The following is a 69,123-nucleotide window of genomic DNA, read 5'->3' on the forward strand; positions in this document are numbered from 1 at the left end:
TGGGTGGGCACCATGCAGAACTCTGGGGAGGACTGACAGCCTGACCACAAGAAGCCTGGGTGGGCACCCAGCAGGGCCTTGCCTTCTGCCTCCTCCTTTGCATCTCTGAGCCATTTCCCAGGCTTTAGTTGGTCAGAGGATAGATATGGTGCACCCTGATTAAAGTCGTCAGACAACAATGTGTGTCTCACTAACCCAGCTTTCACCCAGACGCAGAGCCTGGCTGGCCGGTGGCCTCCCGTGATGCGAGTGAAGGGTCTGCCTGCCCGCTCCCTCAGCCCATCTTCCACACCAGTGCCAAGGAGCTACTAAAAATAATAACTGTTTACAGATCAACAACCAAGCCATCCCGCAGAGCGAGTCTGGCATCAGGTGGAGCAGGGTTGGCTGTGAGTGGCCCAGTCTGACAACGAGAGCCCGTGTGCGAAGGAGCTGCAGGGGGTCTGGGCATCGGGGTGGCTTCTCTTGGGGCAGAGCTTGCCCAGGCTCCTGGGACCTGGTAGCCCCTTCCTAGCCTCAGGATGGACCTGGGAGAAAGTAAAAAGCTGCACTGTGTGTGTGTGACCATAACTGTATACATCATATACACACAGTGTGTGTGCACATGGATGCAGAGCAGGACTTATCCCTTCTGGTATATGCACATATGTCTGTACATGCACAATAAAAACACTAATTCCAAGGGAAAATACACAAGTTTCACCTACAACTCAGCAAGTTCAACATTTGCAGGTCAAGAGAAGGTACGGCTCACTCCACCTGCCTGTCCTCGCCCTCCGGGTTAGCCTTACCCTGACTAACCACATTTTCAGGATCTGGGTGGCACAAGCTCCTCTCCATGGAAAGTTCTGTGAAGACAAAAGTACTTTGTCTTCACAGAACTTTCCATGGAGAGGTATGCACGATTTGTCTTCTGTTTGACCACTACTGCTCGCCCATGTCCAGCTGCCTGTAACGGAGCCCTTGGCTGTCCACCGTACATGATTCCATTACAGATGTTCCTCAGTTGCAATGGGATTACACCCCGTAAGCCCAAGGTAGGTTGGAAACATCATAGGCTGCACTGCATCCAATACTTGTCACCTACAGGTCACAGTTCGGCCTGGCCTACCTAAGCATGCTCAGAAGGCTCACATCAGTTTTGGGATGGGAAAAATCATCTCACAGGAGCCTCTCTGATACCAGTGTTGAGTGTCACCTAAATCCTTCAACATGTCCAGGAAGGGAAAGCAGAGCAGTGAAAGGGTAACTCACAGCATCAGAGAATCAGGAACCGTTAAGTCAAACCACTGTAAGTCAGGGACCACCTGCATACAGTACTGACATGGTCATTCACTCATCCTCCTACTGACCATGGACATTTTGGTTGTTACTAATTACTGGCCCTTAAAATAATTCTGTTCTTTTAAACATCTTTTCCTGTGAATGAAATGAAATCCTGCGGGCATTCTTAAACATGAAATTGTTCACCCAAATAGTTTTCCAAACATGATGCCAATTTCTGCTCACATTGACCAAAGCAAACACGATTTCCATTGCTGTGTATCATCAGGAGCAGGTGTGCGCTTCAGGAGCAGGTGTGTTCTGTTTCACAAGCTTCCCCATTCGGGGGTTAGTGATCACACGTCCCTGCCATTTTCATTGTCATTTCTTGAGTGGCTCATGAGCTCACCCACCTTTGCACAGAACAGACATCTGGATATTCTTTGGGGGGAAGTATATCTGTTTTGCCCATTTTTCCACTGTTTTCTTTTTCATATTGATTGTAGAAATTCTTCACCTCTCCCATCCTTATGAACCCCTTGTTGGTTATTTGATTTGAAAATACTTCTCCCACTTGGTAGTATTCACATCCACATAGTTGTTTTTCTTTTTTTAAGTTAGTCAACATCATTCTCTAAACTTATTACCAGGTAACTGTGTTGGTCACTTCCTTCATGGTTCTGTGGCATTTAATACTTGCCTATGCTACGTCCCCAAAGATACTCTTCTCTGATATCTTGTTATTTTTAGATCTCTTTGCTGAGTCTTTCATTCGGTGTCCACATGCACACAAAATTGGTGATGGCTTTTGTGCTTCAGGGGTAAACTGTGTGTTGCACATGGTTACTCACAGGTTCCCACTGGCCTGACCATGGCCACCTTGAGTCGACCCTGCCAGGAGCCCTGTGTTGGCTGATTCCTGAGGCCACTTCCCGGCACAGACAAAAGCCGCCCAGGTGTGGGGCTCAAGTGCGGGGATGCGCCCAATGTCCTTGATACTGCCTCCAGGTAACCCTGTGTTCTGCAGGACGAAGTCACCTTGGTCCTGGATTGCTACGCAAGCCCCTCCTTCTTACCCAAACTGCAGGGACCTGATGGCCCTGCTGCTTCCCAGGACCACACATTATCACAAGTCCAGGAAGCTGCATGGCAGCCAGCCTTCCATCTTGGGCCCCGTGGCCAGTGCTCAGGCCCTGGGTGCAGGTTTTCTTTTTGTAACTTGTTTTTAGATGTGCATGACAGCAGGGTGTACTGAGATATGACACATACATGGGGAGTGACCCATTACAGTCCTGAGCCCATTCTTATGGCTGAACAGGATTTTGTGGAGTTACACTGGTCATGTGTTCACGTATGAGCACAGGAAGGTTATGTCCCATTCACTGACCTAAGAAACACTTTTTAAAGCACCTTTTCTCTGGAGTTGTGCTTGGTCACCAAGTCATTAACCAGGTGCCCCTGTGGGCATGCTTGCTTCTAGAGACTGTATTCTGTTCTATTGGGCTATTTCAAAATACATCATGGAATCTTAAAGGTAAAATGTTATAATAAAAAACTCTTTAATATCTATGGTGTGTAAACTATTAGGAAATAAAGTGTAGATACTCTTGAAAGATGTAGCGGGGACCAAGGAGAGACCCAGCGTGTCTCTGGCTGACGGCATCCCACATGACAAAGCTCCTGATGACGTGGCACAGCCAAACCAGCCAAGGCCTTTCCAACCTTAAGGTGAGGATAGGAGCCACCTCACACTTCTCTGGAACAGTTTTAAATGCACAGTGGGAGGGCATGCCCTGCCCAGCTGGAGCAGTGCCATGCTGCAGCACATGGGTCTGGGTGTGAATGGACTTAGTTAGAGGCCCTGGCATCTGGCTGGTCTGCTTCTCGGTCCCTCTGCCCACCTTGGCCTTCCACCAGGTGCTCATCAGACCCTGGCAGAGGGCTTTTAAGCCTCTGCCTTAGGCTTGAGGGGCTGCTGAGACCCAACCCAGAGCAGTTTGCCACTCTGGTGCTCTCAGGGACATCCTGGACCTTCTCTTGCCACATAGGCCAGTGCTCCCCTTGTCACGACCCTGCAGTCGTCCCAGAGCCCCCTTCATAGCCTACGGGGTGCACCATATCATTTTACCCTCTGCCCTTCTCCAGCACAGTCCCAGGGTCAGTTCCAGGACAGTCCTCAATGCCCTCTTCTCATGTGCTTCAACTGTGGCCACGCTTGCCAAATCACTTCCCTTCTCACAGTGAAGGCAGCTGCGTGTGTGCATGGGCACAAGAGAATGCACATTGGTGCATGCCGACCTCAAGTCAGAGACCACATCTCAGTTCTCTCTAGTCTAGTGCACAGCCCCTCGTGGCTACTGAACACGGGCTGACCTGAGCTGAACCCCCAGCAGCTGCACTTTCTCCTCCTCCTCCTCTCCTCTCCCCGCTCCCCCACCCCGAAGACCTGCTCATCATCCTCACCCTTCCCTCTAGCTCAGGCAGGTCTGTGGGCTGCTCACCTCGCACTCACTCCCAGGAGCATTTCTTACAATACTCTAGACTTCACACCTCTGCTCGTGCTACTCTTCACCCCTCTGCAACCTGCTCTCTGCATCTGCCACTGCTCACTGTCCAGACCTAATGGGCATGTCCCATTCCTTGTCAAGGAAGACCTCTGAGTGGACCCGGGTACCATCTGTCAATTGCTCTTTGGTGGCTGTCTTCCACTGGTGTCTGTTTGGGACATTCATCAAGCTTTGTGCTTTCTAAACACTCTGGTCATTCCTGCATGACCAGACATCTTTGCTGGGCACTCTTCTCTGTGCTGGCTAACTACTGGCACCCCTCAGGGGCTGGTCTTGCCCCTCACATCCTGCAGTCTGCTTTCCCTCCCTTGGTGACCTCCAAGGTCACTCTCCATGACATCCCCCCACCCATCGAGCTCCCCTCCACAGCACACATACACTAGGTGTGCACTCCGTGTCCTTCACAGGATGCCCAGGCCCTGCTGCCCTCACCAGGACAGGAAACGCTGAGCCAAAGAGAGCTCTTTTGTGCCCTTTATCAATGAACACCCTGCTGCTAGGGCAATCATTATTCTGATGATCTCTAAGAACAAAAATGACTTTTGTCTGCTTAGAGAATCCCAAAAATCAGTTCATGTGAGATGTATTCTTCGTAGACTTACCTGATGCAACAGATGCCCTGGGCCGTCCTCGCTGCTGCCCAGGACGGCTGTCCTCGCTGCCGCCTGCGACGGCAGTTCCCTCTTTTCCACTGCTGTTCAGTATTCGATTGCTCAAATCATACATCCCTTCTGTGGCTGGTGGACAGTAGAGCTATTCTAACTTGGGGACATCATGAGCACACTGTTAGGAACAATCTCCTGTGTGTCTTTGATGGTACAAGGAATTATTTCTATTGCAAATATGCCAAGTAAACTGGAAACTGTTGTGTCATTGAGACACACAGCTTCAGCAGGCCATGCCAGGTGAGATGGCCTTGGAAAAGCTCTAAGAATCTACCAAAAAAAAAAAAAAATCCCTTAGAAAAATAAATCAACCTCAATCTCAGGATACAAAGTCAGCACACACAGCCAATTCCACCTCCACACCAGCAAGGGGTGACTGCAGTTTGGACTTCCCTGTCATATGCAATATGCCAAGTAAACAAAATATGTTAGAATAAACTTAACAAAATGCTAAAGTACATTAACAAAAAAGTATAGAATATCAATGAAAAATTAAAAAGCCTAAATGAAGGGAGCTAAAGTGTTTGTGAACTGAAATATTCTACATTGCTAAGATACTCATTTGTTCCAATTTGGTCTCTAGATTCATTGCAATCCCCATCAAAATCCAAGAGACATTGATGACCTAATTCTGAAATTTATATGGAAAGAAAAACCACTAAAATAATTATATTAGCTATCTATTTCCACATCAGCTCAAAAGTCTAGAATCATATATATATATTAGATCCAGGTGTGCCTGAGGCTCCTCGGATTTGGTTCCTTAGGTACAATTTACAAGTATAGTCTTTCTTGATCTATAGACCTGCGAGACTAGGGAAGCTGTCAGATCCCCGTGACCATCGTAACGATGGGGGATGGTCAGACAGGTATGGATAACTCTTTTTTTTTTTTTTAAGAGAGAGAGAGAGAGGTTTTTTTAAATATTTTTTAATTTTCGTGGACACAACATCTTTATTTTTTATGTTGTGCCGAGGATCGAACCCAGCGCCCCGCGCATGCCAGGTGAGCGTGCTACCGCTTGAGCCACATCCCCAGCCCCGAGCCCCAGTCTTTACTCAACAAACTGATCGCACGCAGCACAACAGCGCTTCATCTATGCTGCTCACGAGAAGAGAGCACCCAGTCCAGGCCACCTCCAGGAGGGTGTTAAACACAATGTGAATACCAGGAGGCAGCGGTCTCTGGGGCCACCGTGGAAGCTGCCTACCTACCACGCTAGTCACAGACTGGAAGAAAATATTTGCAGATTATATATGTGATAAAGGATTACATTAGATTATACACAAACATAATTTTAAGTAAGAAAACAACCAACCAAACACAAATGAGTAAAAAGTGGTTAATTTTTACTTCATCAAAGAAGACATACAGATGGCAAACCATCACATGGCAATACGCTCAACACTAGCAACTAGGAAATATACCTCAAAACCACGATGGCTCCTTAGCACGCTCACCAGCATGGCTGAGACAGAAGGCGGCAACTGGGGCTGTCACAGACTGCTGGAGAGAATGTGGAGACCTCTGGGAAACAGCTTGGCAGTCTATTAAAAAGCTAAATGTACACCTGCCACATTCCACCCAACATGGTGACCTCCAGCTCTAGCTGTTTTCCTGAAAATGACGACTTAATTCTTTTTGTGACTGAAGAATACTCCATTGTGTATATACACATGCATTTTCTTTACCCTTTCATCAGTTGACAGATACTTAGGATACTGTAAATTGTGCCTTAGAAGACACGGGTGTGCATTTACCTTTGTGACATGCTGGCCTTAGCTTCTGCAGGTGTAATGGGGAGGCAGGGTCAACTGCGTCACACGTGGTAATGCTACTGCGCCCTTTCTGAGGAGCCTGCACTCTGACGGCCTCGGTGGCTGTATTTGCATTCCCACTGCAGTACCTAAGGGGTCCTCTCCCCTGTGTCCTTGCCAGCAGGCACTGTTGTTTGTGCCCTTGAAGACAGTCAAGGTGACTGAGGGGGAACAGAACCTCAGTGTGGTTCTAATTTGCATAGTCCCAAGAGCTAAAGATGTTGAATGAATCTGTATGAAATTACTGCCCATTGTACTTCGTTTGAGAGGTGTCTGCTCAGTTCACTTGCCTGATTTTGACTGGGGTTTTTCTTTCTTTCTTTTTGGTATTAAGTTGGCATTCTTTCTTTCTTTCTTTTTACATTACAGACACTAATTCTCTGCCATGGTTTCTGTATTCGGTGTCCCCCAAGTGCTCACCTGCAAGGATGTTCAGATATTAAGTGACTGGGTTATGGAGGCACTAAAGGACTGACTGGGCGGTAACTATAGGCAGGTCAGGTTGGAGCTGAGCTCTCTCTGCTTCACGGTGCCATGTCCTGAGCTACTTCCCCTCCATGCCCTCCACCACGATGTTCCGCCCCACCTGGGCCCAGAACCACGAAGCCAACTGACCACAGATTGAAACTCTGAAACCATGAACCAAAATGAACTCTTCCTCTGCTGTTCTTCTTGGGGTATTTGGGTCACAGCAATGAAGAGGTGCGGAAGCGCTGCTGTCACAAGAGTGGCTGTCCCCGTTCTTCCGGCTGTCTCTCCACTGTTTCCTTTGCTGTGCAGAAGCTTCTAACTTGATATGATCCCATCTGTCAATCCGTGCTCTTGTCTGAGCTACTGGAGTCCTTACTCAAGAAGGGACTGCCTGGGCCTGAGCCTGGGCCTTGAAGTGTCTCCTGTTTTCTTTGGACACTGCCCTTCTCCAGGGCCGGCCTTGGGGAGCCGTCTCACCACTGCCTGCTCATGTGCAAAGTGAGCACATACCCACTGGGCAATGTCCTGAGGATGACATGACAGAATGCAGATGTGGGGCTCACATGGGCTTCAGTGAATGGCACCTTTTAGGATTTATGATCCTTGGCAAGATGTTAAATAAATAAAAACCAAAACTGCTCCAAATGCTATTTTCATTCCAGGTTTGCTGGTTTTCTGCCTCAGCAAGAGTTCTAACAGGTTCTTCCAACGTTTACGTAACTGCACTGGGCACAGTTGGGGACAGAGGTGAGCCTTCCAAGTGACAGTATAAATTAAGTTCAGCAAAATATATTTTGAAGTTGAAGCAGCCAAAAACAAAAAAGAAAAAACAAGCCACCACCAGGGGACAAGGGGAGAAAGCGCCACCCCAAAGCCACCTTGCCCGAGGCGGCCTCAATCTGCAGACCACGACCACTTCCACATCCTGACACTCGAATCCAGGGGGCAGGGGCTGGCAGACTCCCAGTTGAGCAGAGACTCTCAGATGCAGGGAGGTTCCAGCTGAAAGGAGGCCCACCTGCAGCACAGTCTGCCACAGGCTGCCCCCAGCAAACTCCCTTCCCAGGTCCAGGAACAGAGGCCACCCACAGCTCTGGAGGCCAGTCCCCCTTCAAAGCACATGCTAATTAATGGCCCTTGACCTTGAAGGCCATACCTGCCTTCTTTGCTTTAGCTGCAAACAAGGAAGCAAAGAAAACGGTACAAGATCGCAGCTTGGGGCTGACTGCATGTCTGGGATGGACAACTGCTGCTCAGGAGCACAGCCCATCCCAGGTGGCCAGCCACCCACCCACCCCATCCTCCCTCTCAACAGCACACCCTCTCCTGAGGCTCCTCTTCACTCTCCCAAGTGCTTCCTTCCAGGTGAGATGGGGGCCACCTGCTCCCCAGCCCCTACCCACCCACGGTGTGTCCTGGGTTTTCACAGCTCTTTCCACGGGCCTTAAGCACAATCCTTCCTGAAACACGTTCACATACACACGGAGCTGAACACACAAGTCTGTGATCACAGCTGGAGGTTCTGGGGGGCTGCAAAGGTGGAGACCTGCAGGGCTTTGTGTACGCGTATGCCCCACGTACACTCACCTAAGAGCACACATCTCTGCACACAATGTGTCCTGTGTGCACAAACCCACAGATGAATACGCCAAGCAACACAACTCTCTACCCTGCTTCCCACCCAAGGACCAGGTGGACACCTCAGCTCACTGGCTGGCTGTGGGAGCCCACGGTGGCCACGGCATCAATCCCTCAGCTACTCACTTGGTTTTTTCCACGCTTGTTGGGTGGTATTGAGAGGTCAGCAGGCACATGGCCCTTCCCTGTTTACCACCCTTACGCTCTCTCTTTAGAAAAGACTAGGGGTACATGTTGTCCCAAGTGTGGAAGTGGCTGCTGTTGGTGAACTACTGTGCACGGCTGCTGGGTTCACGTAGCTTGCATGTCCCTAGGGCCAGGGATCCTGGCTGATTTTCCATATGGATTACCTGACCACTGCCACTGGGGGCACTGAGATCTCCTATGACTATTACCAGCAGCAATTGCACCTCGATCGGCTGGGTGGTGGCAGGGGCACATGTGACTGTTACACCTCCCGCCACCCCTGTCCCACCAAGGTGGGTGGTGTACATCCCTCACTGGCCTGGCGCATGTCATTCTGAGCGCCTTCAAACACTTACTGGCCATTTGGCTTGGCTCCTCCATGAACTTTTTTAAGTACTCTGTGCCCATTATTTTTTACCGTATTGCTTCGTTCATGCCTTTGCAAGCATCTCAACATCTGACAAACACCAACGCTTTGGCTCTAGGCACGTGACCTTGTTTCAGGAACTCCTTCCAAATCCACCCCTCATTTCCCTCATGGCCTCTTCGGAGAGGGCAGCTCTTGATAAGGGCAGGGGGTCTGCCACCTTTGTCCTCCAGAATTCTGAGTGACCTGGGCGAGCAGAGAGGTTTTTCGACAAGGTTGAGAAATCAGAGTGGAAAGCCGAGCGGAAGGCCAGAGTCCCTGCAGTGCCCAAATGTGCACACAGCAGCAGCGCACATCCGCGGGACTCTGACTCCACGGAAGCCGTTTCGCCCACATTAACTCAGAGCCCCCTTGCCCACCCCACAGGGAACACGTCACTGCTGCCCTCACTTCACAGCCCGAGGCAGACGCATCAGACCACCTCGGACAGCTGGGCTGTGCCGCAGGCATCAAGCTCCAGGAACCCTCAGCTACTGTGCTGCTCCCTGACCAGGCAGCACAGCAGGTGGGTTGCATGAAGTGCCTTGTCCCCCTGTGGGTGTCCCCAGGCAGGTCAGGTGTCTGGGGCAGTCTTACTTGGCTGGACCTTTTCTGCTCAGGTAAGGCTGACCATCACACCCCTGGGATCTGAGTTAGGGGCTCAAGCAGAACTCTCAAGCCAAGTGTGGCTTGAGGACAAATGGAAACTCGGGCCCCATGGCCCTTGCTACGCACGGACTGGCTGCACTCTTTGTGTTGCTGGTGCTCTGGGTCTGGAGGGGCACAGCATGGGGCTGACGCTCAGCACTTCTCTAGGTTGGCATTTTCTTCTCTCCAGAAAGACCTAGGACTTGGTCATTTTCCAAGCCTCTTGCATATTGATATACTGTTATTTCTATCTACTCAACAGATACTTGCTGAGCACCTTCTGTGCTAGAGGCTCCCCCTGATGCTGGGGACAAAGAAATCAAGCTATTTCTTAAACACAGATACCTATATACAAGTCAAGTGACTGCTCTTGAACACTCAGGGTGACAGCCATCTGAAGCACTCACACCCCTCAGAAATTACCCAGCAGCCACTAAAATCATAATTATGAGCAGCACTTTGTGACTCACCAGGGAGGGTAACCATGATTCACAGAATCCACCGGGCACCTAGGAAAGCTCGGAGCTGCTGGAGGCCTGCAAGTGCAGACACAGAACTAGATCCTGAAAAGATACACAGCATTCTGGTCTCACAGTGCCTGAGCCTGTCTCCTGAGAAGGGTGTGGCAGAAGCACACAGAGGGCTCAGTCCCCTTCACTCTAGGCTGAGACCTGAATCCTGAGCAAAGGACCAGTCCAGCTCCTGAGTGCCCAGCTTTGGCCTCAGGAGAAACAAAGGGACTTTTATCTAAGCACATTTTTCACAGTACTTTCTCACCTTGACTCTAAGCAGTGTCAAGGCAGGAAGAGTTCTACCATCAATAATGTCTTTTTTCTAAAACCTGCTTGTTCTGAAGTACCACTGGCACCAAGAGCTCAGAGATTTGTCTCTGGTCCCCAGTGGAGAAGATGGGCATTTCCACCTGACTCTGAAGAGGCAGAAGCCTGAGGACAGGGCAAGGAGGTGCTTCCTCCAGAAGGCCTTGCTGGTGACCCTGCCTGGACCACCCAATTACCTCCCCAGGCCCAAGGCTCCAGAGCCCAGCTGTATAACCCTCATGGCTGGCATGGAGTCACTAGAGAAGGCTGTTTCATTGAGGTTCTCACTTCTATCAGAACTGTAACAAGAACCTTCAGAACATTTAACTTTAGTAGAAAATATTCTTCAACTAAATCATCGCTGGCAGTGTGTGGGTCACCCACTGCTCCCTGCCCTGCAGGAAAAGGTCCTTCCATCAGAGTGGCTGGGAGCCACCACCCTGCACAGCTCAAGCTTGGCTGCTGCTGACTGGCTGGGCCTTCCCCATGTGGTCCCCATGGGACAGAGCCCTGGGTCATAAGCCTCAGGTCTGTGACAGAAGCCACTTGGATGAGGAAGCTGGAGGAAGAGACCAGACCAACGGGGGTGGCAGCAGTAAGGCTCTGCCCACTCAAGGAAATGCAGGGTCAGGAGTGCTGCAGCAGGACACCTACAGGTGACCAGCAGGCACCACACCAGAGGCACACCAGCCACCAAAAAGCAGCACATAGCGTCTGATCCTCCTTGCATGCTGATACACAGTGCACGCACCCAATCCACACACTCAGACGGCAACATCCACCCAGACATGCAAGAATCACAACTGCCCTGCGTGTGATGGTGTATTTTTAATAAGTGTGAGGACAAAGGCCATTCCACAGGAGATGATGAAGTGTCCAGGGGGTTAAGACAGTCCCCCACCCTCGGTTGGCCAGGTCCTGACTTCTAGTGATCTCCACGAGGTCTCTAAACCATCTGACACCGCCCTCTGTGCAGATTGGTGTGCTGTGCATGGCCATGTGTGCAGCTGGACCGGACTCACTGGACATCATCGTCATCAAAGAGATCTTCAAAATCTATGTAAACAGAACCCCACATTAATGGGCACATAGGGAAAGCATCCCAGAAACCCACTTCAAAGTTAATTACAGGTAGTTGAAGACACAGACAGCAAATGATGTGGCAGAGGCCTTTCCCCACGACAGATGCTCAGCTTTAGCTAACAGGGCTCACAATTCAAGGGGACAGTGTGGTTTCTACATGCTTTTAACCTGCTCTTACGCAGGAAGACACAGGTGTTGCACACTGACAGCCACCTCACAGCTGCACTGACACCTGTGCTAAGGGTGACATGCGGAGGGGCTGCAGAAAGGTGGCAGAAGGACTGCGCCACTGAGAATGGCCTTAGGGGGCCTGGAAGAGGTGAGTTCAAGACACAACGAAGACCCATTCCTGCCAGAAGCAGCTGGATAAACACACAAGGCACTGGCCGGGTGACCACAGCCAGGGCCAATTTGTCCTTCTGCTTTCCTCTGTGCACCTTCCAAGTTCTGGACCTCATGCCAACATCCCCTTCACCATGGGAAAAGAAAGAACTAAGCCCCCTCCTGTGGGCCCTGGCCTGAGGACGTGGTCAGACAGAGCGCTGGGGCAGGCCCCGCACTGGCCTTTTTGGGGAAGGGCAGCTCCTCTGGCCACAGAGGGAGTACTCGCTGCCCACTGACCTTTCTGTGTGGTGCTATTGCTCTAGACACTTCCTTCCCTCTCCCCAGAGCATCCCTCTGCTCCACATCTTCACAAGGAGACACCTTCCAGGGCAATCCCACCCAGCCCTCAGGGTGCAGTTCTGCCGTGCCTGCCACCTCGTCTAACTCCTCTACTGCACTATGAAACAAGCCAGGGAAGAGAGCAAGTCACACTCATCGTGAGGACCCACTGCCCAGCAGACAATGGATCCCAAAGTCCACCCAGCTGACGAGCCAAAGGGTTGTGGGAGAAACCTCAACTGAAGCCAGAGGCTCCTCGTGGACAACAACAGCCACCACCCAAGACAGGCAGCGCCTGCAGGAGGACTCTGACATGCTCCTGAGCCCAGAAGCAGGTGCACAGGAATCCACTGTCTTTGGAAATCCTTCTCACTGGAATCCAAGGGCTATCTTTGGAAATCTCAACACTGACCATTGAACACAGTCAATCATCTCTAATTTAAGAGGCTAGCAAAGGACAAAAGGGACTTTTGAAGATCACTGAACTGTGAATTAATGGTGCCAGCACTAGGAATGAGACGGCCTTGCCTGGTGAGAATCCCAGGAAGCTCTGGAAGGCGTCCACCCTTCCGCACCTTGTGTTCCCTTGGACAGAATTTAGAGAAAGGCTATTGAGGCTCTCAAAGCTCAGCTCCAAGGTTATGGGATGTCTGATATCAGTGGGTGGCAGCCAGGTCCCCTGGAAAGACTGCACCTTATTTAGCAGCAAGGTTCCTCCTCCTGGACAGTGAGCCAAACTAGCATGGACTCAGGGATTATTTGTAAAGGCAGACACCAACGTGGCAAGATCACACCCCAGCTGCTACTAGCGAGTAACAAAAGTTCTTTGTAGGGACAAAAACCATGTGATTACAGCGGGACAGAAAAAGGAAAGAAATCTCACTTACCCTTCTGAGCAGGAAATGTATGTTATGTTTCCTCTGTTTGAACCCTTGGTAAGGGCCCAAATAACCTGTATGGACAAAGCCTTCAGAAACCAGAGGAATAAGAGAAACATGGCCTCTAGCACACTTGAAGGTTCATGAGAGGTCAGCTTTCAGTGTGTTTGGTAAAACTTCCTGGGTAGCTACCATGAAAAGTTCTGAAACAAGATGAAGTGTGTCCTCGTCCCGACTCAAAGACTGGGAAGGGCTGAAGCCGGAGTGTGGCTGCTCCTTGCAAAGACAGCCAAGGGCAGACAAGTATGGGAAAGGAAGAAGGGAGGGAAGATCAGGAGAGTACAGCCACCCGAGAGAACCTGTCCAGGGTGACAGGGCAGCCACAACTGGCCGTTAGCATGTGCTAACATTCATGCCACGTACTCAATCTCAGGCCCTGGCATGTGAGACAGGAAGCAATTTCATGCTTCTCCAGATGTGGCCGACAGCCAGTGTGATCATTTCTGCACTGTACTCTGAGAACAGCAGTGTCTTGGCTTCACTCTTCCATGATCCTAATTATTCAGGTCACAAGATCGTCCCACTGTATTAACTTACAGGAAAAACTTTTAAATAAAACCAGGCATGCAGAATCCCAGCACCCTTACCATTAAAGAAGTCTGCATGGACTGCTTTCTCATTGGCTGCCAAGTCCATCAGGAGTCCAGTGCTGCCTCCTGCCTGGGGAGTGAAAGGCAAGTTATGTGAGCTCTTTCCCCAAAACAGCTTTGAGTTGTCATAGCATCCCATACCTCCAGGAAACAGGAACAGGGTGAGGGGTGACAGGCAAGTACTCAGGGTGGAGTTAAGAATTTTAGTTGCAAATAAAGAATGTGTGTGAAGGGGGAATTCAAGGAGCAGTTTTTAAAATTCTACATTCCTTAATTTTTCCCTTTCTTTCAAAAAGAGAATTCCCATTGCCCTGTGTGCCACTACTCACCTGTGGACCTCAAGTTCAGCCTCCAGTCCCCTCCTGGACACTGCACAGAGACCACAAGCATGTGCAACCCCAGTCTGGCAACTATTCTGGACCCCTCCCTTTTGAGAATGCAACCATTTCCCTTGGAAGCTGACCTGCCCTGGCCCTTGTGTGCCCTCAGAGCCTCCCACAGCTGAAGCTCCTCCTGGTGGCAAAATCAGGTCACTGCCACCGCTGGGCAATAGAATGCACTCAGGATTCTGCCCGTTGCTTAGTCGCCTGGGAAGGATCAGTGCAGGGTCCTCTGATGGTAGCTGTCTGGATGGCTGGCCACAGGAGCCTGTTCCTGCTCTGGTCCCTACACCCTCGAAGGTGTGTGCTCAACTCTTAAGTGCCAAACGCCTCCGTGCTCCGTTTCAGGCTGCTGCCAAGGTTCCAAGACTCCCCCCTTCTCAGCCAGCCTCCCCAACGCAACGCTACAGGAAGCCACGCAGACACCACCACGTAAATCCCACCGGCCTTATTCAGACCTTCTTCAAGTTTCCTTTCTAATTCCATTTTCCTACTCTCCCACTCCAAACCCAACTCCGAACTCTGCTAAGTGACCAGCCGCCTAGCAAATCGGAGCCTGAGGCCTCCCGCAGGGGCCTTAAAACCTGACAGGAGCTGGGTTCGGGGCCCCGGGAGTGGGATGCGCAGGACCCGCCCGCTCCGTGCCGCTCCACCATCTGGCCCTGCGTTCTCTCCTCCCTCCGGTACCCACCCCGCGGGCCCCGGCCAGGCTCGTCCCCAAGACGCGCGGGCGTCGCCAGGCGGGGAACCAGCTCCCGCCTTCCGGCAGCCGCCCCTACGCTAGGCCAGAACGCCGACGCTCCCACCTCACCTCGTCCAGGTCCACGTAGGGACCGGCGCCCTCGGGGAACATCTCGTCCACCGCCGGCTTCATCTCGGGCCGTCGCGCTCTGCCCACTTCCGGCTCGCCGCGCCTACTTCCGGCGCTCCCACCCGGCAGGTCTAGACGCTGGAGGACCGCGACTCGGTGGTGCCCGCCGCGGGCCCCGGTCAGGCGGGGTTTGCTTCGTGCCGCGCCATCGGGAGCTGGGCTGGTCTCGCCGACCTGCGTGCCCGGGGAGGGCGCCGGGAGCCGGAGGCTGCGTCGCAGCCGACGGGTGGAGGGAGCGGGGCGCTCTTGGACGTCGAAGCCCGACGTGGAGCGGGCCGGGCACGGCAGCTCTTCCCGGAGAAGGATGCGGACGCCAGGCTCGGGGACGCGCGGCGACGTTCACAGCCGCCGCGCGCCACCCGCGTCCGCGTTCTGGGACTGCCCGCGGAGGCGGGACCTCGCGGCGACCGGAGGACATCCCCGAGTCCTCGGAATACCGCACAGGGCCGCCCCGAGCCCCCTCCGGAGCGCGTCCCCGGTGGGAAGCGGACTCCTGCGAGCGCCGCGCCGTGGGCGAAGGCACAAACGGAACGGGCCTGTCCCCTGGGCGCAGTGCCACCCAGGAGGCACGTTCCCCCGCGGTCAGCGAGGGCCAGCCTCGAGGACATCGTGTTACTGAAATAAGCCGGTCACCTAAAGACACGGTGTCCCGTTGGAGGCGCCGGGAACGTGCCTGGTGACACTTGAATCTGGTTAAGGTGGAAATTTCATGTTGTATTGTTTTGCCACAATTTGTGACGGAGAAAAGGGGGTAGGGAAGGAAAGGAGGGAGAGACCAGAGCCGAGAGGGAGCAGGAGGCGCCTGGCCTCGACTTGGTCCGCTGCCCAGAGTGCAGCCGCCTCCTCGTCTGAGGCCCAGCTCTGCACGTCTGTAAAGCCCAATTTTAGCAAAGAGCCCTGCTAAGCCAGCGCAGCCAGATGTGAGCACCCCGACATCTGATGGGGTTCCTCCGCCCTCACACCCGTGGGTATCTGAGCTCCCTGGCCTCCTTCCCCAAGTCCTGTTTAGCAAGATGCACTGTGCCACCTTCAGTCACTTTCCGCCCATCACCCAGCCTGCTCCTTGCTGTCCACCCCCACTGCTGCTGCCCTTGGAGTTGAACGCAGTCTTTCTCATTGGGAGGCCCCACAGGCCTTTGCCCCTGTCTTGGTAGTCCTGAATGGAGTCTCTTACCCGCCTTTAGTGTCCTTGAATCATCTTTTCCTTAACTTTCAGCAGTAGGTGGACATGGAGGTTGGGAGGGGCTGTGGAGGCCAAGGGACAGAGCAGAGATGTGAGGGTATTGTGGCCTGGACAGGGGCCAGCCTGGCCTGAGTGGACAGGGACTGGATTCAGGGCAGAGGAGCCTCAGATGCCAGGTTAGAGTGTGTCCCCTGAGGCACTGAGGGGGCTGCCACTGGCTGGCTTTCTTCCCTGACTGGGTGTGAGCCTCACGGTCCTCTTGGCTTGCACACCTTGCACAGATGGGTCTCACTGCACTGGGGCTGGACCTGAGGCACTCCTGCGCTGCCTGTCCACCCTCCCACTCCCACAGGACTGCCCAGGGCCACAAACCCCTCCCTCCTCAGCCTCGGAGCCTGAACCTGGGCCCTGACTCCCCTCACAGATGGGCTCACGTGTCCTCATTCCCTGCTGCCCTCAAGAGTGTGCTCTGTGTGAAGTGTGGACACCTGCCCTGGGCTGACTGCTGCCCAACTCCGTGTCCCCTGCTGGGGCTGGAACCAGCTCCTCTGACCAGCTGAATGGCTTTAACGATTCAGGCCGAGCCTCTGTTCCTGCCTCAGTTTCCTCACCGGCAATCTGAGGGTTATGGAGAGAACTGGAGGAGGGGGTGACACAGTGGCGACTCCGTGGATGAAAGTGTGCAGACATTTATTAAAGCAGAGTCCCCAGGGATCAGAGCCAGCCAGGTTAGCTGGGGAGACAATAGAGCAGTGTGCAGCTGTGGGGTGGGTCAGAGTGTGTCCCTGGCCTGTGGCACCCCATGGCCTGTGCTGCCTCTTCAGTGGGAGGTTTACTGGTGTGAAGCCACCAGACCCCCACCCCACCATGGCTATGGGTCACCCCAAGGCAAGGGCAGTGCAGTCAGGCAGGCGTCAGTCCTCCTGGTAGGGGACGTGGAAGCCCAGGGTGCTCCCCAGGGGGAAGTGGGCAAAGAAGGTGCGGGCCAGGTCCTCCAGCTGTGGGTAGGCACCCAGGCTCTGCAGGTACTGCACGTAGTTCCAGAAGTCAGAGGTGGAGAAGGGCCAGTAGGGCAGGGCCGGAGGTTCAGCATAGGGGTCTGAGAGACAGGAGGCCACCTCAGGGGCTGCCCACTGCCTGGAGACCCCTCTGGGGCAGGTAGACAGCCCAGCAGCACCTGCAGTGGCGGGGCCTTCTGGCCTGGAGCAGGGCCCAGGCTGCCCCTGATCATCCTAGGAACAGGGGCCAGTGTCCCTGCATCTTAAGGGTGCCAGGTCTAGGGACAGAGGAAGAGTCAGAGAAAGGGGAGGGATGAGGACCTGAGACGGAGGAGGGGGGGGGAGGGGAGGGGAGGCCACCCTCACTCTGGGAGGTGCTGAACTGGGAGGAGCTGGCTGGTAGGATTGTAGGGGCTTGGGCAGTGTCCTGGGAGGGGTTCAGAGGAGAGCAGAGCTTCCTGGTCCTAGAGTTTGGGCAAAGACACCCAGATAATACCTAACTGAGTTTGAACTTGAGGGAGGGCCCGGACCAATCCCAGGCCTGAGGGTGGGAATTTCGGGGCTTCATTGGCCAGGTGTGTTCCCAGGCTGCTGGGCAGGGCCTGCTGGCAGTGACCCACCTCCTCTCAGCTGAGCCAGGCCTCCCATCATGTCTGTCTGGTAAAGAAGCCCTGGCCCCAGCAACCACTGCTTCCACCCCCACCCACAGTTATTGATGTAAATGAAGGAAGAGCTTACCTGCCCCCTCCTGCACTGGCTTGGCCCCTGCAAAGGGAAGGGGAGGCCATCAGCCAAGCATCCCAGACCTGACCCACACTGCTGAGTGGACTACAGTATGGAGGGGAGAGCACCGGAGGGCAGAGGTCTGTCCCAGAGTGGCCCCTCACCTGCAAGAGGCCCCAGCGGGAGGCAGAGGGCCAGCCCCAGCATCCAGCAGGCCTCCATCATCCCCAGTTGCAGCCAGTCGACTCCTTAGGTCCACCTGCAGGAGTCCAGAGGGCGAGACCACTGTGCACCAGAGCCAGCCTTTCTGCCACCCCTGGGAAGCTAGAGTCTGCCCAGTGACTCCGACTTCAGTGGTTTCGAGCCATCATTCTCCCATGAAGCCCCCACCTGGTTGGCTTCATTGATTCTGATTACCTAAGAGTCTGCCTTCCTTGCCCTCGGATACAGTCCCAGGTCCCCAGAGGCTTTACCTTTCCTCCGTCTGCTCAGCCCAGCTGTGCAACCTGGATGTGTCGCTGCCAGCTCAAAACCTCCTCTTTATGCAGGGGCTGGGGACCAGGAAGGAAACGTCACCTGCCTGAACTGTCAAACTGAATATCTCATTCCCAGCCAGAGGACTGTGGGCTTTTGTAGCCCTGCGGGCAGCAGAGTTACGGGATCAACTTGTGAGACTTGGATCCAAGATCAAATTGAGAGAAAAGCATCCTTGTGCAGTCTGTTTCTACAGCATTCAGGACTGAGAATCAACCTTGGCACTTGGAACAAACCCACAAGAGAGCGGGTGTCTGCCACTGGACCCATGGAAGCTTCCTGTCCTGGGGTAGTGTGGGTGAGCCCAGAGCTGCCCCAGCAGTCCAGCTGGCAGGAGTCACAGAATGACTGTTGAGCAAAGTCACAGGCAGAAAGTGTGGGGCTGAGCTGGACCTGTCTCCAAACCAGAGCTTTGGGGCTTATGCAGAGCCTGTCTCTAGTCTGGAAGGAGAGTGTCCCAGCCCAAGGGATGCCATCTAAAATGCCAAGGGGCCCTGAGCTATGAGAATGCACCTCTCTGCACAGACCCCCACAGTGCCCGAGACCACCCTGCCTCTCCGAGTCAGTGCAGATTCCTGGCCCGGCCCGTGAGGTCTGCCATCCCATGGGACACTACCTGTCCAGGGGGCCGGTTCCTTTGTTTTTCCTCTCCACCCCAGGGTGCTTCAGGGGTGCTGGGAAACTTGCTCACCCACATGTTTGGGGATTCTGCACCTAAAGATCCCCAGCTCCACCCCAGTTTGCCCACAGATCCCCATCCTAATGGCTGAGGCCCATTCTTTCTCTAACAATCCCCTAAATTTACCCAGAGACCCACAGAGGCAGCAAATTCAACTTGCATGATGATGCAGACACCCACCAGATTAGACTTTGGGTTTCATTTTCAGAAACCTGGTCCCTGTGGCTACAGGAGGTAACAGGTTCTCTTGGGGGCAGCTGCTTTGGGGTCTCCAAAACCACAATTCACTAAGAGAACACACAGGACTCGTCACGGGGATGCGCTCATGGTTGGTTTTATTACAACAGTCAGACACAGAGGGAAATCTGCAGGGGAGCAGGCCCAGGCCTCCCGTGTCAGAGGAGGAGAGAGCTGCCCAGGGCCATGGCTCCCGCCCTGCTGAGATGGCATCCCAGGCTGATGTCAGGAAAAGCACACCCGACAGCAGTCGCTGTATCTTCACGACTCCGTTCCTGATAGAGGACTGTGTCAAACATCTAGGAAGACGGACAGGGATGGTGTTTGGTGGTGGGGGACTAGAGGTGCACATAGGTTTTGTCTTCTCTTTCTGTACCTATTGTAGATAATTTATCTCATGTCAGGAAGTCTAAACAGCAGCAGCAGCAGCTCCCTGTGACTGGCCTCCACGTGGAGGCCCTGCCCTCTACACCCCTTGCCCCATCCACTGGTCCTCCCCCACCCCGCTCTCCTGCAGTGGGCCAAGAAAGTCCTGGAGGGGGTTTGCCCCCCACCCCGTGTGTTCTGGTTTGGGCGGGAGAGAGATGTCCTCATCTTTAGGCATCTCCAGGGATTCTGTGGAAACTCAGGTTCTGACTGGGTGGTGGAGCAGGGGGTGCTCGGCATCACTACCAAGCTGCAGGGCCCCGGAGCACACCTGGGGTGGTGAGGCTCAGCAGGGTCCAGGCTGAAGGCCCTGGAGGACCTGACAAAGTGCAGTTGCCACCGGCTCCTCCCCCTCGGAGCTCTGAGTGAGCCCAGCGTGGGCTGCGTTTCCAACTTGTTCCCTGTCAATCCTCAGCAGGGTGGTCAGCATCTGTGCCTCTGGATCACGTGGGAACGAGCAAGACAGCTTAAAATACCTGAGTGTCCACCTCCCGGCGTGAATTCTAACTCAGCGGTGGACCCTGGTACCGTTGGGTTTGGAATTTGTCCAGCAACTGCTCTGAAGCCTGGTTGACCACTACTCCCTGGATTGGGGTCTTCCCTGTCCCAACTCCTGTCCCTGCAGGGCATAGGGCCCTCCCTATGGAGGCATCAGAGGCCTCACGAGGTCCACTGTCTGGAGTAAGAAAGTGCTTGGGCTGCATAAGGCCATTCTGGGTGGACAACGGCTACCCTGTACCCTCTAGTGATAACGAGAAGGCGCCGGCTGGCGGCAACATCAGCGTGGCACAGATAAGGTCTCTGGCGCCCCCTCCCGCCCACCCCGGAAACAGCAGGCGTGGCCTGGGTCTTGCAGCCCCCAGATGCCCAGGCCAGTGCCCCACAGGGCCACCTGCTCTCTTAGGAGACTCAGGTCTCACTGCAACTCTGCCCCAGGCCCTCCTCCCTTCCTGCCCTGTGGAGTGTGTCCAGTGTCGGTGCTGGGGCCTGCTCATTGCTCGGACCCCTGCCCTCTCCAGCCAAGAGCTGCACCTCCCTCCTCTGCAGGCCTTGCTGCCCCATGTATCCCCTAGCCTGTCACTCTGTCCTGTGTCCTCTGTCCTGGCAGGTGGCCCTCTTGCCCAACTGTGTCCCTGGGCTCCTGAGAGAGCCTGGTGTCCAGGGCCTGAGCAGTTGCTGGCTCAGTGGGCAGTGCTTGGAGCAGTTGCTGGTGAAGAGTGGCTCTCTGCCTTGGTCCAGCTAGCAAGGGTTCCAGCCCAGAGGCCCCTCAGCTGTCCCCTGCTGCCCCTCCTGCATCACAGGACATGCCATTCCAGTGGCTTTGGCCCACAGACCTCAGTACTGTGCCATATTGCCCCCAAACCTGCTGAGACCCCGGGCCTGGGTCCTTGGGAAGCAGCCCCTGCTCCAGGAGTGGGAGGGACGTCTTCTAATGTCACCTACACTCGTTCCCAAACCCACAGGTTCTGCTCATGTTGTTAGCTCAATAAAGGAACTTAAATATCATGAAATTAATGAACATGAATAGGCAGACTTTGGAATGAAAGCCACGGTGACTTAGAAAGACACCTGATGGAGCAGGGTCCCAGACCCTCCCTGCGGCCTTTAGGGGAGGAGGGCCAGGGCAGACCCCACAAGGTCTCTCCAGGTCTGACCCGCTGGGGTTCTGGGAACCAGCATGTCTGGAACGGGGCCCAAAGTGCCTTGGAACAGCAGAACCAGGAGAGGGCACTGCCGCAGGCTGCACAGGGCTGGGCCCTTGGGAGTCCCTCCTGGACATGGTCCCGATGACTGCGGGGTGGGCTGGCCTCAGCAGGAGTGGGAGGGCTGGACAGAGGGGCCGCAGTGTTGTTGGGGTAGTGGAGGGAGGAGTCGTGGGGCAGGGACATGACCCAAGGCTGAGACGGCCCACAAGATGGGGCAATGGTCCAGGGACCACCCTGGGACCCATGGGCAGCTGGGGATGCCAACAGATGTCCTCCTGCGGTTGGGGATGGACCTAGCCAGCAATGGACTGCTGGGGATGGTGGACACTCCTCCCCAACTCTGACAGGCATCAGTTTCTGCTGCTCCCAGACAGGGCCAGGGCTCCAGGACTGCAGTCGAGGCCCCTGACTGCAAGGGACCCTTCAGCCAGTCTCTGCGGCCGGTGACCTCTTCACTGCCACAGAGAAGCTGATCCTAGGGAACTGTGCGTTTCTCAGCTGCCGGAGGTGCCCAGGCCACAGCGTCCCGCCACCCCCCAGGGTGCCCGGCCTCTCAGCCTCTGAGGGTCTCTGCTGGAGAGTCCAGCCTTCATAGCTTCCCCGCAAACGGCCCGCTGCCCTCCTCCCTCGGAGCCTCCAGCTCTCTCTCCACAATGCTGAAGGACAGGAGAGGTCTCCACCCCGGCTGCTGTCCCAGATTCCAGACCTGTTGATTCACACGAGAAGGTGTTGTGAGCCCAGAGGGCGGGGAGTGAGGTGGCCGTTGCTGGGCAGGGTCCAGCTGGGCCAGGAGCTCGTCCTGAATTAAAGGGCTGGTCGTGCCTTTGGAAGCCCTGGTGAATCTGTCTCCTGGCCCGGCTGGGAGGTGGCTGTCCAGCCCAGAGCCTGGACAGCAGAGCCCATCCCCCATCTGGCTCCCAGGAGATGTCAGCCTGGCTGTGGGGGAGGACAGAGAGGCCCTTCCAGAGTGAAAGAGGAATGAAGACCACCGCCCCTCCAGCCCTAGGCCTCCCTGTCCCAGTGAGGCCATGGTGGCCATGACAGGCCTCGATCACACACGTGAATCATAAGCCCATTTTCTCACTGAGTGACATATTTTGGAGGTCTGCCAGGTCAATATGTATGAGGCCCACTCGTCCTTCCTAACAGCAACAGCACTTTGATTCCAGTTCCCAACTTCAGCACGATGGACCTCGGGTAGAACGCTAGATGTCCAGCAGCACCCCAGCCTCCACCCACCTCAGCCTCCACCACCTCAGGCCTCTACCCACCTCAGCCTCCACCCACCTCAGCCTCCACCACCTCAAGCCTCTACCCACCTCAGCCTCCACCCACCTCAGGCCTCCACCCACCTCAGGCCTCCACCACCTCAGGCCTCCACCCACCTCAGGCCTCTACCCATCACATGCCAGCCCCAACCCTGGTCAGGACCACCCTGACTGACACACACCCAGGGGCACCTTGGGTTGGGGACCCTGCCCTGCTGTAGCACGCTGTGTCGATTCAGTCATTTTCCTGGATGGACATCTGGGTTTCCAAGACCTGACCACTCTGAGCAGCAATGCTGTGACCATCTTCACATGCATCTGACGTTCTTGGTTTTAGTGTCACAGTTCTAACCCAGACGAGAGCTTAGAGTGGACACAGGGGGCAGCTGATGGAAACAGTGTGAGTGGACTCCATAGACTCCTGCCACTGGCCTCTGTGAGTGAGGCCCCTGCCCATCCCTGCCCTCTGGTGACGTGGAGCGGCCTGGCATGGACGCTGTCAATCCTGCTTCTGTCCAGGACCCGGAGTCCTCAGCTGTGGCCATGCAGTGTCCTGGGCTCTAAGCCAGCCTGGCTCTCCCCTGCCCTTGCTCTCTCCCCAAGGGGCAGCCTGGACAGCAGTGCACCCCTCGACCTGCTGGGGTGATGTTGCCAAGAGCAAGCCCGGGGCCGAGGGGTGGCTCTGGGACTGACTGCTGCAGAGGGTCTGGATGCCGCGTGTTTCCAGAACTTGCGTGAACAGAGGCGTCCTGTCCTGCCCTGTGGTGCCAAGGCAGGGGGCCTCCGTGGGGCCTTATGCCTGCTTCCAGTCCAGGTGGCCTGGACGAGCAGACGCCAAGGTGGCTCACAGCAACGCAGCCATCCCCAGCAGGCCTTGCTGGGCGCTGCCAGGCCCAGGCCCCGCCCGCCGCCCAGGCCCCGCCCTCCTCAGGGCCAGGCCTGACTGATTCTTCATCATCAGGGCTCCATCTCCAGGGCAGCTCAGCTTGACTCTCCCCAACGTGGGGACCCCAGGCCACGCGTGGGCCTGCCTGTGCCCAGTTCTGACATGGTTCCTGAAGCAGGCAGTTCCACCGTCAGGCCAGGTTCCAGCTCTGTCAGCACGGCCGAGCCCACCCCGGCCTGGCTGGACCACTGCTCCTGAATGTCGGGGAGGCCCTGGAGCCAGCAGGACTCTGGGGAGCCCAGCCTGCCGCCAGGAAGGCTCTCGGGGCTGGGGCGCCCTGGGTCCAGGGTAGCGTCAATGAGCCATCGCTCTGTGGCTGAAGGTGTGTCCCAGGGACGGGCCACCCGTGGGTGACCCCAAGATCACTGTGGCTGTAGGAACCAGGCTTGGCCTCAGGACACTGGGTGAGCCAGACCACACTGCTGAGCACAGAGCACAGGAGACGGTGCCCACCGCTGTGCCCTGCGGGCTTGCAGGCCAGTTTCTGAGAAGTCATTGGCAGGTGTCCTTCAGACCTCAACCCTGCCTCCTGCCACCCGCCCTGCCCGGGCACTGGGTCCCACAGGAGCTGGTCCAAGGCTCTGGGCGCAGGGCAAGGCTGCAGGCTCATTCCCATACCCACTTCTGTGTCCCTCCTGCGGCTCCCTCAGAGCCCACTGGCTGGCCAGCCGAGGAAAGGAAAGACCAGGGGATGTCACACAGGCGGCCATGACTGCCAGGGCAGCTCAGAACGTTCCGTCCTTGTTGGAGGAAAAGCTGAGGTCTGGTGCCATGCTGATGGGTGAGCGCTTGAGCCAGTGCTTGAGGAATCCCAGAGGACCGTGCTCTGTCACCACCTGTGTGTCTCCAGAGGGCGCTCTCACCGCCTGTGTGTCTCCAGAGGGTGCTCTCTCCAAGCAGACGCAGATGAGGAAGGAAGGGAGGGTCCTCAGTGGCCACCCATGAAGTTTCTGCCACAGGGAAGTGGCCTGGAGTGTGCAGGTGCAGACAGTCATACACACCTGCACACACAGACACGGCTGCACACACGTGCGCATACACATGTACACATTACCCGCGCACACGTGCGTATCCACACATGTGCGCACTACCCCCCCACACACACTTTCACACATGCGTGTGCACGTACACACACATACACAGTGTAAGTACACCACGTGCAAACACACACTCCCCCGTTGCGTGCATCTCCTCAGGAAGGGCTGAACGGTTTCCTGCACCCTCACCCCTCACCTCGGGACTGGCACGTGCCCAGCCCTGTCTTTAGGGGAACAAGAAAGCTCTGCTGTCCTGTGCGGGGACCAGGCAAGCTCAGCCCCCACCTTCTGCGTGAGCACAGCCCCACCCTGAGTCACAACCTGAGTCCCAGTTACCTTCCCCAGAGCCCCAGAAACTGCGCCCTCAGCTTGACGGCCACAGGATAGAATCAGGACAGGTCACTGGGTGGGGTGGTCAGGGCCACGCCTGATGCATCCCTCGGCATCCCAGCACAGGGTTGGGTCCAGGACACCAACCAGCTCCCTCAGTTCTGTGAATAGACAGATGACCTGGGGTCCCTGAGACAGCCTCTGGTTCTTGGCCCTTCCTCCTCAACCTCAACTGGACCCTGTCCATATCTAGAGACCTTGCTCACCCAACCCCTCAGTGTAGGTGCTCAGCTGACCTGGAGCCTGGGTCCTGGTCCTGACCTGAGAGGCAGGAATGGGGGTGTCGCAGAGCAGAGGGGAGGTCCACAGGGAGGGCCTGCCCTTTGCCATGCCCCAACCGCAGGCAGCTCCTCCAGGGAGTCCTCTCCATGCGGTCAGGACCCCTGGCTTCCTGTCTTGGGTGGCCCAGGGTCCATGCTGTCGCCTGTGTGCGGCTCTGCCCCCAGGAGTGCCACCCGGGGGCCCAGCCTTGCAGCTGGCCTCTGAGCAGGGCAGCAGCGTGGCCTGCCCTCTGTTCACTCTCTGCTCTGGACAGAGAGGCCGAGGCTGTCCAGCTCCTGGTGAGCTGGAGGCTCAGGAGCAAGGCCACTCTCAGCACTGGCCTTGGTTGGGAGAGCTAAGGGCTGTGCTGCCAATGTTGGAGCTTGGCTCTCGAATCCCTCTCTGTGCTCCCTCCCAGGCTCCCACAGGCACCCAACCTTGGCCTCAATGCCCCTCTGGCCTCATCCCCTGCAAACCTGACCCTGTCCACCTTCAGCCTGCATTCAGTGGCTCTCTCATCAGAACAACTGCCTGAAACTCTTAGAGTGAGCCCCCGCACTGGACCTGGACTATCCACAGCCCAGTTGCTGGACAGTGAGGTAGCTTTCTGAGAGACCAAAGAAAGTCCCCAGACTCAGCAAGCTCGAGTCCTCAGTGCTTATGGGGGAGGTCCAGTGGCCACAGGCTGGACAGAGAGCACCCCTGCCCCTCAGAGTCAGAGATTATCACAGCCTGTGCTGCTCACGTGAGGCCAGGTCACCAGAGCAAGGGGAGAGGAGCCTGGCTGAGGGAGACTCAAGACACACAGCCACATGTAGCCTTTAGTGGCATCCTGGCTACAAGGACATTTAGGGGACTTTAGCAAAATTCCTGACTCAGTTCAGACAGCTGCCCTGGGCTGACATTACTGACCAGATATGGCAGCTCCCTGTAAGGGTCCCGCGAAACGTCGGAGAAAGAGACCACCAAGTGACCACTCATGCAATTGTCAGAAGGGGATTTATTGAACCAGCATGCTGGGGCTCCGTGCCCACTCAAGAAGGGAGAACAGCCCAGAGCCCCGAGCAGGGGCTGAGCACTGCTTAAGTACACTTTTTGGGGAGGGCGGAGGGCTTTGTATACATCAGAACAAATCATCATGAGGCGCAGGAAAATCGAACAACTCCTAAACCTGATTAGTTCATTCATTGGCGGGAACAGGTCAGGCTGGAGTGACAGGTCATTTCTAAACGGGGTACACATTCAAACTGATGGGTTTTAGGGCCTAGAGGACTATGTGACCAGTTACACAGAGTCCCTAGTTATTGGACAACCACGGAATCAGTGGGAATATTTACTGGGCAGTTCCAAGCACTGTCCTAACAGCTACAGGGATTTCAGGTTTTGCAGGTAGCATAGAAACCTAACAATACCTAATCCTTTACATTTTAACTCAGACCTTGCAGCTTAGAAACTTTACAACACCCGGTCTTTTACCCTTTAACTTTTACGCTTTAACTTCAATTTCTTTTACCCTTACACTCCCGTGGAGACGTGTTTGGACACATGCTGCTCTGAGACCACGTGTGTGGGCCTATCTGTCCCCCACCCCTGATCTCTTCCTGCAGGCCCAGGGGAGGACCAGCAGGCGCCCACAGCTGTGCAGAAAGGAGGGAGGGACCTTACCCCCAGCGAGACAGCAGCTTGCAACCCGCTGAGACTTGGGAAAGCAGACAGCAGCAGGGCCGCCGCCGAGACAGCTTTCTCCAAAGTCATTGATGCTGATCCCAGAAAGACCCCCCTCCAGCCAGGGGGCTGCTTCCCACCCTGCTGCCCGGACCCAGTGGTCAGAGGCAGGCTCTGCCTCCATGATCTCAGTCACCCTGGGCTGGCCCTCCCCACTCCCCCACTCCAGAGCTTCCCGACAGCCCTGCACTGGGCCTGTCTTGGACGCCATGGGGAAGAATCAGGGTAATGGCACCCGTCTCCCAAGCCGCCATGGGCTATGACAGGTGCTGTCACCATGACACTGCTCCCATGGCCCAGGTCAAGAAGATTCAGGAAAGCTGTGAATCCAAGGAGGGAGACCTGTGGGGAGGGAGGGGTGCAACCTGCTGATGGCCCCCACAGCCTCAGAGCACAGGCCATCCCAGCTGGCCGACACCGGGGCCCCAAGGGCCAGAGGTCAGCAATGTGCTCATCCAGTGCCTAAAGACCGAATGGGCACTGGTCACCAGAGACTTCCTTCTCGACTCACCTCATGACTGAGCCTCAAACCTGCACCAGCAGCAGCTCGGCCAGCAGGGCTGGGACACACAGCAGCCAGGGTCGCAGCCTAGTGACCTGGGCTCCCGGCTGTTCCCATGAGGGTCCATCACATGGACAACAAGCAGGCCAGGTAAACGAATGGGGCCTGGCCCCTGCAGCAGAGGAGGGGCCCAGCACGGCTGCTGGCTGCCCGTCAGTGAGGGCAGAGAGGCAGATAGCCCCTGGAGGCTCATGGCCAGGAGTGGTCTTCAGACTGGGCCTGTTCATCAGTTTGCCTCGGTCAAGACCCCACCGGACGGGCCCCAATGAGGCGATCTCCCCCAGCATGGTTTCTGGACAGGGAGTCTGCCTGCCACCCCGAGGTCCTACTATGTGCTGGCCCGTGGGCAGCGTGTCCAGCTCTACAGCACCCCAGGCAGTAGGCACTGCTGCCCTGTGAAACTCCCGGTCGGAACACACTTGCGCAGGGACCCCAGGAATCCGCTCTGGCTCCACCCTCCCCTGGACTAGAGGGGAGAGCTGCTGGGCTGTACAGACCTCCCCGAGCACCTCCTCCCACATCAGCCCACGGGTCAGCCCTGCCGAGGGAGGGCACAAGCAGAGGCCACAGGAGCTTGTGTGGGGAGAGGCCCGTGTGGGAGGAGGCCAGTGCCGGCAGCTCCAGGGCAAGCGTGTCTCCCCGTCGGGGACAGGGGCAGGGCCGGCGGCCTGGCCAGCCCACCTCAGGACATCCCATCTGGTCCCATATGGTCTCATCTGGTCCTCGGTGCCCAGCAGAGCCAGGGAAGGAGCGGGACTATCCTCTGCTCTTTTCCAGCGCTGGGGACTCACCAGGGCAGTCCCTCGGGGCACACAGTGCATCGGATATGAGTGCACCCCAGGAAGGGCCGTGACCCACACACAGGCTGGCCCCCTGTCCTGGTCTGGCCTCTCGCTTGGAGAGCCCCTAGGGTGGGCGCTGGGGCGTGGTCCCTGCCACCTCCTCGGATGGGTTCTGGAGTGGACTTGTGGCAGGTGGACGGGGGCTGGGGTGCAGTCCGAAGCTGACCCTGGCAGGATGGGCAAGAGGCCACTGGCCGACCTGCCCTGGCAAGGACAGGCAGGACGGCCGGGGCCTGGCCTGGGACCCCCTGAAGGAAGCCTGAACCAGAGTCCAGCCCCTGCATTTGTCAGTGGTCTGACTGGGGGCTACCTGACCTCTCCTTACCTATCCCCAGGTAAGGACACGGCTACCCTGTGGTGCCGAGAGGACGTGGCGGGGCACTCAGCGACATCAGCCATCACAGTGGGGGCCAAAGAGGACCCAGGGCCTCACCTGGGGGGATGGTGTGAGAAGGAGACCCTCCCCATGTGCCTGGTGCACAGAAGAGCCCAGAGATTCTGACAGTCCCCAGGTGCCAGCAGGACTGGCAGCAAGGCCACCTGGGGCTGCACAGGTGACAGACAGCTGTCCCTCCCTCACTCCTCCAAGTCTTAGCTCAGGTTGCTGATAAATGCCAAGAACCAGGTGCAGACAGCAGACCTTGCTCCACCCAGGGCCAGAGCAGGGCACACAGGTGCACCATGACTCAGGGCCTGCTTCCCAGTCCACAGGTGGCACCTCCTGCTGCCTTCACATGGTGGGGGGGCAGCTTTCTGGTCACTCCTGTGAGGGCTCCAATCCCATCACCAGGCCTCCACCCTTTCGAACTAACTGCCTCCTGAGGGCCCTCCCTGTCCCTACCTCTGCCCACGTCCTGGGCGTGGCCCCAGCCTGTGGGCAGTTCCCACCACTGCCCTGCCATGTTCTGGGGGCACTCACAAAGGGCAGTGTCACGGCTCTAGGCGACTTCCCTAGGCAGTCCAAGCCTTGGCGGAGAGGACTGGTCAGACTGGTGGCCAGGTGCTCTGCCCTCTGGGTCAGCTCTCTGTTCCTGGTCCATGGATTCTGGGTGGCACCCAAGCCTTCAGGCTGAGGGGCTTCCAGGACATCTCACGGCACCGGGGGCCACCGCCTGCGTGCCAGGACAGTTTCCGCCAGCCCAAGCAGTCCTGCGTGGCAGAGAGGCTCCTCGGAGGAGGCCGTGTGTCTGCGCCCTTCTCCTGGGGTCCTAGGGAAGGGACCAGACTCTCTCCCCTGTCCTGAGCTGCCAGGCAGCAGCACTGGGCAAACCCGCTGCCAAGAGGGAGGATGGCTGCGGTGGGCGGGTGAGACACCGGGGCATCTGTGCTCTCCCTTCAGACACTCCCAAAACAACAGGGGGGGGCAGCCAAGGAACCTCCTGCTTCTCAGTTTATTCATATAAATTGCCTCCTTGGTGTTGAGAGCCACAGTTTAGTCAGAATGACGCCTGGCATTTTGCTAGAGGGAATGGTTGAAAGGTGACCCTGCTCCGGGAATAGGGCAGCTCGGGATTAGGGTGGATCCTGCTGCCTCAGGCGCCCGCTACTTTGGAGTTCCCGTTGAGTTCTCTCGGGGGTTCCGGGAGAATTGGCGCGCGGAGCCCGGTGGAGGGAGTGTGTTCCCGGGAAGTGTGTGTAGAGTGCTGGTGAGAGTTTGTGAATAAAGAGTTGCTGTTTGAACCTAAAGGCTTTGTGGCGGCTCGTTTATTTTGTGCCCAGCCAGACTGCGGCATTTGAAATATCTAGAAAGTCCACCATAGTTGCAGATATTTCCCCTGTAAATTGGAAATATTGTGGTTATTCAGTGACTACAAATAGAATACCTGCTTGACAAAAAATGCTCAAACTTCATGGAAGTATACGACACAGAAAATGAAATCCTGCACGACCCAGCCTTGCAGAGACCACAACAGTCACTCTACTGTCTTGTGCATGATTCGTGTAATAAGAATGAACTCCTGCTCTGTGTCGGTCCTCTAACTTGCTTATTTTACTTAGTATGTCTTGGACATCTTCCTGTGTGTGGGGGCCTCTCAAGGTTCCATTTTGGCACTAGCTAAACTTGGAGTTGAAACATCAATCAGGGAGTAGGGGTTGGGGTGGGCTTGATGGTGGAGCTCTTGCCCAGGAGGTGTAAGTCCCTGCACTCCGTCCCCGTGACGACAGGGCAGGGGACAGGAAAGCAGATTCTTAACCTGCCTGTGGGAATTTCCCCCCTTAGACTTCTGTCCCTCTTTCAAGGTTCGAAATACATGATCAGTAATCCAGAATTCTCTGGTTTATTAAACTTTCCTACCAAAATTTCTTTAAAAAATCAGTGTGAACTAAAATGATGACGCATTGGCCCCGTCTCATGTCCTCCCCCTCCTGCATCCCGTTCTAGCATCCCCAGGAGAACGGAAGGGGCAGGGAGGGAGGCTGGGCTCCACTCCCGGGCTGCACCCCGAGTCACCACCTGCGGCACAAGGTGGGGCTGCAGATGGAGACTCCAGAGAGGTGGGCGGGATGCTGGTTTTTCCTGAGGCCCTTTTGGGATCCGACCCTGAGAATCCTCCCCACAGAGGCTGGGGGAGGCTGTGAAGCAGGGATTTCCTTGAGCGCATCCACGCAGGGGCACGGCGGCTAGGAAGAGAGCCGTCAAGCTCGGTGAACCACAGGGTGCGCCCACTGGAGAGGCCGCTCTCAGGGGTGCCAGCCGAGGGGCACCCAGCAGGGCGCCTGTCCAAAGCTGGTGAGCCCTGCTCCTGGAACTGGGCGTGCCAAGGAAGCGGCAGCATGGTGCCTCCTGGGATGCTGGCGGGGGCCAGGGGCATGGGAGCGAGGCGCAGAGAGCTGACCTCCAACAGGCTCCCCGCTGCACGCCCAGGAGCTCTCCTCCCAGGAGTGCTGGCAGTGTCCGTGGATGGTCAGGCCATCTACACGGGGACCTAGACCCTTGACTCCTCCCTTCAACTTGCCGCGCTGACCATCAGCTCCGTGTGGTGCTGCCTGGGGACGCAGGAGGACGGAGTCTGATCTCAGAAGCCCTAGTGTGAGGCCCGGGCTGGCGGGGGCTCCGCGGATGTCCTTTTTGAGGCTCTGTCCCTCCTCCCACAGGTGCTTTTGCAGGAGTGAACACTGGACCTTGTCCAATGCCCCGGCAACATCTGTTGACATGATCATTGTCAAACATTTTTAATTTTATTTTTAGTTTAATAGTATCTTTAAAATGTTGAACCAAGCTGCGATGCTTGGGGTAACACTCCTGGTCAGGGGCTCATCCTTACCTCCTTCTGGGATGCAGCTGCCCGCGATTCGGCTCAGAACCCTGCTGTGTGCCCGTCTAGCCGGGTCTGTCCATTCCTGTGTGTGGCTGTGGTACAGGCAGTGCTGGCTTCGTGGGATGACCGGCATCTTCCCTGCCCTTTAGTGTTGTGGGCGCCTTGGTGCAGAAGGGTGTTTTCCCTCCCCTTCATGTTAGTTAAATTCACCAGTGAAGATGTCTGGACTTTGGGTTCTGTTGTGGGAAAGTTTCAGCTACAAATTCAATTGTTTAATAGGCGTGGGGTCACGGGGGTGTGCATTTTGGCTGTGAGCAAGCCCTGGCGATGTGAAGGAATTGGTTCACGCCATCGGGGGCGCCAGATCGATCAGCTGTTCTTTGGACCCTTTATCATCCTTGCCATGTCCAAAGAACCTGTCATGATGTCCCCTCCTTGTTCCTGATGTTGGCACTTAGTGTCACCTCCCTTTTCTTCTCATGGCTCTGACCCAGGGTCCATCACTAGCTTCTGGTTGTCCACCCTCTGTTTTCTCCCCACTGATCTCCTCTGCGATCCTGATTTGCCCCTTTCTTCTATTTACTTTGGGCGAGTTCCATCTTCTTGTTCCAGCTTTTCCGGGTGACCAGGGGGTCGTGGGTCTGGAACATCTTCTTTCCTAGGTCAGGCATTTAGTGCTGGAAAAGCCCTGCCCAGCGGCCGCAGGCTCTGACGGGCCACTCTCCTCTGCCCTCAGGTTTCCTGTTTGACGTCTTCTTTGAAGCCTGGTTGTTTTCCATGTGTCCTTTGATTTCCTGGTTCCCAGGTGGGTCCTGCTGCCCAGCCCCTTTGCTCCTTGACTCAGAACTGAGCTTCCTCATGTCCGGGACGTGGTCCACCGTGTCCAGGGGGTTGGCTGCTTCTCCTTGCTTCGTTTTATTGGAGGGAGGTTAGGTGCCAGGTGGCATCGGCTCCCATGAGGGCCATAAGCCACGCCTGCCTGGGGCAAGGTGCTGGCCGCTGGGGCACACTGTGGACGCCCTTCCACGCAGTCGTCCTGCTGAGGCTGACCTGCTCACCCCAGCCTCCCCACGTCCATGGCTCGCCAGGGAGGCTATGCTTTCTCAGGGTTTGTGCTTCTCCCTGCAAACCATTTTTCTCTGGATCCTTCTCTGGTCTCCAGCTCTCTGGTGTCCCCAGGTTGGGAGGTCCCCAAACAGGAGCTTCTCTGGTGTGGGCCGAGGGTCCTGGCCTTGGCCCCTCTGGGAGCAGCCATTCTGTGGCAAAGGCTCTGGGGCTCCTGGTGGGGTCTGCTGCCTCAGCCCCTGGCCTGCCCTCCCCTCTTCCTTCATGTCCATGTTTGGTGGCAATAAGCCACCAAATGACTTCAGAGGAACAGCCCATCCGACACACGGATTCCAGGCACCCTGCTGTCCGAGCTGTGCCTCCCTGGAGCCTGTCAGTGTCTGGGACATTCTCTGAGGCCCACGAGGCCCAGGAGCTCGTGGCCTGTGTGCTGGGGATGGGACAGTCACAGCTCAGAGGACTGCAGCCAGAGGACCGCAGTCGGGGGGCAGATGGAGAGCACAGCCCTCCCTTGGAAGTCCTCCCAGGCACCCCCCTGACTGAGGAGAGGTGGGGTCTGCGGGGCCACGTGCCTTGGCTCACTCCTACCCACGACGTGACACGATGACCTTCCACGTCTCACCCAGACGTTCACAGGCAGCTCCACCTCGCGGCTTCCCCCTCAAACGCCGGCAAGAAGAGACGCCCACAAGGGGCTTCAGTGGAGCTGGGGCTGCTGGCCGGGTCCTCGGAAGTCCAGGGGCCAGGAGCAACGACAGGCAAGAGCTGTGCCCGGGACGCTGGGGTGGGAGGCAGCCGCGCCCACGGGGAGTCCCGCCGTGGGTTCTGGTGATGGGAAGCCGACCTGATCAACAGTGACACCACAGGAACATGGTGCTGGGGAGCCCGTGCCTGGGAGAGGGTCGCTCCCCCGTCCCCAGGGCCAGCTTCTCCTCAGGGAGCCTGATCAACCCCGGGTCCCCGTCTCTCAGACTGTAAAGAGCTTTCTCCAGGAGTCTCCCTCTCCTGAAATGTAAGCATCCCTGCCCGAGGCAGGCTTTTACGGCCAGACAGGTGCCTGTAAAGACTCTGTTCCACTTGGACACTTTCTGGACTCGGTAGGGATGCAGCTGCATCATCGAATTGCTAGGCCAATCAGCAGCTGTCTAAACTGCAACGTGTGGGCTGAGTTCTCAGAACTGCAGCTCCCAGGGAGGCAGACTCGAGTCCTCCCGAGTTCCTGCTGCCTGTGGTGAAGGCCACTTCACAATGACACTCTCAGACGTTCGACTGTCCTTGTTCTACACCTGTGAACGACTTATCATCAATTCCCTGTGCAAGGCCCTTGGTCACCTAGGCCAGGAATCCAAACCCACCAACGTTGTCCTGGTTAAGAAACGATGTCAAATTTCCCGTGAAAGCCCCAGTAACTCCAGCTTGGGGCCCATCTGGGTCGGCTGGGTAAATAAACCTGAGTCCCCAGCCCTCCTGGGTGCTCGGTCTCCTGCTGAGCATGATTTCCACAACACTGGACTCCTATCAATCAATACACTGGGCCAGGTGGTCACTCCAGGAAGGCCCAGCGATTCAGACCAGCCAGCGCCTTTCAACCTTTAGTCATCTTTATTCTCCATCAAAGATTTTCAGAGGAGAACTTTGTGAGCAGCCAGAATGTGGGTGGAAGAGCTCTGTGTGTCCCTGGGGAGCCAGACCCACCTCCGAGGAAAATGATGGCTGTGCTCTTGAGAGTGGAGTGGCGTCCCAAGGAAGCATGGACGGGTGAGGCTCGGGCAGGACCCAAGGGGTCCTTTGTGTCTCTTGGTCAAGACAGTCCTGCTCCCTCACCTCCTGTGTGTCTCTTCGTCAGGACAGCCCCTCTCCCTCACCTCCTGTGTGTCTCTTTGTGAGGTCAGCCCCTCTCCCTCACCTCCTGTGTGTCTCTTGGTCAGGTCAGCCCCTCTCCCTCACCTCCTGTGTGTCTCTTGTTCAGGCCGGCCCCTCTCCCTCACCTCCTGTGTGTCTCTGACCCCTGTCCCTCACCTCCTGTGTGTCTCTTGGTCAGGTCAGCCCCTCTCCCTCACCTCCTGTGTGTCTCTTGGTCAGGCCAGCCCCTCTCCCTCACCTCCTGTGTGTCTCTAGGTCAGGTCAGTCCTGCTCCCTCACCTCCTGTGTGTCTCTAGGTCAGGTCAGTCTCTCTCCCTCACCTCCTGTGTGTCTCTTGGTCAGGTCAGCCCCACTCCCTCACCTCCTGTGTGTCTCTAGGTCAGGCCAGCCCCTCTCCCTCACCTCCTGTGTGTCTCTTGGTCAGGTCAGTCCCTCTCCCTCACCTCCTGTGTGTCTCTTGGTCAGTCCAGCCCCTCTCCCTCACCTCCTGTGTGTCTCTTGGTCAGGTCAGCCCCTCTCCCTCACCTCCTGTGTGTCTCTTGGTCAGGTCAGCCCCTCTCCCTCACCTCCTGTGTGTCTCTTGGTCAGGTCAGTCCCTCTCCCTCACCTCCTGTGTGTCTCTTGGTCAAGACAGTCCTGCTACCTCACCTCCTGTGTGTCTCTTGGTCAGGTCAGCCCCTCTCCCTCACCTCCTGTGTGTCTCTAGGTCAGGCCAGCCCCTCTCCCTCACCTCCTGTGTGTCTCTTTGTGAGGTCAGCCCCTCTCCCTCACCTCCTGTGTGTCTCTTTGTGAGGTCAGCCCTTCTCCCTCACCTCCTGTGTGTCTCTTGGTCAAGACAGTCCTGCTCCCTCACCTCCTGTGTGTCTCTTGGTCAGGTCAGCCCCTCTCCCTCACCTCCTGTGTGTCTCTAGGTCAGGTCAGCCCCTCTCCCTCACCTCCTGTGTGTCTCTAGGTCAGGTCAGTCCCTCTCCCTCACCTCCTGTGTGTCTCTTGGTCAGGTCAGTCCCTCTCCCTCACCTCCTGTGTGTCTCTTGGTCAAGACAGTCCTGCTCCCTCACCTCCTGTGTGTCTCTTGGTCAGGTCAGCCCGTCTCCCTCACCTCCTGTGTGTCTCTTCGTAAGGCCAGCCCCTCTCCCTCACCTCCTGTGTGTCTCTTGGTCAGGTCAGCCCCTCTCCCTCACCTCCTGTGTGTCTCTTTGTGAGGTCAGCCCCTCTCCCTCACCTCCTGTGTGTCTCTTGGTCAGGTCAGTCCCTCTCCCTCACCTCCTGTGTGTCTCTTGGTCAGGTCAGCCCCTCTCCCTCACCTCCTGTGTGTCTCTTGGTCAGGTCAGTCCCTCTCCCTCACCTCCTGTGTGTCTCTAGGTCAGGTCAGCCACTCTCCCTCACCTCCTGTGTGTCTCTTGGTCAAGACAGTCCTGCTCCCTCACCTCCTGTGTGTCTCTTGGTCAGGCCAGCCCCTCTCCCTCACCTCCTGTGTGTCTCTTGGTCAGGTCAGTCCCTCTCCCTCACCTCCTGTGTGTCTCTTGATCAGTCCAGCCCCTCTCCCTCACCTCCTGTGTGTCTCTTGGTCAGGTCAGTCCCTCTCCCTCACCTCCTGTGTGTCTCTTGGTCAAGACAGTCCTGCTCCCTCACCTCCTGTGTGTCTCTTGGTCAGGTCAGCCCGTCTCCCTCACCTCCTGTGTGTCTCTTGGTCAGGCCAGCCCCTCTCCCTCACCTCCTGTGTGTCTCTTTGTGAGGTCAGCCCCTCTCCCTCACCTCCTGTGTGTCTCTTGGTCAGGTCAGCCCCTCTCCCTCACCTCCTGTGTGTCTCTTGGTCAGGTCAGCCCGTCTCCTTCACCTCCTGTGTGTCTCTTTGTCAGGCCAGCCCCTCTCCCTCACCTCCTGTGTGTCTCTTGGTCAGGCCAGCCCCTCTCCCTCACCTCCTGTGTGTCTCTTGGTCAGGCCAGCCCCTCTCCCTCACCTCCTGTGTGTCTCTTGGTCAGGTCAGTCCCTCTCCCTCACCTCCTGTGTGTCTCTTGGTCAGGTCAGCCCCTCTCCCTCACCTCCTGTGTGTCTCTTGGTCAGGCCAGCCCCTCTCCCTCACCTCCTGTGTGTCTCTAGGTCAGGCCAGCCCCTCTCCCTCACCTCCTGTGTGTCTCTTGGTCAGGTCAGTCCCTCTCCCTCACCTCCTGTGTGTCTCTTGGTCAAGACAGTCCTGCTCCCTCACCTCCTGTGTGTCTCTTGGTAAGGCCAGCCCCTCTCCCTCACCTCCTGTGTGTCTCTTTGTGAGGTCAGCCCCTCTCCCTCACCTCCTGTGTGTCTCTTGGTGAGGTCAGCCCCTCTCCCTCACCTCCTGTGTGTCTCTTGGTCAGGTCAGCCCCTCTCCCTCACCTCCTGTGTGTCTCTTGGTCAGGTCAGTCCCTCTCCCTCACCTCCTGTGTGTCTCTTGGTCAAGACAGTCCTGCTCCCTCACCTCCTGTGTGTCTCTTGGTCAGGTCAGTCCCTCTCCCTCACCTCCTGTGTGTCTCTAGGTCAGGCCAGCCCCTCTCCCTCACCTCCTGTGTGTCTCTTTGTGAGGTCAGCCCCTCTCCCTCACCTCCTGTGTGTCTCTTGGTCAGGTCAGTCCCTCTCCCTCACCTCCTGTGTGTCTCTTTGTGAGGTCAGCCCCTCTCCCTCACCTCCTGTGTGTCTCTTGGTCAGGTCAGTCCCTCTCCCTCACCTCCTGTGTGTCTCTAGGTCAGGTCAGCCCCTCTCCCTCACCTCCTGTGTGTCTCTTGGTCAAGACAGTCCTGCTCCCTCACCTCCTGTGTGTCTCTTGGTCAGGTCAGCCCCTCTCCCTCACCTCCTGTGTGTCTCTTGGTCAAGACAGTCCTGCTCCCTCACCTCCTGTGTGTCTCTAGGTCAGGTCAGCCCCTCTCCCTCACCTCCTGTGTGTCTCTTGGTCAGGTCAGTCCCTCTCCCTCACCTCCTGTGTGTCTCTTGATCAGGTCAGTCCCTCTCCCTCACCTCCTGTGTGTCTCTTGGTCAGGCCAGCCCCTCTCCCTCACCTCCTGTGTGTCTCTTGGTCAGGTCAGTCCCTCTCCCTCACCTCCTGTGTGTCTCTTGGTCAAGACAGCCCCGCTCCCTCACCTCCTGTGTGTCTCTTGGTCAGGTCAGCCCGTCTCCCTCACCTCCTGTGTGTCTCTTGGTAAGGCCAGCCCCTCTCCCTCACCTCCTGTGTGTCTCTTGGTCAGGTCAGCCCCTCTCCCTCACCTCCTGTGTGTCTCTTGGTCAGGTCAGCCCCTCTCCCTCACCTCCTGTGTGTCTCTTGGTCAGGACAGTCCTGCTCCCTCACCTCCTGTGTGTCTCTTGGTCAGGTCAGCCCCTCTCCCTCACCTCCTGTGTGTCTCTTGGTCAGGTCAGCCCTCTCCCTCACCTCCTGTGTGTCTCTTGGTCAGGCCAGCCCCTCTCCCTCACCTCCTGTGTGTCTCTTGGTCAGGCCAGCCCCTCTCCCTCACCTCCTGTGTGTCTCTTGGTCAGGCCAGCCCCTCTCCCTCACCTCCTGTGTGTCTCTTGGTCAGGTCAGCCCCTCTCCCTCACCTCCTGTGTGTCTCTTGGTCAGGTCAGCCCCTCTCCCTCACCTCCTGTGTGTCTCTTGGTCAGGTCAGCCCCTCTCCCTCACCTCCTGTGTGTCTCTTGGTCAGGTCAGCCCCTCTCCCTCACCTCCTGTGTGTCTCTTGGTCAGGTCAGTCCCTCTCCCTCACCTCCTGTGTGTCTCTTGGTCAGGCCAGCCCCTCTCCCTCACCTCCTGTGTGTCTCTTGGTCAGGTCAGCCCCTCTCCCTCACCTCCTGTGTGTCTCTTGGTCAGGTCAGCCCCTCTCCCTCACCTCCTGTGTGTCTCTTGGTCAGGTCAGTCCCTCTCCCTCACCTCCTGTGTGTCTCTTGGTCAGGTCAGTCCCTCTCCCTCACCTCCTGTGTGTCTCTTGGTCAGGTCAGTCCCTCTCCCTCACCTCCTGTGTGTCTCTTGGTCAGGCCAGCCCCTCTCCCTCACCTCCTGTGTGTCTCTTGGTCAGGTCAGCCCCTCTCCCTCACCTCCTGTGTGTCTCTTGGTCAAGACAGTCCTGCTCCCTCACCTCCTGTGTGTCTCTAGGTCAGGTCAGCCCCTCTCCCTCACCTCCTGTGTGTCTCTTGGTCAGGTCAGCCCCTCTCCCTCACCTCCTGTGTGTCTCTTGGTCACGGCAGTCCCTCTCCCTCACCTCCTGTGTGTCTCTTGGTCAGGTCAGCCCCTCTCCCTCACCTCCTGTGTGTCTCTTGGTCAGGTCAGTCCCTCTCCCTCACCTCCTGTGTGTCTCTTGCTCTGGTCAGTCCCTCTCCCTCACCTCCTGTGTGTCTCTTGGTCAGGCCAGCCCCTCTCCCTCACCTCCTGTGTGTCTCTTGGTCAGGTCAGTCCCTCTCCCTCACCTCCTGTGTGTCTCTTGGTCAGGTCAGCCCCTCTCCCTCACCTCCTGTGTGTCTCTTGGTCAGGTCAGCCCCTCTCCCTCACCTCCTGTGTGTCTCTTGGTCAGGTCAGTCCCTCTCCCTCACCTCCTGTGTGTCTCTTGGTCAAGACAGTCCTGCTCCCTCACCTCCTGTGTGTCTCTTGGTCAGGTCAGCCCGTCTCCCTCACCTCCTGTGTGTCTCTTGGTCAGGTCAGCCCCTCTCCCTCACCTCCTGTGTGTCTCTTTGTGAGGTCAGCCCCTCTCCCTCACCTCCTGTGTGTCTCTTGGTCAAGACAGTCCTGCTCCCTCACCTCCTGTGTGTCTCTTGGTCAGGTCAGCCCCTCTCCCTCACCTCCTGTGTGTCTCTTGGTCAGGTCAGCCCGTCTCCCTCACCTCCTGTGTGTCTCTTGGTAAGGTCAGCCCCTCTCCCTCACCTCCTGTGTGTCTCTTGGTCAGGCCAGCCCCTCTCCCTCACCTCCTGTGTGTCTCTTGGTCAGGCCAGCCCCTCTCCCTCACCTCCTGTGTGTCTCTTGGTCAGGCCAGCCCCTCTCCCTCACCTCCTGTGTGTCTCTTGGTCAGGCCAGCCCCTCTCCCTCACCTCCTGTGTGTCTCTTGGTCAGGTCAGTCCCTCTCCCTCACCTCCTGTGTGTCTCTTGGTCAGGTCAGCCCCTCTCCCTCACCTCCTGTGTGTCTCGTGGTCAGGTCAGCCCCTCTCCCTCACCTCCTGTGTGTCTCTTGGTCAGGCCAGCCCCTCTCCCTCACCTCCTGTGTGTCTCTTGGTCAGGTCAGTCCCTCTCCCTCACCTCCTGTGTGTCTCTTGGTCAAGACAGCCCTGCTCCCTCACCTCCTGTGTGTCTCTTGGTCAGGCCAGCCCCTCTCCCTCACCTCCTGTGTGTCTCTTGGTCAGGTCAGCCCCTCTCCCTCACCTCCTGTGTGTCTCTTTGTGAGGTCAGCCCCTCTCCCTCACCTCCTGTGTGTCTCTTGGTCAGGTCAGCCCCTCTCCCTCACCTCCTGTGTGTCTCTTGGTCAGGTCAGTCCCTCTCCCTCACCTCCTGTGTGTCTCTTGGTCAAGACAGTCCCTGCTCCCTCACCTCCTGTGTGTCTCTTGGTCAGGTCAGTCCCTCTCCCTCACCTCCTGTGTGTCTCTTGGTCAGGCCAGCCCCTCTCCCTCACCTCCTGTGTGTCTCTTGGTCAGGTCAGTCCCTCTCCCTCACCTCCTGTGTGTCTCTTGGTCAAGACAGTCCTGCTCCCTCACCTCCTGTGTGTCTCTTGGTCAGGTCAGCCCGTCTCCCTCACCTCCTGTGTGTCTCTTGGTCAGGTCAGCCCCTCTCCCTCACCTCCTGTGTGTCTCTTGGTCAGGTCAGCCCCTCTCCCTCACCTCCTGTGTGTCTCTTGGTCAAGACAGTCCTGCTCCCTCACCTCCTGTGTGTCTCTTGGTCAGGTCAGCCCCTCTCCCTCACCTCCTGTGTGTCTCTTGGTCAGGTCAGCCCTCTCCCTCACCTCCTGTGTGTCTCTTGGTCAGGTCAGCCCCTCTCCCTCACCTCCTGTGTGTCTCTTGGTCAGGCCAGCCCCTCTCCCTCACCTCCTGTGTGTCTCTTGGTCAGGTCAGCCCCTCTCCCTCACCTCCTGTGTGTCTCTTGGTCAGGCCAGCCCCTCTCCCTCACCTCCTGTGTGTCTCTTGGTCAGGTCAGCCCCTCTCCCTCACCTCCTGTGTGTCTCTTGGTCAGGTCAGTCCCTCTCCCTCACCTCCTGTGTGTCTCTTGGTCAGGTCAGCCCCTCTCCCTCACCTCCTGTGTGTCTCTTGGTCAGGCCAGCCCCTCTCCCTCACCTCCTGTGTGTCTCTTGGTCAGGTCAGTCCCTCTCCCTCACCTCCTGTGTGTCTCTTGGTCAAGACAGTCCCTCTCCCTCACCTCCTGTGTGTCTCTTGGTCAGGTCAGTCCCTCTCCCTCACCTCCTGTGTGTCTCTTGGTCAGGTCAGCCCCTCTCCCTCACCTCCTGTGTGTCTCTTGGTCAGGTCAGCCCCTCTCCCTCACCTCCTGTGTGTCTCTTGGTCAGGTCAGCCCCTCTCCCTCACCTCCTGTGTGTCTCTTGGTCAGGTCAGTCCCTCTCCCTCACCTCCTGTGTGTCTCTTGGTCAGGACAGTCCTGCTCCCTCACCTCCTGTGTGTCTCTTGGTCAGGTCAGTCCCTCTCCCTCACCTCCTGTGTGTCTCTTGGTCAGGCCAGCCCCTCTCCCTCACCTCCTGTGTGTCTCTTGGTCAGGTCAGCCCCTCTCCCTCACCTCCTGTGTGTCTCTTGGTCAGGTCAGTCCCTCTCCCTCACCTCCTGTGTGTCTCTTGGTCAGGTCAGCCCCTCTCCCTCACCTCCTGTGTGTCTCTTGGTCAGGTCAGTCCCTCTCCCTCACCTCCTGTGTGTCTCTTGGTCAGGTCAGCCCCTCTCCCTCACCTCCTGTGTGTCTCTTGGTCAGGACAGTCCCGCTCCCTCACCTCCTGTGTGTCTCTTGGTCAGGTCAGCCCCTCTCCCTCACCTCCTGTGTGTCTCTTGGTCAGGTCAGCCCCTCTCCCTCACCTCCTGTGTGTCTCTTGGTCAGGTCAGCCCCTCTCCCTCACCTCCTGTGTGTCTCTTGGTCAGGTCAGCCCCTCTCCCTCACCTCCTGTGTGTCTCTTGGTCAGGCCAGCCCCTCTCCCTCACCTCCTGTGTGTCTCTTGGTCAGGTCAGTCCCTCTCCCTCACCTCCTGTGTGTCTCTTGGTCAAGACAGTCCTGCTCCCTCACCTCCTGTGTGTCTCTTGGTCAGGTCAGCCCTCTCCCTCACCTCCTGTGTGTCTCTTGGTCAGGCCAGCCCCTCTCCCTCACCTCCTGTGTGTCTCTTGGTCAGGTCAGCCCCTCTCCCTCACCTCCTGTGTGTCTCTTTGTGAGGTCAGCCCTCTCCCTCACCTCCTGTGTGTCTCTTGGTCAAGACAGTCCTGCTCCCTCACCTCCTGTGTGTCTCTTGGTCAGGTCAGCCCCTCTCCCTCACCTCCTGTGTGTCTCTTGGTCAGGTCAGCCCTCTCCCTCACCTCCTGTGTGTCTCTTGGTCAGGTCAGCCCCTCTCCCTCACCTCCTGTGTGTCTCTTGGTCAGGTCAGCCCCTCTCCCTCACCTCCTGTGTGTCTCTTGGTCAGGTCAGCCCTCTCCCTCACCTCCTGTGTGTCTCTTGGTCAGGTCAGCCCCTCTCCCTCACCTCCTGTGTGTCTCTTGGTCAGGTCAGCCCCTCTCCCTCACCTCCTGTGTGTCTCTTGGTCAGGCCAGCCCCTCTCCCTCACCTCCTGTGTGTCTCTTGGTCAGGCCAGCCCCTCTCCCTCACCTCCTGTGTGTCTCTTGGTCAGGTCAGCCCCTCTCCCTCACCTCCTGTGTGTCCTCTTGGTCAGGCCAGCCCCTCTCCCTCACCTCCTGTGTGTCTCTTTGTGAGGTCAGCCCCTCTCCCTCACCTCCTGTGTGTCTCTTGGTCAGGTCAGCCCCTCTCCCTCACCTCCTGTGTGTCTCTTGGTCAGGTCAGTCCCTCTCCCTCACCTCCTGTGTGTCTCTTGGTCAGGTCAGCCCCTCTCCCTCACCTCCTGTGTGTCTCTTGGTCAGGTCAGCCCTCTCCCTCACCTCCTGTGTGTCTCTTGGTCAGGTCAGCCCCTCTCCCTCACCTCCTGTGTGTCTCTTGGTCAGGTCAGCCCCTCTCCCTCACCTCCTGTGTGTCTCTTGGTCAGGTCAGCCCTCTCCCTCACCTCCTGTGTGTCTCTTGGTCAGGTCAGCCCCTCTCCCTCACCTCCTGTGTGTCTCTTGGTCAGGTCAGCCCCTCTCCCTCACCTCCTGTGTGTCTCTTGGTCAAGACAGTCCTGCTCCCTCACCTCCTGTGTGTCTCTTGGTCAGGTCAGCCCCTCTCCCTCACCTCCTGTGTGTCTCTTGGTCAGGTCAGCCCCTCTCCCTCACCTCCTGTGTGTCTCTTGTCAGGTCAGCCCTCTCCCTCACCTCCTGTGTGTCTCTTGGTCAGGTCAGCCCCTCTCCCTCACCTCCTGTGTGTCTCTTGGTCAGGTCAGTCCCTCTCCCTCACCTCCTGTGTGTCTCTTGGTCAGGTCAGCCCCTCTCCCTCACCTCCTGTGTGTCTCTTGGTCAGGCCAGCCCCTCTCCCTCACCTCCTGTGTGTCTCTTGGTCAGGTCAGTCCCTCTCCCTCACCTCCTGTGTGTCTCTTGGTCAGGTCAGCCCCTCTCCCTCACCTCCTGTGTGTCTCTTGGTCAGGTCAGCCCCTCTCCCTCACCTCCTGTGTGTCTCTTGGTCAGGTCAGCCCCTCTCCCTCACCTCCTGTGTGTCTCTTGGTCAAGACAGTCCTGCTCCCTCACCTCCTGTGTGTCTCTTGGTCAGGTCAGCCCCTCTCCCTCACCTCCTGTGTGTCTCTTGGTCAGGTCAGCCCGTCTCCCTCACCTCCTGTGTGTCTCTTGGTCAGGTCAGCCCCTCTCCCTCACCTCCTGTGTGTCTCTTGGTCAGGCCAGCCCCTCTCCCTCACCTCCTGTGTGTCTCTTGGTCAGGTCAGCCCCTCTCCCTCACCTCCTGTGTGTCTCTTGGTCAGGTCAGCCCCTCTCCCTCACCTCCTGTGTGTCTCTTGGTCAGGTCAGCCCCTCTCCCTCACCTCCTGTGTGTCTCTTGGTCAGGTCAGCCCCTCTCCCTCACCTCCTGTGTGTCTCTTGGTCAGGTCAGCCCCTCTCCCTCACCTCCTGTGTGTCTCTTGGTCAGGTCAGCCCCTCTCCCTCACCTCCTGTGTGTCTCTTGGTCAGGTCAGCCCCTCTCCCTCACCTCCTGTGTGTCTCTTGGTCAGGTCAGCCCCTCTCCCTCACCTCCTGTGTGTCTCTTGGTCAGGTCAGCCCCTCTCCCTCACCTCCTGTGTGTCTCTTGGTCAGGTCAGCCCCTCTCCCTCACCTCCTGTGTGTCTCTTGGTCAGGTCAGCCCCTCTCCCTCACCTCCTGTGTGTCTCTTGGTCAGGTCAGCCCCTCTCCCTCACCTCCTGTGTGTCTCTTGGTCAGGTCAGCCCCTCTCCCTCACCTCCTGTGTGTCTCTTGGTCAGGTCAGTCCCTCTCCCTCACCTCCTGTGTGTCTCTTGGTCAGGTCAGCCCCTCTCCCTCACCTCCTGTGTGTCTCTTGGTCAGGCCAGCCCCTCTCCCTCACCTCCTGTGTGTCTCTTGGTCAGGTCAGCCCCTCTCCCTCACCTCCTGTGTGTCTCTTGGTCAGGTCAGCCCCTCTCCCTCACCTCCTGTGTGTCTCTTGGTCAGGTCAGCCCCTCTCCCTCACCTCCTGTGTGTCTCTTGGTCAGGTCAGCCCCTCTCCCTCACCTCCTGTGTGTCTCTTGGTCAGGTCAGTCCCTCTCCCTCACCTCCTGTGTGTCTCTTGGTCAGGTCAGTCCCTCTCCCTCACCTCCTGTGTGTCTCTTGGTCAGGTCAGCCCCTCTCCCTCACCTCCTGTGTGTCTCTTGGTCAGGTCAGCCCCTCTCCCTCACCTCCTGTGTGTCTCTTGTGAGGTCAGCCCCTCTCCCTCACCTCCTGTGTGTCTCTTGGTCAGGTCAGCCCCTCTCCCTCACCTCCTGTGTGTCTCTTGGTCAGGTCAGCCCCTCTCCCTCACCTCCTGTGTGTCTCTTGGTCAGGTCAGCCCCTCTCCCTCACCTCCTGTGTGTCTCTTGGTCAGGTCAGCCCTCTCCCTCACCTCCTGTGTGTCTCTTGGTCAGGTCAGCCCCTCTCCCTCACCTCCTGTGTGTCTCTTGGTCAGGTCAGCCCCTCTCCCTCACCTCCTGTGTGTCTCTTGGTCAGGTCAGTCCCTCTCCCTCACCTCCTGTGTGTCTCTTGGTCAAGACAGTCCCTGCTCCCTCACCTCCTGTGTGTCTCTTGGTCAGGTCAGCCCCTCTCCCTCACCTCCTGTGTGTCTCTTGGTCAGGTCAGCCCCTCTCCCTCACCTCCTGTGTGTCTCTTGGTCAGGCCAGCCCCTCTCCCTCACCTCCTGTGTGTCTCTTGGTCAGGTCAGCCCCTCTCCCTCACCTCCTGTGTGTCTCTTGGTCAGGTCAGCCCCTCTCCCTCACCTCCTGTGTGTCTCTTGGTCAGGTCAGCCCCTCTCCCTCACCTCCTGTGTGTCTCTTGGTCAGGTCAGCCCCTCTCCCTCACCTCCTGTGTGTCTCTTGGTCAGGTCAGCCCCTCTCCCTCACCTCCTGTGTGTCTCTTGGTCAGGTCAGCCCCTCTCCCTCACCTCCTGTGTGTCTCTTGGTCAGGTCAGCCCTCTCCCTCACCTCCTGTGTGTCTCTTGGTCAGGTCAGTCCCTCTCCCTCACCTCCTGTGTGTCTCTTGGTCAGGTCAGCCCCTCTCCCTCACCTCCTGTGTGTCTCTTGGTCAGGCCAGCCCCTCTCCCTCACCTCCTGTGTGTCTCTTGGTCAGGTCAGCCCCTCTCCCTCACCTCCTGTGTGTCTGTTGGTCAGGTCAGTCCCTCTCCCTCACCTCCTGTGTGTCTCTTGGTCAGGTCAGCCCCTCTCCCTCACCTCCTGTGTGTCTCTTGGTGAGGTCAGCCCCTCTCCCTCACCTCCTGTGTGTCTCTTGGTCAGGTCAGTCCCTCTCCCTCACCTCCTGTGTGTCTCTTGGTCAGACAGTCCTGCTCCCTCACCTCCTGTGTGTCTCTTGGTCAGGTCAGCCCCTCTCCCTCACCTCCTGTGTGTCTCTTGGTCAGGTCAGCCCCTCTCCCTCACCTCCTGTGTGTCTCTTGGTGAGGTCAGCCCCTCTCCCTCACCTCCTGTGTGTCTCTTGGTCAGGTCAGCCCTCTCCCTCACCTCCTGTGTGTCTCTTGGTCAGGTCAGCCCTCTCCCTCACCTCCTGTGTGTCTCTTGGTCAGGTCAGCCCCTCTCCCTCACCTCCTGTGTGTCTCTTGGTCAGGTCAGCCCCTCTCCCTCACCTCCTGTGTGTCTCTTGGTCAGGTCAGCCCCTCTCCCTCACCTCCTGTGTGTCTCTTGGTCAGGTCAGCCCCTCTCCCTCACCTCCTGTGTGTCTCTTGGTCAGGTCAGTCCCTCTCCCTCACCTCCTGTGTGTCTCTTGGTCAGGTCAGCCCCTCTCCCTCACCTCCTGTGTGTCTCTTGGTCAGGTCAGCCCCTCTCCCTCACCTCCTGTGTGTCTCTTGGTCAGGTCAGCCCCTCTCCCTCACCTCCTGTGTGTCTCTTGGTCAGGTCAGCCCCTCTCCCTCACCTCCTGTGTGTCTCTTGGTCAGGTCAGCCCCTCTCCCTCACCTCCTGTGTGTCTCTTGGTCAGGTCAGCCCCTCTCCCTCACCTCCTGTGTGTCTCTTGGTCAGGACAGTCCCTGCTCCCTCACCTCCTGTGTGTCTCTTGGTCAGGTCAGCCCCTCTCCCTCACCTCCTGTGTGTCTCTTGGTCAGGTCAGCCCCTCTCCCTCACCTCCTGTGTGTCTCTTGGTCAGGTCAGCCCTCTCCCTCACCTCCTGTGTGTCTCTTGGTCAGGTCAGCCCCTCTCCCTCACCTCCTGTGTGTCTCTTTGTGAGGTCAGCCCCTCTCCCTCACCTCCTGTGTGTCTCTTGGTCAGGTCAGCCCTCTCCCTCACCTCCTGTGTGTCTCTTGGTCAAGACAGTCCTGCTCCCTCACCTCCTGTGTGTCTCTTGGTCAGGTCAGCCCCTCTCCCTCACCTCCTGTGTGTCTCTTGGTCAGGTCAGCCCTCTCCCTCACCTCCTGTGTGTCTCTTGGTCAGGCCAGCCCCTCTCCCTCACCTCCTGTGTGTCTCTTGTGAGGTCAGCCCCTCTCCCTCACCTCCTGTGTGTCTCTTGGTCAGGTCAGCCCCTCTCCCTCACCTCCTGTGTGTCTCTTGGTCAGGTCAGTCCCTCTCCCTCACCTCCTGTGTGTCTCTTGGTCAGGTCAGCCCCTCTCCCTCACCTCCTGTGTGTCTCTTGGTCAGGTCAGCCCCTCTCCCTCACCTCCTGTGTGTCTCTTGGTCAGGTCAGTCCCTCTCCCTCACCTCCTGTGTGTCTCTTGGTCAGGTCAGCCCCTCTCCCTCACCTCCTGTGTGTCTCTTGGTCAGGTCAGCCCCTCTCCCTCACCTCCTGTGTGTCTCTTGGTCAGGTCAGCCCCTCTCCCTCACCTCCTGTGTGTCTCTTGGTCAGGTCAGTCCCTCTCCCTCACCTCCTGTGTGTCTCTTGGTCAGGTCAGCCCCTCTCCCTCACCTCCTGTGTGTCTCTTGGTCAGGTCAGCCCCTCTCCCTCACCTCCTGTGTGTCTCTTGGTCAGGTCAGTCCCTCTCCCTCACCTCCTGTGTGTCTCTTGGTCAGGTCAGTCCCTCTCCCTCACCTCCTGTGTGTCTCTTGGTCAGGTCAGCCCCTCTCCCTCACCTCCTGTGTGTCTCTTGGTCAGGTCAGCCCCTCTCCCTCACCTCCTGTGTGTCTCTTGGTCAGGTCAGCCCCTCTCCCTCACCTCCTGTGTGTCTCTTGGTCAGGACAGTCCCTCTCCCTCACCTCCTGTGTGTCTCTTGGTCAGGTCAGCCCCTCTCCCTCACCTCCTGTGTGTCTCTTGGTCAGGTCAGCCCCTCTCCCTCACCTCCTGTGTGTCTCTTGGTCAGGTCAGCCCCTCTCCCTCACCTCCTGTGTGTCTCTTGGTCAGGTCAGCCCCTCTCCCTCACCTCCTGTGTGTCTCTTGGTCAGGTCAGCCCCTCTCCCTCACCTCCTGTGTGTCTCTTGGTCAGGTCAGTCCCTCTCCCTCACCTCCTGTGTGTCTCTTGGTCAGGTCAGCCCCTCTCCCTCACCTCCTGTGTGTCTCTTGGTCAGGTCAGCCCCTCTCCCTCACCTCCTGTGTGTCTCTTGGTCAGGTCAGCCCCTCTCCCTCACCTCCTGTGTGTCTCTTGGTCAGGTCAGCCCCTCTCCCTCACCTCCTGTGTGTCTCTTGGTCAGGTCAGCCCCTCTCCCTCACCTCCTGTGTGTCTCTTGGTCAGGTCAGCCCCTCTCCCTCACCTCCTGTGTGTCTCTTGGTCAGGTCAGCCCCTCTCCCTCACCTCCTGTGTGTCTCTTGGTCAGGTCAGCCCCTCTCCCTCACCTCCTGTGTGTCTCTTGGTCAGGTCAGCCCCTCTCCCTCACCTCCTGTGTGTCTCTTGGTCAGGTCAGCCCCTCTCCCTCACCTCCTGTGTGTCTCTTGGTCAGGTCAGCCCCTCTCCCTCACCTCCTGTGTGTCTCTTGGTCAGGTCAGCCCCTCTCCCTCACCTCCTGTGTGTCTCTTGGTCAGGTCAGCCCCTCTCCCTCACCTCCTGTGTGTCTCTTGGTCAGGTCAGCCCCTCTCCCTCACCTCCTGTGTGTCTCTTGGTCAGGTCAGCCCCTCTCCCTCACCTCCTGTGTGTCTCTTGGTCAGGTCAGCCCCTCTCCCTCACCTCCTGTGTGTCTCTTGGTCAGGCCAGCCCCTCTCCCTCACCTCCTGTGTGTCTCTTGGTCAGGTCAGCCCTCTCCCTCACCTCCTGTGTGTCTCTTGGTCAGGTCAGCCCCTCTCCCTCACCTCCTGTGTGTCTCTTGGTCAGGTCAGCCCCTCTCCCTCACCTCCTGTGTGTCTCTTGGTCAGGTCAGCCCCTCTCCCTCACCTCCTGTGTGTCTCTTGGTCAGGTCAGCCCCTCTCCCTCACCTCCTGTGTGTCTCTTGGTCAGGTCAGCCCCTCTCCCTCACCTCCTGTGTGTCTCTTGGTCAGGTCAGCCCCTCTCCCTCACCTCCTGTGTGTCTCTTGGTCAGGTCAGCCCCTCTCCCTCACCTCCTGTGTGTCTCTTGGTCAGGTCAGCCCCTCTCCCTCACCTCCTGTGTGTCTCTTGGTCAGGTCAGTCCCTCTCCCTCACCTCCTGTGTGTCTCTTGGTCAGGTCAGCCCCTCTCCCTCACCTCCTGTGTGTCTCTTGGTCAGGCCAGCCCCTCTCCCTCACCTCCTGTGTGTCTCTTGGTCAGGTCAGCCCCTCTCCCTCACCTCCTGTGTGTCTCTTGGTCAGGTCAGCCCCTCTCCCTCACCTCCTGTGTGTCTCTTGGTCAGGTCAGCCCCTCTCCCTCACCTCCTGTGTGTCTCTTGGTCAGGCCAGCCCCTCTCCCTCACCTCCTGTGTGTCTCTTGGTCAGGTCAGTCCCTCTCCCTCACCTCCTGTGTGTCTCTTGGTCAGGCAGTCCCTCTCCCTCACCTCCTGTGTGTCTCTTGGTCAGGTCAGCCCCTCTCCCTCACCTCCTGTGTGTCTCTTGGTCAGGTCAGCCCCTCTCCCTCACCTCCTGTGTGTCTCTTGGTCAGGTCAGCCCCTCTCCCTCACCTCCTGTGTGTCTCTTTGTCAGGTCAGCCCCTCTCCCTCACCTCCTGTGTGTCTCTTGGTCAGGTCAGTCCCTCTCCCTCACCTCCTGTGTGTCTCTTGGTCAGGTCAGCCCCTCTCCCTCACCTCCTGTGTGTCTCTTGGTCAGGTCAGCCCCTCTCCCTCACCTCCTGTGTGTCTCTTGGTCAGGTCAGCCCCTCTCCCTCACCTCCTGTGTGTCTCTTGGTCAGGTCAGCCCCTCTCCCTCACCTCCTGTGTGTCTCTTGGTCAGGTCAGCCCCTCTCCCTCACCTCCTGTGTGTCTCTTGGTCAGGTCAGCCCCTCTCCCTCACCTCCTGTGTGTCTCTTGGTCAGGTCAGCCCCTCTCCCTCACCTCCTGTGTGTCTCTTGGTCAGGTCAGTCCCTCTCCCTCACCTCCTGTGTGTCTCTTGGTCAAGACAGTCCTGCTCCCTCACCTCCTGTGTGTCTCTTGGTCAGGTCAGCCCCTCTCCCTCACCTCCTGTGTGTCTCTTGGTCAGGTCAGCCCCTCTCCCTCACCTCCTGTGTGTCTCTTTGTGAGGTCAGCCCCTCTCCCTCACCTCCTGTGTGTCTCTTGGTCAGGTCAGCCCCTCTCCCTCACCTCCTGTGTGTCTCTTGGTCAGGTCAGCCCTGCTCCCTCACCTCCTGTGTGTCTCTTGGTCAGGTCAGCCCCTCTCCCTCACCTCCTGTGTGTCTCTTGGTCAGGTCAGCCCTCTCCCTCACCTCCTGTGTGTCTCTTGGTCAGGTCAGTCCCTCTCCCTCACCTCCTGTGTGTCTCTTGGTCAGGTCAGCCCCTCTCCCTCACCTCCTGTGTGTCTCTTGGTCAGGTCAGTCCCTCTCCCTCACCTCCTGTGTGTCTCTTGGTCAAGACAGTCCTGCTCCCTCACCTCCTGTGTGTCTCTTGGTCAGGCCAGCCCCTCTCCCTCACCTCCTGTGTGTCTCTTGGTCAGGCCAGCCCCTCTCCCTCACCTCCTGTGTGTCTCTTGGTCAGGTCAGCCCCTCTCCCTCACCTCCTGTGTGTCTCTTGGTCAGGTCAGCCCCTCTCCCTCACCTCCTGTGTGTCTCTTGGTCAGGTCAGTCCCTCTCCCTCACCTCCTGTGTGTCTCTTGGTCAGGTCAGCCCCTCTCCCTCACCTCCTGTGTGTCTCTTGGTCAGGTCAGCCCCTCTCCCTCACCTCCTGTGTGTCTCTTGGTCAGGACAGTCCTGCTCCCTCACCTCCTGTGTGTCTCTTGGTCAGGTCAGCCCCTCTCCCTCACCTCCTGTGTGTCTCTTGGTCAGGTCAGCCCCTCTCCCTCACCTCCTGTGTGTCTCTTGGTCAGGCCAGCCCCTCTCCCTCACCTCCTGTGTGTCTCTTGGTCAGACAGTCCCTCCCTCCTGTGTGTCTCTTGGTCAGGTCAGCCCCTCTCCCTCACCTCCTGTGTGTCTCTTGGTCAGGTCAGCCCCTCTCCCTCACCTCCTGTGTGTCTCTTGGTCAGGTCAGTCCCTCTCCCTCACCTCCTGTGTGTCTCTTTGTGAGGTCAGCCCCTCTCCCTCACCTCCTGTGTGTCTCTTGGTCAGGTCAGCCCCTCTCCCTCACCTCCTGTGTGTCTCTTGGTCAGGTCAGCCCCTCTCCCTCACCTCCTGTGTGTCTCTTGGTCAGGCCAGCCCTCTCCCTCACCTCCTGTGTGTCTCTTTGTGAGGTCAGTCCCTCTCCCTCACCTCCTGTGTGTCTCTTGGTCAGGTCAGCCCCTCTCCCTCACCTCCTGTGTGTCTCTTGGTGAGGTCAGCCCCTCTCCCTCACCTCCTGTGTGTCTCTTGGTCAGGTCAGCCCCTCTCCCTCACCTCCTGTGTGTCTCTTGGTCAGGTCAGCCCCTCTCCCTCACCTCCTGTGTGTCTCTTGGTCAGGTCAGCCCCTCTCCCTCACCTCCTGTGTGTCTCTTGGTCAGGTCAGCCCCTCTCCCTCACCTCCTGTGTGTCTCTTGGTCAGGTCAGCCCCTCTCCCTCACCTCCTGTGTGTCTCTTGGTAAGGCCACCCTCTCCCTCACCTCCTGTGTGTCTCTTGGTCAGGTCAGCCCCTCTCCCTCACCTCCTGTGTGTCTCTTGGTCAGGTCAGCCCCTCTCCCTCACCTCCTGTGTGTCTCTTGGTCAGGTCAGCCCCTCTCCCTCACCTCCTGTGTGTCTCTTGGTCAGGTCAGTCCCTCTCCCTCACCTCCTGTGTGTCTCTTGGTCAGGTCAGCCTCTCTCCCTCACCTCCTGTGTGTCTCTTGGTCAGGTCAGTCCCTCTCCCTCACCTCCTGTGTGTCTCTTGGTCAGGTCAGCCCCTCTCCCTCACCTCCTGTGTGTCTCTTGGTCAGGTCAGCCCCTCTCCCTCACCTCCTGTGTGTCTCTTTGTGAGGTCAGCCCCTCTCCCTCACCTCCTGTGTGTCTCTTGGTCAGGTCAGCCCCTCTCCCTCACCTCCTGTGTGTCTCTAGGTCAGGTCAGTCCCTCTCCCTCACCTCCTGTGTGTCTCTTCGTCAGGTCAGCCCCTCTCCCTCACCTCCTGTGTGTCTCTTGGTCAGGCCAGCCCCTCTCCCTCACCTCCTGTGTGTCTCTTGGTCAAGACAGTCCTGCTCCTGTGTGTCTCTTTGTGAGGTCAGCCCCTCTCCCTCACCTCCTGTGTGTCTCTTTGTGAGGTCAGCCCCTCTCCCTCACCTCCTGTGTGTCTCTTGGTCAAACCTCCGCCAACCCCTGGTCAGCTGCACACTGCTTCCTCTGCCCTCTCCCACAGTCCTCTGGTATTCCCGAGCAACTGTCAAATATGATATGATCTTCTGTGCATAGTTTAGCTGTTATCTATAAAATATGAGAATTTTTATTTTCAAAAACATGTGCACAGTCTCATTATCATATGTAAAGGAGATTAATTCCATAATATCATCAAACATCTATCATTATTCAAATGTCCAATGCCCATATGTGGAACGACTGTGTTTTTTTTTAGACACGACGATTGAATTAATATCCAAAATACATTCTGAGGAGAGAATCATGGACACTTCTCTTTGCATCTCTAGCTGCCCTTCACTCACTCCCTGAGGTCATGCTGCTGTTGATGTTGAGTTCTTAACTAGCGCTTGGCCCTTGTGACTCCCCTTGGCTTGGCTGAGCGGCCTCCTCCACTGGTGAGCCCTCATGCCCCTCTAGGTGTGTGCTCTTGTTGATCAGTGGTGGGGTCGAGAGGCTCAACTGGAATCCAGTCACATTATGACGTGCTCTTATGGTTGCCACTGCCTGAACTCTGCATCAGAACACTGTGGAGGTGTGGCACTCCTCCCTCCAGAGAAACGTGGTGCCCCACCTTCTTCTGCGACAGCTCAGTCACTGAAGAGCTCTGCCCGGTTCCCTCACTCACTGGGTTTGGCCAAACATTGGTCCTCAGCAATCCTGTGATTCCTTCATGGCTGCCGTACATTGTGAAAACTGACGGACAGATAAGCACTACCTATATTGAGAAGCAACTTTGGCTCACTATGGGCCTGGGTGGACAGAGAACCTGTATTTACAAGCCACCATGTACTCTGGGGTCCACTCAGATAGAAAAAACAGGATAAGAGTTTGTTTTTTTCCCCTTTTAAGAACCATTTCAAATCAATGAGCTTCTTCCAGAAATGGATATGATTTACTGTACAGAATCAGACCTTCAAACCAACTTGGATGTGTTAATCTATTCGGGTTATGAGTTTACCTGGTAAAACATCCTGTCTCTGACCACTGGAACCCTCCTCAAGTTAGCACCACACTCAATGAAATCAGGGTAGATCTACTTATTGAAAAAGATACAGAAATCGAGAAACAGAGAAACAGACGTGATTCTAATCTAAGACTATGGGAAGCATGAAAGTCAAGAACAAAATCAGTTGTACCACGAGGTGGTTTGGCTATACAAATTTTATGCCAGGCACAAATGTATTTTAAAAGAGATATTTAATAATGAAAATGTTTCATCCAACCCAATCATATGAACATTTGAATTTGCATGTAAGTAATGAAGATTTAAAACAGAAAGCAAAAACATGGAGTTTAAGATGACATGCATGCATCCAAGTCAGAGTGAAATTCCTCCACACTCTCTCAGGAACTGGTGAGAGAAATCAGACTTAGTAGCCACAGGTTATTATCAGCACAGGACTTGCCTGGCACACAGAGAGCCCAACAGGAGCAAATTCAAGATATGAATTCCCCAAAGCTTCTGGGCCATCCCTGACTTGAATGGGTTGTGTCCCCTGGAAACTCAGAATGTGACCCAACCTGGATAGGACCTTTGCAGATAGATTAGTTACCTGAGGTCATATATCCTGGGTGGGCCCTAAACCAACACCTAGAACCTGCAGGAAGAAAGGTCACAGAGGCACAGGGATGGGAGGAAGAGGCATGTGTGAGGTGGAGGCACAGACGGCAGCCAGGCAGCTGCTGGCTGAGGAGCACCAGGGAGGATGGGGCACCGGGAGCAAGACTGCCCCAATCACAAGGTCAGAATGTCTGAAAGGAGGCTCCCTCCTCAGCCAGCGGGGAGACGAGGACGCAGCCAGGGGCCCAAGGGCCAGAACTAACTCTGGCAGCATCTGAGCTCTGCCTCCCCAGCCCCCAAGTACCACGAGCTCCCAGAGAGGAGTCCACGCCAGAGCATCCAAGAGGACACCTGCAACGAGCCTGTGTCCCCAAGTGGGGCAGAGAGGACGGCCTCGTCTGGTGCAGCCCTAGGAGGCCAGCAGGAGCTGGACACATGGCCACAGGGACTCAGCTCACAGAGACGATGCCCCTGCGTGGGCTCCACCTAGGAAGTCCCTGTGGGTCATGGGCACTGTGGCTGAGTCTGGTCACGGCTTAGTCTGGGAGGGGACGCGGGAGGGAGCAGGTGGACTCTGGGCACTGGGTCAGTGTCTGTCTGTGAGCTGGGTGGTGTTACCTGAGCTGTGCATGGTGGATGAGAGCACACGCCTGCCCCTGTGTGAGAGACACACAGGAGGTGAGGGAGAGGGACTGACCTCACCAAGAGACACACAGGAGGTGAGGTAGAGGGGCTGGCCTGACCTAGAGACACACAGGAGGTGAGGGAGAGGGGCTGACCTGACCAAGAGACACACAGGAGGTGAGGGAGCAGGACTGTCTTGACCAAGAGACACACAGGAGGTGAGGGAGCAGGACTGTCTTGACCAAGAGACACACAGGAGGTGAGGGAGAGGGACTGACCTGACCAAGAGACACACAGGAGGTGAGGGAGAGGGGCTGACCTGACCAAGAGACACACAGGAGGTGAGGGAGAGGGGCTGACCTCACCAAGAGACACACAGGAGGTGAGGGAGAGGGGCTGGCCTGACCAAGAGACACACAGGAGGTGAGGGAGAGGGGCTGGCCTGACCAAGAGACACACACGAGGTGAGGGAGAGGGGCTGACCTCACAAAGAGACACAGAGGAGGTGAGGGAGAGGGGCTGACCTGACCAAGAGACACACAGGAGGTGAGGGAGAGGGGCTGACCTGACCAAGAGACACACAGGAGGTGAGGGAGAGGGCTGACCTGACCAAGAGACACACAGGAGGTGAGGGAGAGGGCTGACCTGACCAAGAGACACACAGGAGGTGAGGGAGAGGGGCTGACCTCACAAAGAGACACACAGGAGGTGAGGGAGAGGGGCTGACCTGACCAAGAGACACACAGGAGGTGAGGGAGAGGGGCTGACCTGACCAAGAGACACACAGGAGGTGAGGGAGAGGGCTGACCTGACCAAGAGACACACAGGAGGTGAGGGAGAGGGCTGACCTGACCAAGAGACACACAGGAGGTGAGGGAGAGGGGCTGACCTGACCAAGAGACACACAGGAGGTGAGGGAGAGGGGCTGACCTGACCAAGAGACACACAGGAGGTGAGGGAGAGGGGCTGACCTGACCAAGAGACACACAGGAGGTGAGGGAGAGGGGCTGACCTGACCAAGAGACACACAGGAGGTGAGGGAGAGGGGCTGGCCTGACCAAGAGACACACAGGAGGTGAGGGAGAGGGGCTGACCTGACCAAGAGACACACAGGAGGTGAGGGAGAGGGGCTGACCTGACCAAGAGACACACAGGAGGTGAGGGAGAGGGGCTGACCTGACCAAGAGACACACAGGAGGTGAGGGAGAGGGGCTGACCTGACCAAGAGACACACAGGAGGTGAGGGAGAGGGGCTGACCTGACCAAGAGACACACAGGAGGTGAGGGAGAGGGGCTGACCTGACCAAGAGACACACAGGAGGTGAGGGAGAGGGGCTGACCTGACCAAGAGACACACAGGAGGTGAGGGAGAGGGGCTGACCTGACCAAGAGACACACAGGAGGTGAGGGAGAGGGGCTGACCTGACCAAGAGACACACAGGAGGTGAGGGAGAGGGGCTGACCTGACCAAGAGACACACAGGAGGTGAGGGAGAGGGGCTGACCTGACCAAGAGACACACAGGAGGTGAGGGAGAGGGGCTGACCTGACCAAGAGACACACAGGAGGTGAGGGAGAGGGGCTGACCTGACCAAGAGACACACAGGAGGTGAGGGAGAGGGGCTGACCTGACCAAGAGACACACAGGAGGTGAGGGAGAGGGGCTGACCTGACCAAGAGACACACAGGAGGTGAGGGAGAGGGGCTGACCTGACCAAGAGACACACAGGAGGTGAGGGAGAGGGGCTGACCTGACCAAGAGACACACAGGAGGTGAGGGAGAGGGGCTGACCTGACCAAGAGACACACAGGAGGTGAGGGAGAGGGCTGACCTGACCAAGAGACACACAGGAGGTGAGGGAGAGGGGCTGACCTGACCAAGAGACACACAGGAGGTGAGGGAGAGGGGCTGACCTGACCAAGAGACACACAGGAGGTGAGGGAGAGGGGCTGACCTGACCAAGAGACACACAGGAGGTGAGGGAGAGGGGCTGACCTGACCAAGAGACACACAGGAGGTGAGGGAGAGGGGCTGACCTGACCAAGAGACACACAGGAGGTGAGGGAGAGGGGCTGACCTGACCAAGAGACACACAGGAGGTGAGGGAGAGGGGCTGACCTGACCAAGAGACACACAGGAGGTGAGGGAGAGGGGCTGACCTGACCAAGAGACACACAGGAGGTGAGGGAGAGGGGCTGACCTGACCAAGAGACACACAGGAGGTGAGGGAGAGGGCTGACCTGACCAAGAGACACACAGGAGGTGAGGGAGAGGGGCTGGCCTGACCAAGAGACACACAGGAGGTGAGGGAGAGGGGCTGACCTGACCAAGAGACACACAGGAGGTGAGGGAGAGGGGCTGACCTGACCAAGAGACACACAGGAGGTGAGGGAGAGGGACTGACCTGACCAAGAGACACACAGGAGGTGAGGGAGAGGGGCTGACCTGACCAAGAGACACACAGGAGGTGAGGGAGAGGGGCTGACCTCACCAAGAGACACACAGGAGGTGAGGGAGAGGGCTGACCTGACCAAGAGACACACAGGAGGTGAGGGAGAGGGGCTGACCTGACCAAGAGACACACAGGAGGTGAGGGAGAGGGCTGACCTGACCAAGAGACACACAGGAGGTGAGGGAGAGGGCTGACCTGACCAAGAGACACACAGGAGGTGAGGGAGAGGGACTGACCTGACCAAGAGACACACAGGAGGTGAGGGAGAGGGGCTGACCTGACCAAGAGACACACAGGAGGTGAGGGAGAGGGGCTGACCTGACCAAGAGACACACAGGAGGTGAGGGAGAGGGCTGACCTGACCAAGAGACACACAGGAGGTGAGGGAGAGGGACTGACCTGACCAAGAGACACACAGGAGGTGAGGGAGAGGGGCTGACCTGACCAAGAGACACACAGGAGGTGAGGGAGAGGGGCTGACCTGACCAAGAGACACACAGGAGGTGAGGGAGAGGGGCTGACCTGACCAAGAGACACACAGGAGGTGAGGGAGCAGGGCTGTCCTGACCAAGAGACACACAGGAGGTGAGGGAGAGGGGCTGACCTGACCAAGAGACACACAGGAGGTGAGGGAGAGGGGCTGACCTGACCAAGAGACACACAGGAGGTGAGGGAGAGGGGCTGACCTGACCAAGAGACACACAGGAGGTGAGGGAGAGGGGCTGACCTGACCAAGAGACACACAGGAGGTGAGGGAGAGGGGCTGACCTGACCAAGAGACACACAGGAGGTGAGGGAGAGGGGCTGACCCGACCAAGAGACACACAGGAGGTGAGGGAGAGGGGCTGACCTGACCAAGAGACACACAGGAGGTGAGGGAGAGGGGCTGACCTCACCAAGAGACACACAGGAGGTGAGGGAGAGGGGCTGACCTGACCAAGAGACACACAGGAGGTGAGGGAGAGGGGCTGACCTGACCAAGAGACACACAGGAGGTGAGGGAGAGGGGCTGACCTGACCAAGAGACACACAGGAGGTGAGGGAGAGGGCTGACCTGACCAAGAGACACACAGGAGGTGAGGGAGAGGGCTGACCTGACCAAGAGACACACAGGAGGTGAGGGAGAGGGGCTGACCTGACCAAGAGACACACAGGAGGTGAGGGAGAGGGGCTGACCTGACCAAGAGACACACAGGAGGTGAGGGAGAGGGGCTGACCTGACCAAGAGACACACAGGAGGTGAGGGAGAGGGACTGACCTGACCAAGAGACACACAGGAGGTGAGGGAGAGGGGCTGACCTGACCAAGAGACACACAGGAGGTGAGGGAGAGGGGCTGACCTGACCAAGAGACACACAGGAGGTGAGGGAGAGGGGCTGACCTGACCAAGAGACACACAGGAGGTGAGGGAGAGGGACTGACCTGACCAAGAGACACACAGGAGGTGAGGGAGAGGGGCTGGCCTGACCAAGAGACACACAGGAGGTGAGGGAGAGGGGCTGACCTGACCAAGAGACACACAGGAGGTGAGGGAGAGGGGCTGACCTGACCAAGAGACACACAGGAGGTGAGGGAGAGGGCTGACCTGACCAAGAGACACACAGGAGGTGAGGGAGAGGGGCTGACCTGACCAAGAGACACACAGGAGGTGAGGGAGAGGGGCTGACCTGACCAAGAGACACACAGGAGGTGAGGGAGAGGGGCTGACCTGACCAAGAGACACACAGGAGGTGAGGGAGAGGGGCTGGCCTGACCAAGAGACACACAGGAGGTGAGGGAGAGGGGCTGACCTGACCAAGAGACACACAGGAGGTGAGGGAGAGGGGCTGACCTGACCAAGAGACACACAGGAGGTGAGGGAGAGGGGCTGACCTGACCAAGAGACACACAGGAGGTGAGGGAGAGGGCTGACCTGACCAAGAGACACACAGGAGGTGAGGGAGAGGGGCTGACCTGACCAAGAGACACACAGGAGGTGAGGGAGAGGGGCTGACCTCTACAAGAGACACACAGGAGGTGAGGGAGAGGGGCTGGCCTGACCAAGAGACACACAGGAGGTGAGGGAGAGGGACTGACCAGAGCAAGAGACACACAGGAGGTGAGGGAGAGGGGCTGACCTGACCTAGAGACACACAGGAGGTGAGGGAGAGGGGCTGACCTGACCAAGAGACACACAGGAGGTGAGGGAGAGGGGCTGACCTGACCAAGAGACACACAGGAGGTGAGGGAGAGGGCTGCCTGACCAAGAGACACACAGGAGGTGAGGGAGAGGGGCTGACCTGACCAAGAGACACACAGGAGGTGAGGGAGAGGGGCTGACCTGACCAAGAGACACACAGGAGGTGAGGGAGAGGGGCTGACCTGACCAAGAGACACACAGGAGGTGAGGGAGAGGGGCTGACCTGACCAAGAGACACACAGGAGGTGAGGGAGAGGGACTGACCTGACCAAGAGACACACAGGAGGTGAGGGAGACGGGCTGACCTGACCAAGAGACACACAGGAGGTGAGGGAGAGGGGCTGACCTGACCCAGAGACACACAGGAGGTGAGGGAGAGGGGCTGACCTGACCAAGAGACACACAGGAGGTGAGGGAGAGGGGCTGACCTACAGAGACACACAGGAGGTGAGGGAGAGGGGCTGACCTGACCAAGAGACACACAGGAGGTGAGGGAGAGGGGCTGGCCTGACCAAGAGACACACAGGAGGTGAGGGAGAGGGGCTGACCTGACCAAGAGACACACAGGAGGTGAGGGAGCAGGGACTGTCCTGACCAAGAGACACACAGGAGGTGAGGGAGAAGGGCTGACCTCACCAAGAGACACACAGGAGGTGAGGGAGAGGGGCTGACCTCACCAAGAGACACACAGGAGGTGAGGGAGAGGGGCTGACCTGACCAAGAGACACACAGGAGGTGAGGGAGCGGGACTGTCCTGACCAAGAGACACACAGGAGGTGAGGGAGAGGGACTGACCTGACCAAGAGACACACAGGAGGTGAGGGAGAGGGGCTGACCTGACCAAGAGACACACAGGAGGGGAGGGAGAGGGGCTGACCTGACCAAGAGACACACAGGAGGTGAGGGAGAGGGGCTGACCTGACCAAGAGACACACAGGAGGTGAGGGAGAGGGACTGACCTGACCAAGAGACACACAGGAGGTGAGGGAGAGGGGCTGACCTGACCAAGAGACACACAGGAGGTGAGGGAGAGGGCTGACCTGACCAAGAGACACACAGGAGGTGAGGGAGAGGGGCTGACCTGACCAAGAGACACACAGGAGGTGAGGGAGAGGGACTGACCTGACCAAGAGACACACAGGAGGTGAGGGAGAGGGACTGACCTGACCAAGAGACACACAGGAGGTGAGGGAGAGGGGCTGACCTGACGAAGAGACACACAGGAGGTGAGGGAGAGGGGCTGACCTGACCAAGAGACACACAGGAGGTGAGGGAGAGGGGCTGCAAGAGACACACAGGAGGTGAGGGAGAGGGCCTGACCTGACCAAGAGACACACAGGAGGTGAGGGAGAGGGGCTGACCTGACCAAGAGACACACAGGAGGTGAGGGAGAGGGGCTGACCTGACCAAGAGACACACAGGAGGTGAGGGAGAGGGGCTGACCTGACCAAGAGACACACAGGAGGTGAGGGAGAGGGGCTGACCTGACCAAGAGACACACAGGAGGTGAGGGAGGAGGGCTGTCTTGACCAAGAGACACACAGGAGGTGAGGGAGAGGGACTGACCTGACCAAGAGACACACAGGAGGTGAGGGAGAGGGGCTGACCTGACCAAGAGACACACAGGAGGTGAGGGAGCAGGACTGTCCTGACCAAGAGACACACAGAAGGTGAGGGAGAAGGGCTGACCTCACAAAGAGACACACAGGAGGTGAGGGAGAGGGGCTGACCTCACAAAGAGACACACAGGAGGTGAGGGAGAGGGGCTGGCCTGACCAAGAGACACACAGGAGGTGAGGGAGAGGGGCTGACCTGACCAAGAGACACACAGGAGGTGAGGGAGCAGGACTGTCTTGACCAAGAGACACACAGGAGGTGAGGGAGAGGGACTGACCTGACCAAGAGACACACAGGAGGTGAGGGAGAGGGGCTGACCTGACCAAGAGACACACAGGAGGTGAGGGAGAGGGGCTGACCTGACCAAGAGACACACAGGAGGTGAGGGAGAGGGGCTGGCCTGACCAAGAGACACACAGGAGGTGAGGGAGAGGGACTGACCTGACCAAGAGACACACAGGAGGTGAGGGAGAGGGGCTGGCCTGACCAAGAGACACACAGGAGGTGAGGGAGAGGGGCTGACCTGACCAAGAGACACACAGGAGGTGAGGGAGAGGGGCTGACCTGACCAAGAGACACACAGGAGGTGAGGGAGAGGGGCTGCCTGACCAAGAGACACACAGGAGGTGAGGGAGCAGGGGCTGACCTGACCAAGAGACACACAGGAGGTGAGGGAGAGGGGCTGACCTGACCAAGAGACACACAGGAGGTGAGGGAGAGGGGCTGACCTGACCAAGAGACACACAGGAGGTGAGGGAGAGGACTGTCTTGACCAAGAGACACACAGGAGGTGAGGGAGAGGGACTGACCTGACCAAGAGACACACAGGAGGTGAGGGAGAGGGCTGCCTGACCAAGAGACACACAGGAGGTGAGGGAGAGGGGCTGACCTGACCAAGAGACACACAGGAGGTGAGGGAGAGGGGCTGACCTGACCAAGAGACACACAGGAGGTGAGGGAGAGGGGCTGACCTGACCAAGAGACACACAGGAGGTGAGGGAGAGGGGCTGACCTGACCAAGAGACACACAGGAGGTGAGGGAGAGGGGCTGACCTGACCAAGAGACACACAGGAGGTGAGGGAGAGGGGCTGACCTGACCAAGAGACACACAGGAGGTGAGGGAGAGGGGCTGACCTGACCAAGAGACACACAGGAGGTGAGGGAGAGGGGCTGGCCTGACCAAGAGACACACAGGAGGTGAGGGAGCAGGACTGTCCTGACCAAGAGACACACAGGAGGTGAGGGAGAGGGACTGACCTGACCAAGAGACACACAGGAGGTGAGGGAGAGGGGCTGACCTGACCAAGAGACACACAGGAGGTGAGGGAGAGGGGCTGACCTGACCAAGAGACACACAGGAGGTGAGGGAGAGGGACTGTCCTGACCAAGAGACACACAGGAGGTGAGGGAGAGGGGCTGACCTGACCAAGAGACACACAGGAGGTGAGGGAGAGGGGCTGACCTGACCAAGAGACACACAGGAGGTGAGGGAGAGGGGCTGGCCTGACCAAGAGACACACAGGAGGTGAGGGAGAGGGACTGACCTGACCAAGAGACACACAGGAGGTGAGGGAGAGGGGCTGACCTGACCAAGAGACACACAGGAGGTGAGGGAGAGGGGCTGACCTGACCAAGAGACACACAGGAGGTGAGGGAGAGGGGCTGACCTGACCAAGAGACACACAGGAGGTGAGGGAGAGGGGCTGACCTGACCAAGAGACACACAGGAGGTGAGGGAGAGGGGCTGACCTGACCAAGAGACACACAGGAGGTGAGGGAGAGGGCTGCCTGACCAGAGACACACAGGAGGTGAGGGAGGGGGCTGGCCTGACCAAGAGACACACAGGAGGTGAGGGAGAGGGGCTGACCTGACCAAGAGACACACAGGAGGTGAGGGAGAGGGGCTGGCCTGACCAAGAGACACACAGGAGGTGAGGGAGAGGGGCTGACCTGACCAAGAGACACACAGGAGGTGAGGGAGCAGGACTGTCCTGACCAAGAGACACACAGGAGGTGAGGGAGAGGGGCTGACCTCACAAAGAGACACACAGGAGGTGAGGGAGAGGGGCTGACCTCACAAGAGACACACAGGAGGTGAGGGAGAGGGGCTGGCCTGACCAAGAGACACACAGGAGGTGAGGGAGCAGGACTGTCTTGACCAAGAGACACACAGGAGGTGAGGGAGAGGGACTGACCTGACCAAGAGACACACAGGAGGTGAGGGAGAGGGGCTGACCTGACCAAGAGACACACAGGAGGTGAGGGAGAGGGGCTGACCTGACCAAGAGACACACAGGAGGTGAGGGAGAGGGGCTGGCCTGACCAAGAGACACACAGGAGGTGAGGGAGAGGGACTGACCTGACCAAGAGACACACAGGAGGTGAGGGAGAGGGGCTGGCCTGACCAAGAGACACACAGGAGGTGAGGGAGAGGGGCTGACCTGACCAAGAGACACACAGGAGGTGAGGGAGAGGGACTGACCTGACCAAGAGACACACAGGAGGTGAGGGAGCAGGACTGACCTGACCAAGAGACACACAGGAGGTGAGGGAGAGGGGCTGGCCTGACCAAGAGACACACAGGAGGTGAGGGAGAGGGGCTGACCTGACCAAGAGACACACAGGAGGTGAGGGAGAGGGGCTGACCAGAGACACACAGGAGGTGAGGGAGAGGGCTGACCTGACCAAGAGACACACAGGAGGTGAGGGAGAGGGGCTGACCTGACCAAGAGACACACAGGAGGTGAGGGAGAGGGGCTGACCTGACCAAGAGACACACAGGAGGTGAGGGAGAGGGGCTGACCTGACCAAGAGACACACAGGAGGTGAGGGAGAGGGGCTGACCTGACCAAGAGACACACAGGAGGTGAGGGAGCAGGACTGTCTTGACCAAGAGACACACAGGAGGTGAGGGAGAGGGCTGACCTGACCAAGAGACACACAGGAGGTGAGGGAGAGGGGCTGACCTGACCAAGAGACACACAGGAGGTGAGGGAGAGGGGCTGTCCTGACCAAGAGACACACAGGAGGTGAGGGAGAGGGCTGACCTCACAAAGAGACACACAGGAGGTGAGGGAGAGGGGCTGACCTCACAAAGAGACACACAGGAGGTGAGGGAGAGGGGCTGGCCTGACCAAGAGACACACAGGAGGTGAGGGAGAGGGGCTGACCTGACCAAGAGACACACAGGAGGTGAGGTAGCAGGACTGTCTTGACCAAGAGACACACAGGAGGTGAGGGAGAGGGACTGACCTGACCAAGAGACACACAGGAGGTGAGGGAGAGGGGCTGGCCTGACCAAGAGACACACAGGAGGTGAGGGAGAGGGGCTGACCTGACCAAGAGACACACAGGAGGTGAGGGAGAGGGGCTGGCCTGACCAAGAGACACACAGGAGGTGAGGGAGAGGGACTGACCTGACCAAGAGACACACAGGAGGTGAGGGAGAGGGGCTGGCCTGACCAAGAGACACACAGGAGGTGAGGGAGAGGGGCTGGCCTGACCAAGAGACACACAGGAGGTGAGGGAGAGGGGCTGACCTGACCAAGAGACACACAGGAGGTGAGGGAGAGGGCTGGCCTGACCTAGAGACACACAGGAGGTGAGGGGAGGGGCTGACCTGACCAAGAGACACACAGGAGGTGAGGGAGAGGGGCTGACCTGACCAAGAGACACACAGGAGGTGAGGGAGAGGGGCTGACCTGACCAAGAGACACACAGGAGGTGAGGGAGCAGGACTGTCTTGACCAAGAGACACACAGGAGGTGAGGGAGAGGGACTGACCTGACCAAGAGACACACAGGAGGTGAGGGAGAGGGGCTGACCTGACCAAGAGACACACAGGAGGTGAGGGAGAGGGACTGACCTGACCAAGAGACACACAGGAGGTGAGGAGAGGGGCTGGCCTGACCAAGAGACACACAGGAGGTGAGGGAGAGGGGCTGACCTCACAAGAGACACACAGGAGGTGAGGGAGACGGGCTGACCTGACCAAGAGACACACAGGAGGTGAGGGAGCGGGACTGTCTTGACCAAGAGACACACAGGAGGTGAGGGAGAGGGACTGACCTGACCAAGAGACACACAGGAGGTGAGGTAGAGGGGCTGACCTCACCAAGAGACACACAGGAGGTGAGGGAGAGGGGCTGACCTGACCAAGAGACACACAGGAGGTGAGGGAGAGGGGCTGACCTGACAAGAGACACACAGGAGGTGAGGGAGAGGGACTGACCTGACCAAGAGACACACAGGAGGTGAGGGAGAGGGACTGACCTGACCAAGAGACACACAGGAGGTGAGGGAGAGGGGCTGGCCTGACCAAGAGACACACAGGAGGTGAGGGAGAGGGGCTGACCTGACCTAGAGACACACAGGAGGTGAGGGAGAGGGACTGCCTGACCAAGAGACACACAGGAGGTGAGGGAGAGGGACTGACCTGACCAAGAGACACACAGGAGGTGAGGGAGAGGGGCTGGCCTGACAAAGAGACACACAGGAGGTGAGGGAGAGGGGCTGACCTGACAAGAGACACACAGGAGGTGAGGGAGAGGGACTGACCTGACCAAGAGACACACAGGAGGTGAGGGAGAGGGGCTGACCTGACCAAGAGACACACAGGAGGTGAGGGAGAGGGGCTGACCTGACCAAGAGACACACAGGAGGTGAGGGAGAGGGACTGACCTGACCAAGAGACACACAGGAGGTGAGGGAGAGGGGCTGACCTGACCAAGAGACACACAGGAGGTGAGGGAGCAGGACTGTCTTGACCAAGAGACACACAGGAGGTGAGGGAGAGGGGCTGACCTGACCAAGAGACACACAGGAGGTGAGGGAGAGGGACTGACCTGACCAAGAGACACACAGGAGGTGAGGGAGAGGGGCTGACCTGACCAAGAGACACACAGGAGGTGAGGGAGAGGGCTGCCTGACCAAGAGACACACAGGAGGTGAGGGAGAGGGACTGACCTGACCAAGAGACACACAGGAGGTGAGGGAGAGGACTGTCCTGACCAAGAGACACACAGGAGGTGAGGGAGAGGGCTGACCTGACCAAGAGACACACAGGAGGTGAGGGAGAGGGGCTGACCTGACCAAGAGACACACAGGAGGTGAGGGAGAGGGGCTGACCTGACAAAGAGACACACAGGAGGTGAGGGAGAGGGGCTGACCTGACCAAGAGACACACAGGAGGTGAGGGAGAGGGGCTGACCTGACCAAGAGACACACAGGAGGTGAGGGAGCGGGACTGTCTTGACCAAGAGACACACAGGAGGTGAGGGAGAGGGACTGACCTGACCAAGAGACACACAGGAGGTGAGGGAGAGGGGCTGGCCTGACCAAGAGACACACAGGAGGTGAGGGAGAGGGGCTGACCTGACCAAGAGACACACAGGAGGTGAGGGAGAGGGGCTGACCTGACCAAGAGACACACAGGAGGTGAGGGAGAGGGCTGACCTGACCAAGAGACACACAGGAGGTGAGGGAGAGGGGCTGACCTGACCAAGAGACACACAGGAGGTGAGGGAGAGGGGCTGACCTGACCAAGAGACACACAGGAGGTGAGGGAGAGGGGCTGGCCTGACCAAGAGACACACAGGAGGTGAGGGAGAGGGTTGACCTGACCAAGAGACACACAGGAGGCGAGGGAGAGGGGCTGACCTGACCAAGAGACACACAGGAGGTGAGGGAGAGGGCTGACCTGACCAAGAGACACACAGGAGGTGAGGGAGAGGGCTGACCTGACCAAGAGACACACAGGAGGTGAGGGAGAGGGCTGACCTGACCAAGAGACACACAGGAGGTGAGGGAGAGGGGCTGACCTGACCAAGAGACACACAGGAGGTGAGGGAGAGGGACTGACCTGACCAAGAGACACACAGGAGGTGAGGGAGAGGGCTGACCTGACCAAGAGACACACAGGAGGTGAGGGAGAGGGGCTGACCTCACAAAGAGACACACAGGAGGTGAGGGAGAGGGGCTGACCTGACCAAGAGACACACAGGAGGTGAGGGAGAGGGGCTGACCTGACCAAGAGACACACAGGAGGTGAGGGAGCAGGACTGTCTTGACCAAGAGACACACAGGAGGTGAGGGAGAGGGACTGACCTGACCAAGAGACACACAGGAGGTGAGGGAGAGGGGCTGGCCTGACCAAGAGACACACAGGAGGTGAGGGAGAGGGCTGACCTGACCAAGAGACACACAGGAGGTGAGGGAGAGGGGCTGACCTGACCAAGAGACACACAGGAGGTGAGGGAGAGGGCTGCCTGACCAAGAGACACACAGGAGGTGAGGGAGAGGGGCTGACCTGACCAAGAGACACACAGGAGGTGAGGGAGAGGGACTGACCTGACCAAGAGACACACAGGAGGTGAGGGAGAGGGCTGACCTGACCAAGAGACACACAGGAGGTGAGGGAGAGGGGCTGACCTGACCAAGAGACACACAGGAGGTGAGGGAGAGGGGCTGACCTGACCAAGAGACACACAGGAGGTGAGGGAGAGGGCTGACCTGACCAGAGACACACAGGAGGTGAGGGAGAGGGGCTGACCTGACCAAGAGACACACAGGAGGTGAGGGAGAGGGGCTGACCTGACCTAGAGACACACAGGAGGTGAGGGAGAGGGGCTGACCTGACCAAGAGACACACAGGAGGTGAGGGAGAGGGGCTGACCTGACCAAGAGACACACAGGAGGTGAGGGAGAGGGGCTGACCTGACCAAGAGACACACAGGAGGTGAGGGAGAGGGACTGTCCTGACCAAGAGACACACAGGAGGTGAGGGAGAGGGCTGACCTGACCAAGAGACACACAGGAGGTGAGGGAGAGGGGCTGACCTGACCAAGAGACACACAGGAGGTGAGGGAGAGGGGCTGACCTGACCAAGAGACACACAGGAGGTGAGGGAGAGGGGCTGACCTGACCAAGAGACACACAGGAGGTGAGGGAGAGGGGCTGGCCTGACCAAGAGACACACAGGAGGTGAGGGAGAGGGGCTGTCCTGACCAAGAGACACACAGGAGGTGAGGGAGAGGGCTGACCTGACCAAGAGACACACAGGAGGTGAGGGAGAGGGGCTGGCCTGACCAAGAGACACACAGGAGGTGAGGGAGAGGGCTGACCTGACCAAGAGACACACAGGAGGTGAGGGAGAGGGGCTGACCTGACCAAGAGACACACAGGAGGTGAGGGAGAGGGACTGACCTGACCAAGAGACACACAGGAGGTGAGGGAGAGGGGCTGACCTGACCAAGAGACACACAGGAGGTGAGGGAGAGGGGCTGACCTGACCAAGAGACACACAGGAGGTGAGGGAGAGGGACTGGCCTTGACCAAGAGACACACAGGAGGTGAGGGAGAGGGCTGACCTGACCAAGAGACACACAGGAGGTGAGGGAGAGGGCTGACCTGACCAAGAGACACACAGGAGGTGAGGGAGAGGGACTGACCTGACCAAGAGACACACAGGAGGTGAGGGAGAGGGGCTGACCTGACCAAGAGACACACAGGAGGTGAGGGAGAGGGACTGACCTGACCAGAGACACACAGGAGGTGAGGGAGAGGGACTGACCTGACCAAGAGACACACAGGAGGTGAGGGAGAGGGGCTGACCTGACCAAGAGACACACAGGAGGTGAGGGAGAGGGACTGTCCTGACCAAGAGACACACAGGAGGTGAGGGAGAGGGGCTGACCTGACCAAGAGACACACAGGAGGTGAGGGAGCGGGACTGTCTTGACCAAGAGACACACAGGAGGTGAGGGAGAGGGGCTGACCTGACCTAGAGACACACAGGAGGTGAGGGAGAGGGACTGACCTGACCAAGAGACACACAGGAGGTGAGGGAGAGGGGCTGACCTCACAAGAGACACACAGGAGGTGAGGGAGAGGGACTGACCTGACCAAGAGACACACAGGAGGTGAGGGAGAGGGGCTGACCTGACAAAGAGACACACAGGAGGTGAGGGAGAGGGGCTGCCTGACCAAGAGAGACACAGGAGGTGAGGGAGAGGGACTGACCTGACCAAGAGACGCACAGGAGGTGAGGGAGACGGGCTGCCTGACCAAGAGACACACAGGAGGTGAGGGAGCAGGACTGTCTTGACCAAGAGACACACAGGAGGTGAGGGAGAGGGGCTGACCTGACCAAGAGACACACAGGAGGTGAGGGAGAGGGGCTGACCTGACCAAGAGACACACAGGAGGTGAGGGAGAGGGGCTGACCTCACCAAGAGACACACAGGAGGTGAGGGAGAGGGGCTGACCTGACCAAGAGACACACAGGAGGTGAGGGAGAGGGGCTGCCTGACCAAGAGACACACAGGAGGTGAGGGAGAGGGGCTGACCTGACCAAGAGACACACAGGAGGTGAGGGAGAGGGACTGACCTGACCAAGAGACACACAGGAGGAGAGGGAGAGGGCTGACCTGACCAAGAGACACACAGGAGGTGAGGGAGAGGGGCTGACCTGACCAAGAGACACACAG

At 57.9% G+C, this 69,123-nt stretch overlaps 2 protein-coding genes across 2 annotated transcripts; both read right to left on the reverse strand.

The window, feature by feature from the left end:
• Window positions 1–11,288: 11,288 nt before the first annotated feature.
• Window positions 11,289–15,146, reverse strand: LOC124101191 (COP9 signalosome complex subunit 9). The gene is made up of 3 exons (XM_046457019.2): window positions 14,945–15,146; window positions 13,751–13,823; window positions 11,289–11,535 (listed from the first exon to the last, which is right to left on the reverse strand). The coding sequence occupies exons 1-3, from the start codon at window positions 15,005–15,007 to the stop codon at window positions 11,498–11,500; spliced, it is 174 nt and encodes a 57-aa protein (XP_046312975.1). The 5' UTR covers window positions 15,008–15,146; the 3' UTR covers window positions 11,289–11,497.
• A 1,727-nt stretch (window positions 15,147–16,873) lies between these two features.
• On the reverse strand, window positions 16,874–18,169 carry LOC124101190 (otospiralin-like). Its single transcript, XM_046457017.2, has 3 exons — window positions 18,073–18,169; window positions 17,924–17,950; window positions 16,874–17,286 (listed from the first exon to the last, which is right to left on the reverse strand). The coding sequence occupies exons 1-3, from the start codon at window positions 18,131–18,133 to the stop codon at window positions 17,102–17,104; spliced, it is 273 nt and encodes a 90-aa protein (XP_046312973.1). The 5' UTR covers window positions 18,134–18,169; the 3' UTR covers window positions 16,874–17,101.
• Between the last annotated feature and the right edge of the window lie 50,954 nt (window positions 18,170–69,123).

The sequence above is a fragment of the Marmota monax genome, unplaced genomic scaffold (genome assembly GCF_021218885.2).
Source record: "Marmota monax isolate L192 unplaced genomic scaffold, Marmota_monax_Labrador192_F-V1.1 WCK01_AAM20220418_F8-fsc01365, whole genome shotgun sequence".
Classification (NCBI taxonomy): domain Eukaryota; kingdom Metazoa; phylum Chordata; class Mammalia; order Rodentia; family Sciuridae; genus Marmota; species Marmota monax.

Bases quoted from the DNA above. Each gene is read 5' to 3' on its own strand.
- LOC124101191 (XM_046457019.2), bottom strand. From the start codon at position 15,007: ATGAAGCCGGCGGTGGACGAGATGTTCCCCGAGGGCGCCGGTCCCTAC. The intron at 13,824-14,944 runs GTGAGGTGGGAG...TTCACTCCCCAG, and splicing joins CCTACGTGGACCTGGACGAG to GCAGGAGGCAGCACTGGACT. The intron at 11,536-13,750 runs GTAAGGGTGCTG...CTGTTTACATAG, and splicing joins CCATGCAGACTTCTTTAATG to ATTTTGAAGATCTCTTTGAT.
- LOC124101190 (XM_046457017.2), bottom strand. From the start codon at position 18,133: ATGATGGAGGCCTGCTGGATGCTGGGGCTGGCCCTCTGCCTCCCGCTG. The intron at 17,951-18,072 runs GTGAGGGGCCAC...TTCCCTTTGCAG, and splicing joins CCCGCTGGGGCCTCTTGCAG to GGGCCAAGCCAGTGCAGGAG. The intron at 17,287-17,923 runs GTAAGCTCTTCC...CCTGTCTCTCAG, and splicing joins GCCAGTGCAGGAGGGGGCAG to ACCCCTATGCTGAACCTCCG.